Source organism: Phyllostomus discolor, chromosome 2 (assembly GCF_004126475.2).
Source record: "Phyllostomus discolor isolate MPI-MPIP mPhyDis1 chromosome 2, mPhyDis1.pri.v3, whole genome shotgun sequence".
NCBI classification, from domain to species: Eukaryota; Metazoa; Chordata; class Mammalia; order Chiroptera; family Phyllostomidae; genus Phyllostomus; species Phyllostomus discolor.
The window spans coordinates 2,043,405-2,112,382 of record NC_040904.2 but is presented as its reverse complement, the minus strand read 5'-3'; the positions used below and the strand labels follow the sequence as shown (position 1 = coordinate 2,112,382).

Sequence of the window (68,978 nt, the reverse complement as noted above, 5' to 3'; positions counted from 1 at the left end):
TCCTCCCGACTCCAGAGTGTGGCGAAGGCGCTACGAGCAGTGCGCTGGCAACGCCTGGACCCCAGGTAATGAGACCCTGTGGCATGAGACAGGGGGGACCCCCTGCCCTGACGGACTGGCAGAAGGGGTCCCTCTGAGTGAGGAGGAGGTGGGTTAAAACCAGCTCAGCCCTGACTGGCGTGGCTCAGAGGGGTGGCTGTTGCACAATTCAAAAGGTCGCTGGCTCGGGCCGATGGGTGTGTCTCCCTCTCTTCCTCCCTCCCTTCCCCTGTCTCTAAAAAATAAGTTTAAACAATTAGCTCCGGCTCCAGACTCTAAGGCGACACTGGGGTGTCCTGTTCTCCTCGTCCATTTCAACATCTGCTTTCTTTTGCCGCATCAGAAACTCTAACAAGAGAAAATCAAAGCTGAAACGCAATGCTCTCACCTGTGGGTGTCCCGGGTTCTCCAGTGTCCAGTAACGGACACAGTACGAGAAGTGGGTGGTGGTGGACTCCACGTCGAAGGGCGGGGAGAAGCTGAGGGTCAGGGAGCCCGGCCCCGGGGTCACCCGGATGTTTTCTGGAGGTCCGACGGTCACTGGAATAGGGTTGCAAACGACACCGAAACTATGTAAGTGTACGTGCACTCACACTGGACATACGCACACGACAGGAATCACACACACGCACTCATGAGGCCGTGTCACAGACAGTGTGTGCAAGTCCACTGCACCTTGCGTACGTGGCGTGCACACGGGCACACACAGGTTTATGCAGGCGATGAGGTCGTGTTCAGGCACTAGAGACCACCAGGGACACAGGTCGGCTGGGAAGGCCCCAGGGCCCCTGCCTGCAGCAGCACCCACACGGCAGCCCAGAGCGAGTCTCCAGGGTCTCGGGTGCGAGGAGCCAGGCAGGTCCTTGGCCACAAAATCACAAAGCCAACCCCCCTTCTCAGAACCTCACAAAGAACAGCTCCCAGGGGCCCCACAAGATCGAGCCCGGGCACAAAAGCCCACAGGTACGGCTTCCGGCCAGGATTCCAGGCTGTCCCCGTGGAAATGCAGTGTCCCGGTCAGGGGTGACGCCAGCCACGAGCCACGCCGTCTCGTTTACTAACTGACACGCCACCTTGGTGAGGTTTCTAGGGACACCGTGTCGGCAGGTGAACCGAGGTCACACTTGCCTGCCGAGGGGGAAAGATTTCAGCCGCCCTAACCTACCACCACCACCAGGGCCGGCAAGCCGGCTGGCCGAGAGGGGCAGAGCCCGCATGCACCCCACGGTGACCTTGCTGGAGCACAGCGGAGCCTGTGACCTGCGGGCCGGCTGCTGCTGTGGGGCTCCCACCTCCGCAGGACACAGCTGCTGAACTTCCTGTGACTCACCCGTGGGCTCCCCCCGCCCCCCCCCAGGCCAGAGCCACTAATCCCTGAACCACTGCAAGAGCAGCCAGAGACCCACCCTTCTGAAGCAGCAGGTCTGGAATCTGACACCAACCCTCTGGAGGGGGAGGGGCACGACCCGCCTTCTCTCCACCCTCGGACCACTTGGTGGGAGGCGGGAGGCAGGAGGCACCGTGGCCAGCAGCTTTCCTGTCAGGAGCGGTGGCCAGGAGCCAGGCAGCCAGCACTCCGAGGTATGGCCACACAGACTCACACCTGTGCGTCCCAACGCTGCGTCACCTCCCGCCACCACCGGCTCTGTCCTCGGCTGCCCAGTACAGGCAATCTCAGACACAGGAGATTGCGACAAAGCTTCTGTGCCCGTCCACAGAGACTGTCACTAAGTAGTTACTGTCCCTAAACACTGGTGGGTGTCTCTAAAGGATAGGATCCCCTTAAAAAACATGGACAAAAACATTTTTAAAAAGAGTCAAAGATATTCATTAACGTTGCTTTCCAAATATTGCTTTCACATCATTAGTAAGATATATTATTTTTAAGTTAAAAAACCACACAGACAAAACACCACTACAAAGCACCTAAAATAAACAAACAACAATGGCATAGTAGATCATCAAATATCTGGAGAGTGCTCTGGCCGGTGTGGCTCAGCTGTCGGAGCGACGTCCCCTAACCAAAGAGGTGCAGGTTTGATCCCGGCCTGGGCACACGCCTGGGCTGCAGGTTTGACCCCCAGGTCCGGGTGTGGGGCACCCGGGACCAGGCGTGTGCGGGAGGCAACAATCCATGCCCCTTCCTCGCACGGATGTTTCTCTCTCTCCCTTCCTCTCTTAATGCAACGAAAACGTGTCTTCGGGTGACGGCTAAAAATAACACCTCCGTTGCCTTATGTCTTGTTTAAATCCGGACCCCAGTAAGTTCCACACCGTGTGTGCACGAACCGCAGACAGGGAAGAAGCCTTAGGCCCACGCGACCAACGAGCCCCCAGAGCAACAAGCTGGGATCGCAGGGTTCTTGCACCCCTCCCACTGCCGGGGCGTGCTCGTCACGAACCACCCAACACGCGTCCACCCAACCCCACCGCGTGCGGGCACCGCAGGTTAGAGCACAGTCTCTCTGCACCGTAAAAGAGGTGGTGCCAGAACAGCCCCCGCGTGGGCGTGGCCTCCAGCGTGCAGGCCGGCGGACTTTTCCAGGAAGGCGCCAGGGCAGGTTTCGCTTTGCAGGCCGGGTGGCTCCCGCTGCAACCCTCTGCTGTGGCAGAGGGCCAGCAGCCGCAGAGAACGCGTCAGAAGAGGGTGTGACTCGTTCCAATAAAACTTTATTTAAAAAACAGGGCAGCGGGCCTCATTTGGCTGCAGTCTGCGGCCTCGTGTCTCAGCGAATCCCGCCCCCTGAGCACCGTGCTTGCGCCCCCAGCTCCTTGCTGGCTGCCTGCGGACAGCGAGCGGCAGGGCTGCGGCTCACGGCGGTGCAGCCGGGCGGAGAGGAGCTCGCTTACCGTTCAGGTAGCGCTGGAACCACGGCGCCGCCGCCCAGGCCGAAGCGCGCTCTGGCAGCTCGGCGCGGACGCGCAGGGAGATGTTGTGAGACGTCTGAAAGTCGGCTGGGGCGAAGTTGCACTCGGTCGCGGCGATCCTGGAGCAGATCACCTTGCGGGATTGCCGCGGTGTGAGGTCGAACCAGTCACTGCTGGTGGCGCTGCAACGACAAAGAGGGTTTCACTTCCCAGAATTCTCCTCTCCACCGCGTGGGGCAGTGTCCTCCCAGCTGACCTCGTGAAGGCGGTTGCGTCCAGACCCAGTCCGCACCCCACACGGCGCACCCACCGAACACGCAGACTCAGTGGCTCGAGGTATAGTCCACAGGGGTGTACCGTGGCCGCCAACAGCAGTTCGAGAACACTTTCGCCATCCACCCAAAAGCCCTGGCACCCACCAGCAGCCGCTCCCCATTGCCCCCTGAACCCCCAAGTCCTGGGCAGCCACTCGTCTGCTTGCTGTCGCTACAGATTTGCCTCTCTGGACGTTCCATATAAATGGGACCGCACACCACCTGACCTTCCATGATTCGCTCCTTTCACTTAGCATGTTACACTTAGCATGCTTGCAAGCATCATACGTGTTGCAGCATGCACCAGTATTTTATCCCTTCTAGGGGCCGAATAACATCCCAGCGTAGGACTACACCACAATTTGTCTATCCAGTCATCTGTTAATAGACACGTGGGTTGTTTTCACTTGTTTATATTGTGGTGGCCAAAAAGTCCACGTTTTTTTTCTGTAAAATAAGTCACATTTTCCATTTTCACCAATAACTTCATTGATTTGGATAACGTGAGTATTATCAACTATCTCCCGCATGGTATGAGGTTGATTGTTCTCAGTTACGGTCTCAGTTTGACCGCTGTCAACTCCAACCGGTCTACCCGGGCTGGAGCACCGTCCGGCTGAAACCTCCGGCACGAAACGTTGCAAACCACTGTTGACACGTTCCATCAGGCACAGCACCTTCTCCCTACACTGCACGAACCTTTTTGTGTGTGTGTTTCAGTTGTGTATTTATCTTTTTTGAAATAATATGCAGATATGTGGTGTATTTTCCTCTATCTTCAATATTAAAATGGCTATACAAAAATTCACCAGTTTTGACGTTTTTTTAAAGTGCAGGTTGATATGGCAACTGTCACAATACAATCTAATAAAATTGTTTTGAATGAACTTAAAGACAACTAAGTGCTACTAGGGCTATCATACTAGGGAGAAAAACCAAATGAACCTTTTGGCCAACCTAACAATTATAGTAATGCTTGACTGAAGTCCCACAGGCATCAAAATGAAATTATTAGTGTAACTAAAATGTCCAAAACACGTAAATGTGTCTAAAACAAAACCAAAAGCAAAGCTGTCTTTTGTCATCCAATACGCAGCTGGAAACAAAAACGCAATCGGCCCGTTCAGTTTCTCGTGGCCCCGTAACTCCTCCAATCAGGGACATCCACGTTCATCCCACCCCCGGTTTCTGCCACCAAAGCCGGCCTCCAGCCCGGAAAACTCGCCTACAAAATGCTTCTCGAAAAGAAACAAGGTGACACAAGGTAGTCTGTGACACGAAGCTCAAAAAAGCTCTTTAAAAAAATATTTGTCATCTTGCCCTGGCTGGCGTAGCTCAGTGAATTGAGCGCAGGCTGCGAACCAAAGTGTCGCAGGTTTGATTCCCAGGCAGGGCACATGCCTGGGTTGCAGGCCATGACCCCCAGCAACCGCACATTGATGTTTCTCTCTCTCTCTCTTTCTCCCTCCCTTCCCCCTCTAAAATAAATAAATAAATAAAATCTTAAAAAAAAAAAGTTCTCATCTCTCCAGGCCTGCACGCCGCCAACCCGCAGCGTACTTCCCCGTCCACGGCAGAAGAACGCTCGTCAGAGAGCCAGCCGCAGCTTCCTCTTGTGAAACGTCCTTGCCCAGCGCTGGGGCTCCATGCTTGCTGAGGCCGAGCACCGCCAGCTCCCCGCCCACCCCCGCACCCCGGGTGGGGGCCTGAAGCCCCGCTCGGCAGGGTCCTGGGCTGCCAGCTGTGGTCGCGGCACTGCCGCTCCCAGCGACAGCTGAGCAGAGGGCCCTGCCAGGGGTGCTGCTGGCCCGCGGGGACGGGCTCGCTTTCTTGGGGTGATCGTGCCTGTGACTTAGGGAGCGACTGGAGGAACAGATACGTATGACTCAGAAGTAACCCCTGGGCCCCAGTTTAGACCTATTTTTATTAAGCAAACACGGTTACAATGGACACCCAACTGTGGTTTTTAGTGACCGCCTGACAGTGCTCAGCACTGTGCGGCCCTGTTCTGCTAATGGAGGTGAACAGACACTTGGATGGACATCTTCATGACCCGTTTTAAGTTTTTAATGTTTTCCCGATGGTGGTGGTGGGAGGTGGGTGATGATGAGGGGTGGGGGGTTTGGGGGGGTGATGATGAGGGGTGGGGGTGGGGGGTGGGTGATGATGAGGGGGTGGTGGGTGGTGGGGGAGGGTGATGATGAGGGGTGGGGGGTGGTGGGGTGGTGGGGGGACGGTGGTGGTGGTCCCTTCATCTACTTCGGGCTGCAGCACGAACATTTCCGTCCTCACAGATGCTGGGCATCGCCTTTTCTCACTTTATTTACTTGATGATGTAAAGTGACTTGGCCAGCAATGCTAACTTATTGAACCAGGGAAGCAACCAGGGAAACACCCAAGGACCTGGGTGTTGCCTGTCTATTTTCGGAAAACAACGAGAGAACGAACTTCCACCGAACTAAGCAGCTGTACGGCCAGACAGCGGAGTTCTCTGACGCCTTCGGGTTGTGACATCCCTGTCCTTGGAGACTGTAAAAGCCGGAGAACAGTGCTCGTGCCCGTGGATCAGCCTGCACTCCCACCAAGAGGCAGGAACGGGCAGCCGGCCTCGGGCCCCCTCTGCCCCCGCGGCTCCCGGGCAGATGCCCACAGAAACATGCACTTACTATCTGAACTGCACCCGGTACACCACCGGCCCCTCGTCGCCGCTCAGGGACACCGGCTCCCAGCTCAGAACCTGCTCCGCGTTGTACAGGTGGATCTTCGGGTTTTGAGGGGCAGGCAGCTGGGAGGGAGAGTCTTGAAAGGGACCTAGGTTAAGAGAAGTGGGGGAAGAGTGGGAGAGAGAAGGGGGTGGGGGCAAAGAAGACAAGTCAATTACAAAGGTACTGAAAAGTGCACAGCCATCCGACAGCTCAGGTTTCATCCTCGAGCGAGAATTGCGTTACCTGATTCCCCTGGCACGGCCCCAGCCCCACCTGTGACTAAGGATGCACGTTTGACCCAGCCCGTGGGAAAGCAGAGGGCGTGAGGCTCTTCCGGGCTGGCCTGGGGCCCCTGTTCCCCTGCTGGTGTGTGAGCGTGACCGGGTGGGTCGCTTACAGGCAGTGTCCCCTTCAAGAGCGAAGCCTAAATAAGTAATGGCATCCCCACAGGCTATGGTGCAGATTAAATTGGTGGCCATGTGACATGCACTAGCCTGGGGCTCTGTACCAAGGTATCGGGTGGAAAACCACACACACACACACACACACACACACACCCCAGAGCAGCCGTGTTTCTCTGGGGCCCCCAGCGTCACAGGCTCTGAGCTCCCCAGTCTCAGGACCCCCGGACCCGGCCACCTGCATTCCCAACGGGATCCCCGGGTGATTCTTTCGAGCGAGGATGTGGGAGAACCACAAACACCGGAACCACACACTCCCCAGGGAATCCCCGAGAGCAGGATCCCCTCCTTGGGGGGACGGGGAAGACACGTGCTCCCCCCACCCCGCCCCCGACAGACACCCCCAGAGTCTCCGGGCTCGGAGCCCCCCCTCTGGCGAGAAAGCTCTGTAGCGACGAGCCTTTCTGTGAGATGAGATGAAGGAGAAGCGCCCAGAGAGTGGAAAGAAAAGCTTGGAAAACGTGCTGTTCCAGAAATTCAAAGCAGGAAATTCCAAGCCCACGCTCTCAGGAAATGCATCCAATACTGAAGGAGAGCGACCCAAGAGGCCCGCCGCTGGCCGGCCGCCTCCCCTTCTGCAGGGGAGTCCCCGAGAGCCTGCGGCCACCTGTCTACACGCCGTCATCTCCACAGCCACCAGCTTGGGCTGACCACCACTCCAGCTCTCTCCTGAGCCGGTGACGCTTGTCCCAGTTCCTGCCAGGCCCTGTGAAAGCCAGGAGGCTCTCTTGGGGCGGCGCACTGGCTCACCGGGCTGCCGGGGCCCAGACGAAGCCCACCACCTGCAGCCCCCCCGCCACGGCCGAGCTGACCACTGGAATCCTGCTCCCAGGGAGGGGGCGAGAGCTCAGTTAGGGCTGGGCGCCCCTCGGGGGATCTCAGAGACCCCTTTCTGCTGCTTGGTCAGGGTCCTGTCGACACTGAGATACATCACCGCCACCGCCGCCCCCCACACTTGGGCGTGCGCAGTTCTGGAGGGCAGGAGCTGGAGATAGGCGACGCCCGGCGAAGGGGCCGGCCAGGCTGCGTCCCTCTGGGGCCTGGAGGGGCGAACGGCGGAACGCCTGTTCCAGCTCCCGGGAGCTGCTCACCCTCCCTGGCCTGTGTCCCTGCCCCCAGCCACCCGCTGCCACCCAGCCATGCACTGCCACCTCGTGGGCTCTGCTCTCCGGCCTCCCTCCCCCTTCTTTCAGGGGCCCCTGGGTGGATACTGCACCCACAGGGCCCAGCAATCCAGGGCCGCCCCCCCATCCCAGGGCCCTTTGCTTGACTGCACCTGCAGAGTCCCATTTGCCACATGATGTGGCACAGTCCCAGGCTCCAGGGCTCAGGACGTGGATGTCTCTGAGGACCGCCGCTCGGACTCCGCCCGTCTGTGGGGCACAGTCAGCAGGGATCCCCTCTCCCTCATCCTTCCCCAGATGCCTGGACCCCCCAACTGGATGTTCAGCTGCGACAGGAAGCCCCGAGGGGCCCCGGGCTGCAGAAAGGGCTCCATCCCCAGACGACGTGGGGACTGTGAGTGACAGGGCCGTGCGTGCCCAGGAGGGCCTTCCCCCGACTCTAACTTCTACCGGAGGCGTGGGGCAGGGCCTGCAGCTTTGCTCTGCCGTGGAGTTTTTCGGAATCCCCGTCTCCCCACGTTCCGAGAAGAAGCGAGTCTCAGGGCTGTGCACGGCCAGCGCAGCGCCAGGGCTGCCCCTCACCAATGACGGCCTCCCACCGCGCCTGGGCGCCTCTCCAGCCTCCGATGGCCTCGCCCCTTTCATTCCCGCCACGTGGCCTCCTCGTTTCTGGGAAATGCCGGACACACTCCCACCTCGCACCTCCCTTCACCTGGAACCTCGTTTCCAGTCTCGCCACAGCTGTGCACCCCACTCCCTGCAGGTGTCCGCTCCGGTGCCGCCCAGTGAGAGCGGTTTCCTGCGGACGGCGCCCCCAGGGGGCCGGTCCGTCCCTGCTGGTTTACGCACGGCGGCCAGGAGCGTGGCCTCCGCACCGGGCTGCCCGCTCCCTGGGGGGAGGCTTGGGCAGGTGGTTTAACCTCTTGGTGCCCCGCCCGTCACATCTCCCAGAAGGGGGGTGGCGGCTGCACAGGCGTGGAAGGGTCGGGACGGGCCGACCGAGTGGACGTCCGAGCAGGACGTCAACGCTGAGCGCAGTGTGCCCGCGGCCAGGCGGCTGGCCTCGGTGCGCCCCACTGGACGACGGCGCTGCACCGCGGAACGGCTGGCGCTGCCGGCCCACGGCTGTTCCACCCAGTGTCTGTTCCACCCCGGGGCTGTTCCACTCTGGGGCTGCTCCACCCCATGTCTGAAGCGCAGGCACTGGCCCTGCATCAGAGCGCGCTCTGCTGGCTTCCGTGCCCCCGGCTCGCACCCCTCCACCGGAGCCCCGCACACAGCCGGGGCGGTCTCCCTCTGCCTTCGCCTTGTCCTCCCCTTGCTCTGGACTCGGGGGCTGCGGCCGGCAGTGGGCAGGCGGCTGGCGGTGGGCGCACCTGGGTGGCTCTCGAGGCCCACATTCGGGGCCCATGTTCATAGCACCTGCCGTCCACATTGGGAGGAGGGCGGGGGTTAGGACACGGGGTTTCAGCCGGAACCCTGATCCCGTCACCTATGCCACAGGGTCCTGCCGACGCCGCACCCCAGCCCGTTTCCATAGCAACAAGGAAGCGCCACCACCCCTCCCACGGCCGGAGTGAGGGAACGGATGTGAGACCTCCCACGGGAGGCCACGCCAGATGCTGCTGCCTGGCGCGACCTCTCCGATGGGGCCATTCCAGGTGCCCCGTGAAAGGCAGCCCCCGCCCCCTCCCGAGAGCAGCCTGGCACCCGGAGCCCCAGCTGGGTCCCCGGCCCTGCGCTGGGCACTGCATTCCACAGCCTGACCCTGCTGAGGGCAGAGCAGCGCCCGCCCTGTCGGATGTCTGTGTCCTGTGGATACGCCGGGCGGGCAAAAAGCAGGTGGACGGTTGCAACATTCCTTTGACGTAAGAAAGGTATGTAGTCATTGCACCCTGCTTTTGCCCACCCCGCACATGAGGTTCGTGGCAAAGGGGAACCAGCGAAATTCCGGTTCCCACTCAGAAGACCTAAACACAGGGAGGGTACCCTGGAACATCTGGGGGGCCCAATGTTGTCACAGGAGGTGGGCACCGGCAAGGAGCGAGTGTCCCAGGAAGCCCCCAGAGGGAGCTCGCCCCCGCTGACACCTTGGTCCCAGCCCTGCAAGACCCGCCCCCGCCCCCCCCCCCGCCCCCCCTGGCCTGCAGGGCTGCGAGGGGACAAGTCCGTTGTTTCAAGGCCTGCGGCCGGTGGGGTTTTGTCACAGAAACAACAGGGAACGCAGTCCCCGTGGGTGGTCGCTGGGGCGCTGACGGCACCCTGACACCCGGCTCCCCCCCGAGAAAATCACAGCCCCAAGCGGGTGTACAGAGCCCCGCCCACCTTCCTTCTCGCCAGGGTCTGCGGGGCCGCGATGCCCACACCGTCAATGGCAAGGAGAGAGGAGCTGGGTGTCGGTGTGACCCCTGCAGCTCGCCACCGAGCTCCGTCTGCTCCCCCTTCCTGCCCCGACCCGCCAGCCCCATCCGCCCCGGGCCCAGGCGGTGAGACCGCTACAGAGCCAAGAACGGGCTCCCCCGGGTCCCAGCCGCGCACAGCCCAGCCTCACACACAGACGATACAGTACGGCTACCACCACAGTCCATCCTGCAATCCTAGCATTCCAAGACCCTTTAAGGTCTGGGCATCAGTGGGTCATCGTGACCGCTGCCAATCGTGACGAATGCCGGCGAGCCCCCTCCTGGCACCCTGCAGGCCAGAAGTCAGAAAACACCCCGGCTCTCTCCAGCCTCGAGAGAAAGCAAAGTCGTGAGCAGGGGTGCCCCCATCCGTGGGCGGGCGGTGAGAAGCACCAGACTGGGGGGCCGGGCGCCGGCAGCTTCTCCTGGGCCCCCCGTGCCGTCTGGGCAAAACAGGGGTTGTCGGCGCTGGTGCTGCCTGCAACGCACCTGACGACGAGGGACAGGTCCCGGCAAGGCCCCGGGAGAGGCCTGCGCTGGGCTCACCGCCAGCATACAGTAAGGACCACGGGTGACAACCCTCGGCGGAAGAGACTTTCAACAACCACGGTCACAGAAAACCCAGAAGCATGGTGACAGGAAGAAGGACGCCACAATCAGCTGTCTCCCAGAGGGGCAGTCCCCGCAGGGCGGGCCTGCACTCGGTCTCACACATGCACACATATGCACACACATGTGCACACGCACACATACACAGCCGTGTGCTGGAGGGCCAGGGGCAGGCTTCTGGCTGAGGGTGACCAAGGCCCCCCTGTCCCAGCTCATGTGATAAAGGTATTCGTTCAAATCAAATATTGAAAGTCCCCCGAATCCTCAGCCATAACCAGGAAGTTGCCCTCGTTAGCCAACAGTGGACATCAGCTCATTTATGCAGACCATGCTTTGCTCCCAAATATGGAACGGTTTCCTTTGTTTGTTGGGGAGGAGTGACCTACTTCAAAAGAATGGGGGAAAAATTCAGAAAGCTGGGGTACAATACACGAGCCCCCCGTACCTCGGCCCCAGGAAGGGTCGTTATTACTATCACTGAGAGAGTTTCTCCCACACCACCCCAGCTACGCAGGAGTTTCAATCATTGAAACTATGGACAAGGGGAGCTACGGGTGTAAACTCAACCACAGCCGCTTTCTGCCGTCGGGGATTTGCCGTCTTTCTCGGCGGGTTCCCACACATTTGGGAGGGCCGTATACTCCAGTCCGCACATCACGGCACCGCGATTCCGTGGCACACACACAGATCCAGCCCACGGGGGCCTGGGCAGCTGCTGGGGCGACTCCACGTTAGAGCCGGATACTTCAGTGGTGACTGGCGAGTCAGCGGGCCCCAGCGCCCCGCTGTAAGAACCGCTGCAGACTGGCCAAGGGCAGCACTGAACAGGTCTCCAGCCCCTCCCAGGGGTGGGCCGGGCTCGTCTCCCTTTAAAACACTGGTTTCCAGCCCCTGGTTCCTGTTCTCTGACCACAAAAGCAATTTCACGATCACTACAGGACACCTGCAATTTATGGAAAAGTGGGGGCACGTTTTCCTCTGCGACCCACCTACTACGTAATTACTGTTAATATCGTCACCTCGTGTTTAGACTAACAAAGAGTCTCTTTAAACAACACCCCAGTTTTCACATTGTGTGGGATGGGGAAAGTTCCCAGGGCCATGACAACAAAGACGAATGGGATGAGGAGCTGCTTTTCAGAGGGTCTGTGGTCAGGGACCCCTTCATCCACAGTCACCACACAGCCCCGGGCGGTGGCAGTCCGAGAAGGCCAAGCCCATGGAGGACGGGCGGGCCTTGTGGGTGTGGCAATGCCAGAGGAAGTTTCTAAACCCTCCCTCCACCTCCAGGCTCCCGGGACCGGCAGCTCCCCGACGGCCGCTGGTCAGCTGGGGCCCTCAGGTTCCACTGCTTGCCCATGGCCCAGCCTGGGTAACTGCCCACGCTCTGCCAAACCCCAAGTGTCACCTGCAGGAGGCCCGGGGCGGCTGCGGACCTGGCTGCTCAGACCCTGAAGCTGGTGGGGGGGGTGGAGTCAGGAGTCTGAACCCCCACCCCCAGCCCAACCCAGCGCCACTCCCAGGCTAAGCCAGGAGCTGAGGTCCTTGTAGGGAAGGTCCCTCTTATCAGGGACCTTGGAATTTAGGGGCCTCGGCGGGGGCGTGGGATGCTGGAGGAAGAGTCGAATCTGAGCAACCTCAAATGGGAGGAAACCCCCACCTTCTGGAGGCCCGCTGGGCGCCCCGGCCAGGGCCCCGCACCACACACACACACACACACACTCACACACACAGAATGTTCTCCCCCCCCCCCCCGCCCCCCACCTCTGTGGTTTGTCCTTTCTTAAACCCGTCCACACCAGCTTGCAAGTATGGTCAGCTAGTGTCCGAGGTAAGAAGAGGCAGATCTCAGCTCAGGCGCTGCCTGGGTGGGCGCAGAGCTGGGGTCAAGGCCGGTTCAGGCGCTGCCCCCCAACACCGGGGCTCCGGACAGCTCTGGGGCTCCTCCATCTATCTTGTCCTGGTTTCAGTCTGGCTGTCAAACACACCCGGCCGCGGTGTGGTGGGGGGACGGGCGGCTCCAAATCCCGGGGTACGGCTGGCGGCAGGCGGCCCAGCTCCGAGCCGCCCGGCAGGGGGCGGGGGCCGCGCCTCCACTCGGGCCCCGGGGGACGCGCCGCGCAGCGGGCGGGGGCGGCCCTGTCTCCCGCCCCGGGTTCGGTCCTTCCTTTTGAGAAGCTGGGTGGCGGCGCCGAGGCCGGGACTCCGGGAGGGGCGACGGCGCCCTGCGGTCCCCCGGCTTCGCCCGCCGCTTGCCCGGAATTCCCCGCCGCCACCGCGGGGCTCCCCGCGCGTCCCCACCCGCTGCGGGGACGCCTGCACGCGGCCGGGGGGCCCAGGCCCCGCTTACCTGGGGTGGGAGCCGCGGCGCCCAGATGCAGCAGCAGCAGCCGCAGCAGCAGCCACAGCGGCGGCGGCGGCGGCCGCATGGCCGGGCTCTCGGCGCGGGGCCGCGGAGGCTCAGGGCGCGCCCGGCCGCGGCCCGGGGTCCGCCGAGCCGCTCAGGTCCGGCGGAGGCGGCGCCGGGTGCGCCCGGCACGGGGCCCGCCCCTTCCCTCCCACTCCCCGCCCCCGCGCTGCCCTCCTGCCGGGACTTCCCTCCCGGCCAGGCCCGCTCCGCCGGCCGAGCGCACCTGGCGCGGCCCCGGCTGGGTCCCGGCGGCGCGGAGCCGGCTTCCGGGGGCGCGGGGGCGCGGGGGCGGCGGCGCGGGCCGGGCTCGAGCGAGCCCCGGGACGGCCGCCCGCCGGGAGGGCCCCCGCCCCCCGCCTCTGCGCCCCTCCCCAGCCCCGCGAGGACGCCTGCCTGTAGTTGAAACGTTTGCTTTGTGAGCAGACCCTGCAGTCCAGGGGAAACGCAGCCCTTTCGGAAACCGGGTGTTAACGGCACAGAGTTCAAAAGCCCTGCGTGAGGGCAGGGGTGGGTCCCCCGGGGGCGCACCGCGGTTGGGGGGGAGGGGACCAGCCGCGCCGCTTCCCGGCCTCCGGGCCCGCCCCGCCCGGGCGCACGAGGAAGTGCCCGCGCGGCGGCGGCAGCGGTGGGGCGGGAGGCCCACCCTCCGAGCCCGGGCCTGCGCGGTGGCTCCCTGACGCCGCCCAGAAGGATCCGAGTCGGCCGTTCCCCCACCCGGGCGGTGGACCGGCTCGGCCCCAAAGGAAGTTGGCGAAGAAGGGGATGGGGGGAGGGGAGACCAGAGTTAAAGAGCGGGGTTCCCGGGCCCCCAGCCGGGCTAGCTGGCCACTGCGTGCTTGGCAACACGGAGCTTTGCTTTTGGGCTTGTTGCCTTTTACTCCCTCTGCCGAACTCTTGACCCTGGCCACCCTGGTGACGCTGTGTGATGCACCGATCTGGCAGTTGTTTGCACGAGGCTTCAAGGGAGTTTTTTAAGACACACAGACACGTTTGCATGGCAAACGAGAAAGGCAGGTCTAAGTCGGAATCGGCGACAACGACGCGTGGGAAATGGGTGCGGGGAATGCGACAGGAAGCGGGCAGCCCGGTGGTGAGGGTAACGGTTCCCTTTTTCTCCCCCACGGACATGCTTTATACCCAGGGAGCAAGCCCGTCTTGTTGAAGGGAAGGGCAAACGTGCATCTGTCCCCGCCGGGCCGGGGAGGGCCTGTCGTCTCTGTCTGTGTCGTGGTTTCAGGAGCAGTGACAAGCCGGGTGGTCTTTGGGGGGGTGGGGTGGTACAGCCTCCCCGTCCCATGGGCCTCTTGTGTCTCCACCCCCCACGCCCCCAGCCCCTCCTTCCAAGGCTCGGCTCTGCCAGAACTCGGAGGGCCTCAGGTGCCCTCGCCGGAGTCCAGGCCGCACACTGCAGGAGCGCACCCGCCTCCTACTTGGATGGGCACCTTGCTGTCACCTCGAAGATACAACGTCCACCCTGGCTGGTATAGCTCAGTGGGTTGAGTGTGGGCCTGCAAACCAAAGGGTTGCCGGTTCGATTCCCAGTCAGGGCACATGCCTGGGCTGCAGGCCACAGCCCCAGTCCAGGTCCCCTGTTGGGGGCACGTGAGAGGCAACCACACATTGATGTTTTTCTCCCTCTCTCCTTCCCTTCCCCTCTCTCTAAAAGATAAATAAATAAAATCTTAAAAACAAAAGATACAACATCCCCAAAGCAACCCTGCAGCAGCTGGCCACAGAAAGACCTTGGTGGTTGGCATGTCCGCTTTCCTGCTGCTCCGGCTTCGAGGCATTTGAAGTCACGAGGGGTGACTTGGGGGGCTACAGGGTCCCGCCCGGTGGGGGCAGGCTGCCCTGTCAGTCTGGCCTCCACCTCCCCACACTATGTGCGGAGCCCCGACCATGGGTGTGCGGTGGGTGCGCGTCACATTTAGGTGGGGCCCTGTCGGCAGCATCTCCTCTGTGGAGGCGGAGCCACTGGGAGCTGGAACCTGGGGGTCCTCCCTGCACAGCCTCTCCCACGGCCACAGCCACGGTGGGGGAGGGGTTCTGCTGGCACTGGGCCCACAGGGTCATGTGTTTTCGTGAAAATCTGCCGAGCAAGAGCTTCTCCCCACAGTTGTTTGGCCCCTGGTCTCCTCCCTCCTCCTGACTTCTCCTTTGCTGCGCTCGCTCGGGCAGGGCTGGGGCGGCCGTGCCACTTCCTCCAGAAATGTCCCAACGCTGAACATCAGCAGCAAGTGGCGAAGTTTAAAGAAATGTCTGGACGATCAGTAATAAGAAACGGCTCTTCCTTGGCGTTGTCCACAGAGGTGGCCGCCGTGGAGGTGGCCCTCACTCGGCCACACTCAGACCCCTCGTGAAACCCAAGGTCGTGGAAAAGAGGGCCACAATCAGACCAACCGACAGGCCAGGATGCGGCAGAGCCGGCGGACACCCAGAGGCGCGGGCGGCAGGCTCACGGGCGGGATCTGGTGCCCGGCACGGGTCGGGGGGCAACGAGAAGACAAAGTCCATGGCATCTCCGGGCTTGAAGAGCGTCTGGTGCTCGGCCAGCCCTGCCATGCTGACTGCTCACAGCGTGTCCTCGGAGGACCGCAGAGCCGCTGGGCACCGGGCAGCCCCGCGGCCGTCGGGGTCACCCGTCCCGACGCCAGGCTGTGCAGCGCAGGAGAGGAGGAGAGAGATGGCTGGTGTGCACGTTGTGTCTGTGTTAATAAACCCCTAAAATTCTGCCGTAATAAGAAACGCTTCAGTCAGTGATTCTGAAGGAAAGACTGAGCTCACTGTCTATCGGGCACGTGACGAAAGGTTTTCAAGTGGAGAGGCGGAGACTGCAGTCCGAGGTGGAGATAAAAGAATATTAGAAATGAGCTGATACAAGTGTATTTTTGCAGTGGCAGTGGTGTTCAGCCGCTTTAAAAAAAAGTTGGTAGCTTGTGATTTACTTTCTCATTCTAAATAAACACTTTGGCATCTCATTTTATCTTCTTAGTTGTGTATTTTTTTTTCCGAAAAGAGCTCTCACATAGTATTGAATATATAAACTTCAGCCTTACAAAACCCGCTGCCCCATCCTGTCCCGTCCCACTGATTTGCCGCCTTCCACCCAGTTGATCGTCTCTGGATGTGGTCCTTCTGCTCAGAGCCTGGAGTGTCCTCTCCCCTCCCTTGGGTTGGGGGAGGGGGACAGAGAGACACTGACGCTGGGTCCCAGCGGGGGGTGCATCTGCTTGTGTTTTCCCGCAGTCCTACATTTCAGGGGGCGGGGTGGGGGGGAGTTGTGACTCCCATTTCTCAGATGAGACCAAGTCTCAGAGAATTAAGCGACTCGCCCGGGGGGTGCCCTTGGGTTGGGTCGATCTGACTACGCCAAGACTGCCTTTCCCAGGCTGTGCGGTGGGCAGGGCCGCGAGGCGTGCATTTGCACACGGTTTGGAAGGTGAAGTCAAGGTGCGGCCATATTGTTTTTCGCCTGGGAGGCTGGGGCAGGGCGTGGGGCACGGCAGTCCCAGCGCCGTGACCTGTCTGCTGGCGTCCGGAATGGCAGGGACCGCGGCTGGGCCGAGACTCCCCCAGCTCCTGCTGGAGCCCCCAAGGCAGCTCCCCTGTCTCCTGGGCCCGGCGTGTGCCTAGCTCCCCGAGCAGGGGCGCCAGCCTGCTGGCGGGACCCCCCACGCAGGTGTCCGAGTCGGAGGCTTGGTGATGGGGAGACACGGATGGGGGTTCCAGCTCAGCCTCAGGTTCCCGTTTGTCCCTGCGCCCCCCACCCCTCACCCACCCTTTCTTCCTGACCTCCTGTCCTGAGAACTTCAGGCTCCAGCCCCAGACATGGGGGCAACTGTCCTCTTAGACTTTAGCCAACGTGCATGGCTGCCCCAGGTCAAATCCCTGTGTCACACACTCACACACACACCCCACGTCACATGTTGGTCCTGCTCTCTGACCCAAAACTGACCGATCATACCTCCAGTCACACAGCCGGCCAGTAGCAGGGGGGCTCCCAGCCAGCCCACCGAGCTTCAGAGCCCCGTGCCCCTCACACCCAACCTCTCACCCTGCCTGTCACTCCTTCTGCGGCTGCCCGCCCAGCTCCCGCTGTTCCGTCCGCCAGTCTTGGAAGGTGTGCTTTGGAGAGGTCACATGCATACCATCCCTTCCCATGCTGCCCTTCCCAGGCTGCCTGCCTGTGCTCCCTTCTTCCCCCCTCCCCCTCCCCCTCCCTGTCCCCCTCCCCCTCCCCCCTCCCCATACCCACCATCTAAAGTCTACAACCCCAGCTCAGGCCTGAGCTTCCGCTTCCTGAGGACTCTGCCGCCTTCCCCGGCGTGGGTCTCTCTTGAGACCCATCCATGCCTCCAAGTGTAGGGGTGAGTGTCCCCCTCCCCAGATTCAAACGAAAGCAGCCTGAAGCAGCCCCCCAGCAGTGCTACGTGGAGCTGGGTTCCTTCTTTGGTGTCCTCTGTGCCCAGGAACGCCAGCCGCAAGGTCGGAGGGCCCGCACTCAGGCAACGGCCGGGGTCACGGCCGGTCCCCCGGGACTGCGTCCTGTCTCCTCGCCGCCCTCAGGCCGGCTCCTGTCCTCTTCCTGCGAGCGCTGCACATCTGCTTCCCATGAATAGCCCCCCTAAATCCTCACCCCCCAGATTACAGGTTCTTCTTTCCTCGCCTAGCACCCGTGGGGACTCTTGCAAGAGTTTCAGGAAATACTACCTTCTGCGTTTCAGTCCCGGGAAAACAGGGGCGGATAAGATACTGAAGTTTGGCAGGGGGAGAGAGAACAGGCCGAGGGCGGGGCGAAGTTTCACTGGTCCTTGTAACCCCTTTGCAGGAGAGGAGCCCTGGCGGGTGCCGCTCCATCAGCTGGGGCGTCGTGCGCTCACTGCCGGTGTTTGGGAAGTGTGCACCCGAGCCCCTTGTGAAACGCGCACCGCAGACGCGTTTACGGGGAGAACGGGGGCTCCCTTCCGTGTGTGCGCGGGCGCGCTTGTATGTGTTTTGGAGGGCTGCTGTGGCCAAACCTGTTCCCCCAAATTCACGTGGTGAAGCCCCAGCCCCCGCTGCGACGGCGTTGGGAGGCGGGGCCTTTGGGGGGCACGTGAGGTCAGGAGGGGGCGCCGGCGATGGGAGGAGGGTCCTCTCACCGAACAGGCCTCGCGCACCCTGGCCGCGGACTTCCAACCCCCGCGCCGTGCGAAACCTGGGTCTGCGGCTGCAGCCGTCGCACGCGTGGCATGTTGCCGGGGTGGCCGAGCGGAATAAGACCAGGGGCCTTGCTCTGTGGTGACACCAGTGGGTGCAAGAGCCCGTCAGACGGCTGCTGGGACCCGGAACCAGAGCGTCCGCCGCTTCCCTCGCAGGGACGCGCGCGCCCCCGGATTCAGAGGCTGTTTGGGAAGCAGCGGGAGTGACATTTCAGCGAGTCCGCGTCTGCACGGCTACACGCAAGACCCGCGCGAGCCAAGTCCGGGGGGCCACTTGCTGGTTCCGTGGCCACTCCGAGGTCACCAGCCAGCGTCTCTGGGGCAGAGCCGCGTCACCCACCGAGGGGCGCGACGCCAGCCTCGAGGAAAGAGCCTGGCAAGGCTCGGGAGGCCTGCTGCAGGCTCCGCGGGCTGTCGAGGCCGTTCCGGGGCCTTCGCCCGCTCCCTGAGGGACTCCCCGCGGTGCGGGGACCCAGGCTGGGCCTGCCCTCCACCCTCCCCCCGGCAGCGTGTCCCCCGAAGCTGCCTGGGCCCCTGTTCCCGGGGTAATGCTCCTGTGACGCATTCCCACCGGCCCAAGGGCCTGGAATAAAACTCTGCCACCTTCCTGCTCTGGGTCCGAAGTCCGCAAGGCGGGGGGTGCGGGGGCGGGGGGGGGGCAGGCCCGAGTCTCCCCCGCGGATCTGCGGGGGCGGGACCCTGTTTCCCGGCCGATTCCGGTCTCCAGAGGCGGCCTCTGCCTTGCCCCGGGTGGGGGCTGCTGCTCCGCGCTCCGTGCCGGGTCCCTCGGCGCCCGCCCGCGTCTCCTTCACGTTTTTTTTTTTTTTTCAAATTGAGGTGTAACTGACCTGCGGTAACCCTGGGCGGACAAGGCCGGGATTCAGTGTATTTTTTTAAAGATTTTATTTGTTTATGGTTTAGGGACAGAGGAAAGGGAAGGGCAACGAGAGGGAGGGAAACAGCGTGTGGGAGAGAAGAAGCATGGACCAGTTGCCTCTGGTTCTCGCCCCCCCCCCCCCCACCGGGGACTGAACCTGCAGCCCAGGCCTGTGCCCCGGCCGGGAGTCGAACCGGCGAGTTGTGGGCGATGCTGACCCAACTGAGCTGCCCTGGTCAGGGTGTGGTGAGAGCTCTTCAGATTCTTTTTCTCAGCGACTTCCGAGTGTACACAACAGCCTTGTTCACTGTCGCTGCCCTGCTGTGCCTGGCACCTCCAGGACTTATCTTAAAACTGGGAATTGGTGCCTTTTTACCTCTTTCAACCATTCAGCACTCCCCCCCCCGCCCCCTCCGCCCCCCGCCTCTGGCAGCCACCATCTGCTCTCTGTATTTATGAGTTTGTTGTCTGTGTGTATTTTTCAAAGGACTCATTTCACTGAGCATAATACCATGGCGGAGCATCCACGATGTCACACATGGGGTGGGGTTTCCTTCCCCCACGGCTGAGTGAGTCAGGGGCACCTGGGCCACTCACGTCTTCCTCAGTCACTTACCTGTGGATGGTCGCATCCCCTCTTCCGACACTCCTGCCCCCCCTTCCCGGGTGGGGACGTGTCGCTTCCACCGGGCCCCCAGAGACAGTGCAGGGACTCCCCCACCTCTGTCACAAGGTCCTTACCTCGTCACAGCCACAAAGTCCCTGTGGCCTCGCAAGGTGACACAGTCGCAGCTTTTGGGGGCTAGGACATGGACATCTTTGGGGACCTTACTCAGCCCTCCACTGTCGGACACCAGACAGACAGGTGGCCCTACTCAGCGCCTCTGCCTTGAGCGTGCACGTCCCTTCAGTCTTGCACTGTCCCCTCGCCTGGCACACAACCCTCCGAGGCCCCGCGTCCCGGGGGACCCCACACCAGGGAGCCCCGAGACTCGAATCCCACAGGCCACGCCCCGCGGGGCCATCTGCCAGCCGGCACACACGCTGTCCTTGTTCAGGCCGGCGCACTGCTGGCTTGGCACGAAAGCCCAACTGGAGAAAGAGGGGAGAGAAGAGTCCCCGTTGCTTGCTTTCTGGGGCTCGGGGTTGGGGCAGGTGGGTGTGGGGAGGGTTCTCCGTCCTTGAGAATCCGTGGGCGCGCATCTGTGAGCAAGGCGCTGAGTTTCTTTCTTTTTTTCTTAAGATTATTTATTTATTTATTTATTTATTTTTAGAGAGGGAAGGGAGAGAGAAAGAGAGAGAGACATGTCCATGTGTGGTTGCTAGGGGCCGTGGCCTGCAACCCAGGCATGTGCCCTGACTGGGAATCGAACCTGCGATGCTTTGGTTCGCAGCCCGCGCTCAATCCACTGAGCTGCACCAGCCAGGGCAAGGCGCTGAGTTTCTGACGGCAACGAGGCACTGGAGGGGCCAGGGCCCTGCCGACCGGCCGTGGGGCTTCCTGGCAGGCAGGTCGGAGAGACCCCGCTCTGCCCTTCTAGGCTTTTCTGTGGCCACAAGTGCGTCCACGGCGCTTTAGACGCTTCTGGCCACCAGTGTCAGGGGCCTCCCCCCATGCAGCAGTTCTCCGCCCCTCCCAGCTGGGCGTCCCGTAATTCAGCTTTAGCTCCAGCCCGTCTGCCGGGAGACAGTGTCGGACCCCACAGGTGAAGGGCTCGGTCCCACCCGACTGCCCCCCCCACTCCAGATGCCAGTCGCAAACGGGGGGTCCCCAGGGCACCCATGACCCTGGCTGACGTGCCTGCGATCGGAGGTGCCCACGACCCCCTCCCTGGGTCCCGTGGATTTTCTGGGGCTGCCCACAGAACTGAGGGAGACTCGGGCTCTCACTGGCCGGCCGACTGGGGGACTCGGGGAGGGCGACAGGTGGGCAGGCAGGTGCAGGGAGATGCGGGGCGGGGGCTGGGAGGGCCGGAGCACGGGCGCTTCTGCCCCCATGGGGTCTGGCTCGGTGCCCTCCTGGTACGGGGGTGCCTTCGCCAGCTTGGAAGCTCCCCCCGCCCGCCCCCTCCTGCCGGGCATTACGGGGGCTCCCTTCTGGGGTAGGATTCGTCAGAAACCTCCGTCCTTCCCCCTTCTCCAGACAGCCGGGGGTGGGGAGGTCGAACATTCCAAGCTTCCCTAGTCAAGACTTGGACTTCGTGGTGGCTGGTTTCATCCTGGACCCACCCAGGAGCTGACCCAGACTCACCTCACTGAGCAGCAGACACTGCTCACACGCAGGGCAGGGCAGGGCAGGGCACGAGGAGGGTTCGGGGCCCCAGGCAGGATCCAGGGGCAAAGGCCACAGGCAGTTTCTACGAGCCCACACCCAGGGAGAGAGAGAGGGTTAGCTGGACAGCGGGTTTGCTCTCTGAGTTTCCTCCTCTCCACAAGCCACAGTTTTCTGGGTGCGCCTTCCTGGGGAAAAGGCTCCTGCCAGGACAGACTTCCAGGAACAGCGGCGTGTGATGTCATACTTACTGCCGGGCACCTGAGCCGACCTGCCGGCTTCCCGTGGGCAGCGCCCAGGAAGAGCCCGCCATGCTGCACTGCTCCCCAACCCCAGCCCAGCGTCCCTGACTTGGCTAAACCTTCCAGCGGCGGCGAGAGCAAGAGTGTTAACAAGCTCAGCGGCCACACCCACACGCCGGGGAAACAAGGGCCATGGAATCACTTGTTACTTAAACCAAATCAGACCCGGGCTCCACCTGCAGCTCTCCAGGCCTCCCGGAGGGAGGGCCAGCGGGCGTGGACCCTGCTGTCGGCGCAGCTGAGCCGGCCTCGAGTCCACTCAAAGGGGTGGATCGAGGAACGGGGGGCAGGGGGGGAAGGCAGGCCCCCACCTCTCTCCCCTGCTGGCTGCCCTGTCACAAGGCCCCCCCCCCCATCACCCCCCACCCACGACTACAGCTGTGTCCACCGCAGGCCACACAGAGACACGGTTTCCAGGCCACAAATTACACTTCACGTATCCCCGTCACTTCAAATCATGTTAACTTAAAAATAAAAGGCCTTTCGAAGTGTGTGTGTGTGGGTGTCTGAGGTCCAGGACCAGCCGGCTGGGCAGCACCGAATGGGGCAGAAGCCCGAACAGTGTTCCGTTAGGAGGCGGAGGCCAGGGGCGTGGCCGGGAGAGGGGAGGGGCGGCGACCCCGCCGGAAGGGAGGGATCTCTGTCTGCCAGGGGACGACCCAGCAAGGCCCGCAGCAGACACCGGTCGCACAGTCGGCCCGCTAGCCGCCAGTCCGGGAGGCGCGGCTGCTTCCTTGTCACCCACCCTGCAGACAGTGGTCGGGGGCCTGGGGTTGCTCGAGACCCGGCCCGGAGCTATTTCGGCTCCTCACCGGCCGGCCAGTCCCCACGGTGCAGGCAGAGCCTGGGTTCTGACGGGCGGTTCCCCGAGGCCCGACAGTGCGCAGACACGCGGGCTGCCGCAGGACTCGCCGTGTCTGAGGGTCCGGGGCGTGGCCGGCACTCTGCCCCCGCCCCCCCAGGAGGGAGGCTGTGCTGGACGCGCGGGAGCAGCCAGCCGCTCCTCTGTCCCCCAGGCTCCGTGCAGGGCCGCAGAGTGGGCGGCTCCGCTGCCGGCAACTGCTCCGTAGCTCTCACCGGGCAACCCCGGAGGGACGTGGGTGCTGTGTGAACACCAGGGCCTTCAAAGGTCCCAGGGTCCCCTGCAAAGGGACGGACCCCTGCGAAGGTGCCAAGACCCAGGCACGCATGGTGCCAAGACCCAGGCACGCACGGGGGACCCTGTGAGACGTATATCACGATGTTTGAGGTCAGTTTCACCATCCACAATGTGGACCAGAAAGGCCCGGAAATCTGAGAGAGGACTTCAGCAGTTCTCTGTGAAGGGAGGGGGTCCAGCGAGAGTGAGGACTCCCGATGGGAGAGACCCGTGTCTCTCCGCCGGCGCCCGCTCGGGGAGTCAGCCCCGTGGGGCCAGGACAGAGTGCAGAGACTTCCGGCTGCCGATTCCACGCTCAGACCCGGCGGTGGCTCTGGGGGCCGAGAAGGGGCTGTGGGTCGCTTGGGGTCATTGGACCCTCGTGGTGGGAAAAGTTTCCGCTCCTCTTTGGAGAGGGGAGGCGGCCGCGGCCTTAAAGAGCTCCTGGACACTTGATGCTAGAGACCGGTCCCTGGCCGGACACCCACTGGGCAGGGGCTGCCCCTGGAAACAGTGCCCCCGAAGCCGGGGAGAGGCTGGGGTGCGGGAAGGCCTGGCTGCAGCCTGGGGGGACCCTGAGCACACGGAAGGGCAGATGGGTGCCACTCCCTGACGCGTCACCAGGAAGCCCTCGGTGGCTGGGGTCGGCCCAGGGCGGGGCGGGAGCCCCGGGAGGGAGGCTCAGCGGCCCGGACCCCAGGCCCTAGCCGGGGCCACGCAGCGGGCCGGAGTGCCTGTGATTTGTGCCCGACCGGCAGGCGGAGTGGGTATAGCGAGGGTTCGCACGGGCGCTCTGCGCTCTCTGTGGTTGAGGTGACAAGACACTGTTACCGGTGGTGAGAGCCCTTCGAGCTTTCGCCGTTGACAGAGGAGACAGAGTGACATGTGGTTATTATGTTATAACCACACAGTATCAAAGGTTACTTAGCTGAGTGTGAAAGTAACAGTAAAACCTGAGAAGAGCGAGACGCTCAGGAAACGATTCCTCGAAGCCTCCCAGTCCACCCAGGACCGTGCTACACGGCCCGGCAGGCGCTCCGGGGGGCCACCCCGCTCCGGCTCCCGATTGGTCATGTGGCTGACGTGCAGGGTGGGGTGCGTGGGCGGGCCCCACCGAGTCCTGGAAGCAAGTGTGCACAGATAGCTCCCGAGACTTGACCTGGGCAAGTCCGTGTCGAGGGCTGGGGAGGCGTGTGAGCTTCCAAAGAACGGGACGGGGACCTACAGGCCCTGCCCCAGGGCCCTGCAGCCGAACTGGAGGGGAGAGGAGAGAACAGGGCCCTCGGGGGAGGCAGGGCCGGGGGCGGCAAGGGCGGCTCTCAGAAGCAGGGGGCTGGTTGCGAGAGTCAGCCGTGGCCGCCAAGGACGGGGGAGGCTGGGCCGAAGCCCAGGTGTGGAGGCAGGGGCAGCGGTGACTTGCAGACTTGCAGAGAGCCACGGGCTCCCCCACTCCACCCCAACTCACCCCACCCCACCCCAGGGATTCTCGGGTCGTGCGTGGGAGTGAGGAAGCCGAGCGTGGCGGGAGGCCTGGTGGGGAGCTGAGGAAGTGGTGGGGCCAAAGGAAGCTTGCGTCTGCTGGTTGCAGTGGAGGGACACCCGGGAGCCTGTTTAGAGGCGGGGGCGCGGGGTCGGCAGAGGAGAGATGGGAGGCGCGGAGAATGTAGCGGATCGAGCTCCGGCAGCTGCTGCAGCACACTCAGAACTCGGCGTCCCTTTCATCGCTCCATGAGCGTTGTTCACGTGAGTTTCACTGGTTTTGCAGGGAGAACATGCTGACATTGTATCTGTGGGGTTAAAAACAGCAGCTGGGCCCTGGCTGGTGTAGCTCAGTGGATTGAGTGCAGGCTGCGAACCAAAGTGTCGCAGGTTCGATTCCCAGGGTTGCAGCCATGGCCCCCAGCAACCGCACATTGATGTTTCTCTCTCTCTCTCTTTCTCCCTCCCTTCCCTCTCTAGAAATAAATAAATAAAATCTTGAAAAAAAAAAAAAAAAACCCAGCAGCTGGAACCAGCATTTGCTGAGGCCCAGCTTGTTTCCTGAGCGGGCCTCCGCGAAGATCCATGCTAAACGCACGACGGCGCGTGGACAGCTGCGGCCGCCTGAGAGGAGGAGCCCTCCTCTGCCCGGGAGGGAATGGGGCGCTGGCCTCCCGCTGCGTCATGAACGGCCTTGGAAACAAAGCCAGGCACCCAAGGTCACGGAGCACATGGTCCCATTTGTGCGGGATGTGCAGAACAGGCGAACCCACAGAGGCGGGAAGCAGGGGGCGGTTGCCGGAGGTCCGGGGTGGGGAGGGGAGCGGGCCGAGACTGCTCGTGGGAGCAAGGTCTCCTTCAGGGGTGGTGAGAATGTTCTAGAACCCGCCGCAGGCAGGGGCAGTCGCTCAGTGCTGGGAACTCGGTAAACGCCACTGAACTGTACACTTTAAAAAGGTTGATTTTGAGTGCAGGCTGCGAACCAACGTGTCACAGGTTCGATTCCCAGTCAGGGTACATGCCTGGGTTGCAGGCCACGGCCCCCAGCAACCGCACATTGATGTTTCTCTCTCTCTCTCTCTGTCTTTCTCCCTCCCTTCCCTCTCTAAAAATAAATAAATAAAATCTTAAAAAAAAAGGTTGATTTCAGGTAATGTGACTTTCATCCCCGTGGTCATCATCATTGTCATTGTCCTCAGCATGGCCGTCGTCCCAGCCCTGAGTGGCGCCCTGCCCGGTGAGTGGCTGCTGGAGTCTGTGTCCCGCCCTCCGAGGACCCGGCACTCACCGGCCTTGCGGGCCCGGGCAGGCCCCCCGTCCACCGCTCGGCGACCTCTGGAGTGGGGTCCTGACACCCGAGGCAAGGTGGCCACGGCTGGCTCCCCGCTGCCCCCCCCCCCAGCGGGGTGGTGGGGCCGCGCCTCCAGCTTTACCACATCTTGGGTTTTCGCCGGCCCCAGGCCCCAGCACGCCACGCGACCCGGTGTCTCGGACGTCAGGGCCCGCAGGGTCTCCTCGGACTCAGGTCACACTTCTGTGCGCTGGTTGCACAGGCGGGCAGAGGTCAAGGCTGCCGCTGGGGAGGCCAGGGGCCAGCCTCCCCTGGAAGTCCCACGGCCACGGTCCGGGGTGTGGACCCGGGCCGCGAGGGCCGGGGAGGAGGCCGGATGGCAGGACAAGCCCTGGGCGAGGGGCAGAGGCCTCTCCTCCCACTGGGAAGAGGCAGGAATTTGCTTTGAGATGCACGTCGACTGCAAACCCCACATGGTGACGGGCCCTGCAGTGACGCCTGGGGGGGCTGCCCTCCAGGCCCCGCTGGTGGCGGTGCTGCGAGCCGGGCCGGACAGTCTCACTCCCAGCAGGACCGGGGCCTCGGCTTCAATGCCGTCGGTCTGTGACTTCAGGTCGCGCCTCGGGCCGGGAGAGGCCCACAGACTGACGGACGCATGGGGGTGTCAAGGGGACTCCGAGAAAGAGCGATCAGGACTCTTTCCTCTTGAAGGTCCGTGTCATTGGGGTGCGCCTGCATGGACGGGGGTGGGGAGAGCCCGACGGAGGCCAACGGAGGAGAGGATGGGGCCCGGACTCACCCCCGGGGCCGGGTGTCTGGGGTGGGGACCGGCAGGATGGGACCTGTGGGGGAGCCTGAGCCAGGGCCGGCCTGTGGGCACACGCCACCTGCATGCCGGGGGTGCCTCCAGGAAGTGGCCGACGCGAACCGAAAGTGGCAGCTCACGCCCTGTCATAGCAGCCCCGAGGTGCCGACAGCCCGGTGTCCCCCGCTGACTCAGGACCGGAGGGAGGACTCGTGGGGCAGCGTGTGGCGGCGGCCACCCGGCCGTGAGAAACGAGGGGCCGGCCTTGCAGATGCTGCGCTACGCGGAAGGAACCGTCGCAGAGGGTCACACCGCGTGGGCCTCCCCTGCTGTGAGCCGCCAGTCCGTGGGGACAGAGGGCAGGGCCATGGGGCCTGACCGCCCCCCAGGCACAGGCCGCCATTTGGGGGGTCACCACGTTCCCCCAACGTATGGCCACTAGGGCCACCCCCACGGGCGTGGTGTTTGCCGTGGGACCCCCTCCCCCCCCAGTCCTGAAGCCCCCGCCACGGGGGGCGGACGGGGACCTGGGCAGACAGCAGCAGGGCGCATGGCCCGAGGGCTCCCTGCGCCCTCGGTCCCTCTGTCCCAAACTTGGGTTGTCCGAGTCTCGGAGCTGGTTGTCGCCGGAGTTTCCGTCTCCTGTCCGCTGCCAGGCTCTGTCTGCCATCCCGCTGTGCACCACAGCCAAAGTCACGGCGGGGGCCTCGGGGGGCCCAGAGGTGGCCCGGCCCAGCTGCCCTCAGCCCTGGCCGAGCTTCCGGAGCTCCCGTGCCTACGTGAACGCCAGCAGCACCCAGGCTTGTCCCCTGAGCCTCTGGGTCGGTTGGGTGGGCGCTGGGGGCCCACGCCCTGACCATGGAGAACGCATCTTCTACAGGAATGGCATCACACAGCCGGCAGCGGGCGTGGGGGACAAGGACCCCAGAGGGGCATCAGGCAGCTGATTAAAACAAATACTAATTACACTGTCTTCCCGGGCTCTGCGAGGCCCTTGATGTCTGGCTCCTTTCTGAGACTGGCAACTTGTAATTTCATTTCCTTCTCCTGTGCACGTATTCACGTGGGTAACTATTTTGCATTCTTTTTCTCAGAGACGGGCCCCCCACCCTGTAGAAGCTTTGTGCCCCCCACGAGACTTGGATCCACCTCTGGGATAAAGGCTCTTGTAGGTTCAGGTTCAGTATTTTGGGAGGAATACGTCATAATCTCACGCCACATCCCTGCTCCCGGGTAGCCGGGGCGTCTGGCACCCACGTGTTTAGGGAGGAGGGAGGGGGCACAGGTCAGCCTGTAACAGCTGGAGGAGCTAATCTACTGGCTGGCCTCCATTTTTTTTTTTAATTTAATTTTATTTTATTTTATTTTATTTTATTTTATTTTTATTTTATTATTTTTTAAAGATTTTACGTATTTATTTTTAGAGAGGTAAGGGAGGGAGAAAGAGAGAGACAGAGAAACATGAATGTGTGGTTGCTGGGGGCCGTGGCCTGAGCTATGCCAGCCAGGGCTTATTTTTATTTTTGAAAAAAAAAAAAAAAAGAAAAGAAAAGAAAAGAAAACTGTTTCACCCAGGGTCTTAGCCAGGTTGCATCGATACGGCAAACGCCTCGGGTGGTTTGTGAGCAGGAGCTTTCTGCTGGTGTTCGGGGCCACCTGCAGGGACTGGGCTCTCAGAGGAGGGTGGTGAAACGAGACTCCCTCCCGGGAGGGCCCCGAGTCCCCTCCCCGCCCCCCCAGCAACTCCCAGGAGGCCCTGCCCGGTCAGTGGGCAGAGCCCGGTGCTTTCCACTGCTCGCACCCCTGTGCGACCCGGTGGGTAAATTTGCCGTTTGTTTATTCACGCGTTCACTTCACCAGGAATCGTCCCTGAGCACCTACTGTGTGCCGGACACTTCCCGAGCACCACTGGGGAAGGGCGGGCGCTCAGAGAGCGCGACCGAAGAGAATGCAAATTCCTGCCTGTGGGGAGGCACATTCTAGGGCGGGGCTGGGAGGGGAGTCATAAACTATACAAGCCACTTAAGTTAAAACGCTTTTTTCCTAAGAGAGCAATAAATCAGGGAGAGGGCGGTAAATGTGTGTGTGTGGGGGGGGTTTAGGAGGCAGTGAGCAGGGCAGGCCTCCCCGGGAGCCTCCCGCTTGGGTGCGAGCCTGAGGGGCGGGCGTGGGGGCCTCGGGGACGGGCTCCGCCGAGAGCTGCTGGCGGCGGCCCGGGCGAGGTGGTGGCTGTGGAGGTGGCGGCAGCGGTCAGCGTTTCCTGGCAGGTGGAAAGTGAGACCGGGTGGGGGGCGGGGGGCAGCAGGGGAGCTGGGCGTGGCCCGAGGCCTTTGGTCCCAGGCCTGGACGGGAGCAGGGGCCGGGGGGGGTGTCGGGGACCCCTGAGGACGGGGACGGTGGAGGGGACCCCCGAGCAGCACCAGCCACTCTCGTTTTATGACGGGAGACGTAGTCAAAAAAAAAAAAAAAAGGTAGCGTGTCTGAAGCACACGGTTGTAGATCCTTCTAGATCATCAGGAAACCGTGGACTGTGGTAGGAACTGTGACGTGGTGTGAACATGCCAACTTCGCGTCTATCACCCCGCCGCATCACCTCACTGACCCGCGGTGGCGTCAGTGACAGCGGATGCCCCCGAGCGCTGGACCTTCTGCTGGGGGGCGGGGGGCACTGGCCCGGCTCCCGCACGGCGCACCACGGAGCCGGGCTCTGGACACAGGGCTCGGGGCCTGACTGCAGGTCTGGCCGCTGCGCCACCGCAGAGAGCAAGCCGGAGGCTCCCTCCGCGGGGCCCACCCCTGGGGCCCGAGGGTGCGGGCGGTCACTCCCTCGTTCTGGTGGCGACGCTGAGCCCCCCCCCGCCCCCCCCCAGGGAGGGCAGCTTCCCTGCGGGAGAGGACGCAGAGGCAGAAGCAGGCGCCGAGACGGTGCCTAGTCAAGGGGGAGCTGTCTCCGTGTTCGCCAGGCGGTGCCCGTTTGAGGAAGTGGGCGGACGGGCCCTCGGGTGGGCCCAAGGACCCGGGACACGCTCACTTCTCCCTAACGGTGGCTCGGCGGCGCCCAGGGCAGGGCACGCGAGGGGCGCACACCCGAGTCTGCCACGGGCCTCGGGTCAGCGGCGACGGGCGCCGCGAGCGGGGGGCCTGCAGTGCGGGCGCGGCCGGCCGGGGGAACGAGTGTTTTTGGCCTTGTGTCTTCAACTTCCTTTCCCTGAAATGACAAAGATCAGCCGAGGTAGGGAGAACCGGCTCCCGCTCACGTCTTTCTGCTCGATGGTTATCGCCCCCGAGACGAGAGTGACAGGAAGTGACGGGCCGCAGCCCTGTGGGGCCAGGCGGGCGGCTGGCGCTGTCCCAGTTCAGTGTCGCAGAAAAACAGCCGCGGAAGAGGTGCCCCGTGTCACCCAGTGCTCGCTGGCCCCACCCCCACACAAAAAAAATCTCAGCTGCTATTTTCCACATGGTTACGATTTTAACGAGGTCGAACGGTCGCTTCCTGCCCCGGGGGGCACGGACCCTCAGGCCCTGGAGGTCACTGGTGGTCTGAGATGGACTGCCCCCCTGCCTCAGCCCACGGGGTGCGGGCCGCCCCCCCCCAAGGAGGCCGCCTGGGCCCCCTGATCGGCGGGTCCTGAAGCTGAAGTCAAGGCGGGGGCTGAGCCAGTTCTTGTCCGGGGACTCTGGGAGGAAAGAGTAGAGCTCCTCCGAGCTCGCTCTGCTTGCGGCAGAATTCAGCTCCCCGAAGCTGCAGGAGGCGGCCCTGGCCCTGACCTGCGTGCCCCCCGCCCCGAGGGCCATGCCCCCGTCCCCCTCCGTCTGCAGGCCAGTGGGCATGTGGAGTCCCTTCCGACGCCCTCCTCCGTGATGGGCTGGGCAGATGCTCTGCCTGGAAAGCTCTGGCCCCTGGGAGCCTCGCCCTGACCCGGGGTCAACGGTGCTGGGGACGCCACCTCATCATGGGAGGAGAGCCGGTCCCGTTGGCAGACCTGGGCACCCCCTCGACGGGGCACCCGGACCAGGTGAGGGGAGTGTGGGGCCTGTCTTCGGACCCTGCCGAGCACACCCAGCCTCAAGAACCATCCACCGGTGTCCCGCCTTGTTTTCCCCGGCTGTGGCGTGGGTCCCCGGGGAGCAGGCTCTGAGGTCCAGGCCGGCCCTCGGGAAGTTCAGGGCAGGGCAAGGGTCCAGCCTGCAGCGGGGGAGGGGGGGTGGGGCCCGTGGTGCGTCCCGGGCTGGGCAGCCCCTGCATGGACAAGCCCCTGGAGAGGGGCAGTCCCCGGCCAGGGTCCCTGGCGTGAGGCAGCTTCTCCGTGAGGCATTCCCTGGAGATGCTGGCAGTGCTGGGGTGGCTCCTGGCGACGTTTCGGCCGGTGAGGGAGTCCCCTGTCGCCCCTGGTGGGGGCGAGACTGCAAGGGTGCGGCACCTCACTGCCACTCCTCCAGCGTTCTCCGGAGTTAAACCCCAGATATCCTATTACATCCTCCATGAACGTTTCCGTGTTGTGTCTCCAAAATACAAGGAACCAGGACATCGTTACCTAAAATAAAGGAGTAGCTAGCTTATATGGTAAAATGTGGTCGGTGCTACAATTTTTTATTGTCTCTGAATGCCATAAACTTCCCTCTCTCTTTCTGGGAAGTTTGCCTGTTTAAATCAAAATTGAAAATGGACCCCAGCTGGTATGGCTCAGTGGACTGAACACTGGCCTTCGAATCAAAGGGTCACAGGTTTGATTCCCAGTCAGGGCACATGACTAGGTTTCAGGGCCTGGTCCCCAGTAGGGGGCGAGAGAGACGCAACCACAATTGATGTGTCTTTCCCTCTCTTTCTCCCTCCCTCCACCCCCCTAAAAATAAGTAAATAAAATCTTAAAAAAATTGAAAATGGACAATTTTTCCTCGCAGCTGATGTGCTTGTGACACCTGATGGCTTGCGTGTAGCCTGGGGTTTGCTAGTTGCCTCTGCCCGGCCCCTGGTAGCTGCTCCCCCGTACCCCTGGGGGGCAGCCATGGATCCGAGGCGTGACCGGCTCAGGATGGACTTTTCGACAAGCCTGCTCCATGGAGGGCGATGGGTGAATCTCCCATCACAAGCTAGACAATGTGTCTCTCTCTGTGAGATTAGCAGCTGTTAAAGTTTAACATCTGAACGGGGGTAATTGTGAGGAAAGTTCATGACGCAGCTTCTGACCCGTGACTCAGAATCCTAAGGCCGAAGGAGCGGAGACACACCCCTGCTCCTTCCAGGGGTTCCTCCAACTCAAAGCCACACCCCAAAATGCGGAAAACAGGGCCAGCGAGGCGGTGGACCCCGTCTCAGCCTGGCAAGAAGCCGAGGTCACTCAAGGACACCCACACTAACTGGAGGAATGCCACCCATTTCCATAAGGAATGCATTTCTCGTGAAATTTTACTCGTTATGCTCAAAAATGATTTCTTGAAAGCTGTGGAATATTTGTGCTTTGATCAAGTGTGTGCCACTAAGAGTTGCCACCACAGTTCAGTGCAGAAGCAAGTTGTCATTTTAAAATGGAGAACTTCTCCTGCCAGCTCCTGTGGTCATGTGATGGGCCCTTTGGGCCTCCTGGGGGCATTCTTGTTACAAAGTGACAGTTCCCCGGGAGAGTCACCTTCGCCCTTCGCTGGTCAGTAACCTATTCTCGCTTCCGAGCAGTAGAGGAAATTGATCACAAGAGGGACTTGTTTCTCGTGAGGAGGTTTCGTTGCCGTTGTTTGTGTGTCAATATGTAGAGGCTATGGTCCTAGAAAATAGAAAACAAAGCAGCCTGTCAACTTACGTGCTTTCTTGTTGCCGAGATATGCAATGAGGGGATCAATGAATCCATCACACCAACACCAACATCTTTGGGAAGAAGACGATGACTTCAGGGAGAAGAAGGAAAGACGAATTTCAGGCCCCATCAAGAAGAGTTCATAATTTCAAAGCAGGGGCCCGGGCCGGGGATGGGGGTTGTGGGTGGGGTGGGAGGGGGGAACAGGGTGGAGAGGGGTGTGCGGCTTTGACCTTCGATTCCATCGGATACACTTATGAGAGTGATAAAGAACGTCTATTTTTAGACGTGAGCACTTACAGCCTACTGGGAAGTACATGCTTCGCAACCATGTAAACTTTTCAGGAAGTATTTCAGAGGCCAGGGAAACGTGTGAGGGGGTATAGGGCGTAGAGAATTCTCCCGGGCCCCGGGCCAGGGAAATGTCTGAAAACGGCCTGCAGGTCGCCCGCCCTTCTCCCCCGCCTGGGAACCTCGGCGAAGCGGTCCCTCTGCGGTTCCACAGCCGGGGGCGGGGTGGGGGGAGGGCAGTGGTGGGGGCGTGTCTGCTAGACAGTAGCAAACCCCGGCGAGGGCCTGGGCGGGCCGGAGGGCGGCTCACTGCACTTGCTAGCAAAGCAGATTTGCAAGTGCGGGAGGCCCGGCGCAAACCGTCTCGGCGCCGCCGGCGTCTGGCAGCTGGCGCGCCTGCAGGCGGGCGGAGAAGGGGAGGGGCCGGCCTTCTGGAAAGGAGGACGCGACGTGTCGGAGCCAGGGATGGCGGCGCTGTGGGGGCCAGTCTGCCGACGTCTACTTTCTGCGAAAATCGTGACACTTGTTTTTCATTCACCAGCCTTTCATCTCGCAATCTCTGAGCCGGCTTCCTCTCCGTGCATCCTGCCCCACTTCTGCGTGTGACTCAGAGGTTCTTCCCAGCAACCCGAGGGCGGGAACCACCGCCCCTGAGTCTTCGCTCTCTCGCCGTGGGACAGAAACGAAAGGAGACAAAGACTCTCCCAAGAGAAACGGGTAACAACTTGAAGGGCTGCTCCTCAGCAGCGCAGGCCACACAGACACGGGACATCCACACTTGCAAAACCACTAAACCTTTTGAATAAAAAATAAACACACAAAAATCCTATTTTTCCTTTTCTAAAACAATTAATTACAGATTTAAAAAAACAATGAATAATTCTTTTTTAAAAAAGTGTGGTAAAGAACACATAGTATAAAATTTACCATCTAGCCCTGGCTGGCGTAGCTCAGTGGATTGAGCACGGGCTGCGAACCAAAGCGTCGCAGGTTTGAGTCCCAGTCAGGGCACATGCCTAGGTTGCAGTCCATGACCTCCAGCAACCACACATGGATCTCTCTCTCTCTCTCTTTCTCCCTCCCTTCCCTCTCTAAAAAAATAAATAAATAAAATCTTTAAAAAATTATCATCTTAACCGTTTCAGCATTTAGCTCGGTACCGTTAACTACACGCTTGTTATCCAACAACAGACCTCTAGAACGTTTTCTTCCTGCAAAACCAAAACTCTGTATCTCTTGAACAGTAACTCCCCCCTTTTCCCCTCTTTAGCTCCCTGCGATTGCCACTGTCTCTGCTTCTTTTGATTTAACTTTTTTTGACTCCTCATAGAAGTGGAATCCCGGGATATATGCATGGGTTTGTGACTGGCGTATTTCACTCAGCATAAGGTCCTCAAAGTACACGCCTGGTGCAGCGTGTGGCAGGGTCTCCGTGTTAAAGGCTGAACAGAGGAACGAAGCTGGAGGAGTCACGCTACCTGACGCCAAACGACAGGACAAGGCCGTGGTCATCACGACACCCTGGAACTGGCATAAAAACAGACACAGGGATCAAGGGAGAGGAATGGAGCGCCCGGAAATAAACCCACACCTTTATGGTCAATGAACGCTTGACAAAGGAGGCAAGAACTTACAATGGGGTAAGGACAGCCTCTTCATTAACTGGTGTTGGGAAAATTGGACAGACGTGCCAAAAATGAAACTAGACCACCTTCTTACACCGCACACAAGAAAATAAACTCAAGATGGATTAAAGGCTTGAATGGTAGCCTTGAAACCATAACAATCCTAGACAAAAACATAAAACCTCAGACATTTCTTGTAGCAATATTTTTTTCCGATACATTGTTTTGGGCAAGGAGACAAACGAAAGAAAAAATAAACAAATTGCACTAGATTAAACTGAAAGGTTTTTGCGGCACAAAGGAAACCATGGACAAAACGAAAAGACGACCCACTGAGTGGGAGAACACGGTTAGAAGAAGCCCCAAGCTGGGGTCTTTCAAATTTAAGACCTACTTCGGGGGCATGCGACCGCTCTCCCAGAAAGCAAAAAGCTTGCTTTCGCTCTGACGGAAATCTTTAAGAGAGGAACGTAAGCACCTTCAGGAACCGTCACAGCGCGGCCGCTGTGCGTGTCGTGTGCAGGGCACCCTCGGGCGTAGTGATGCCGTGGTGACCATTGCTGGGTCCTGGGACAAGAACAGGGACAGACTTAACGTGACCTGTTTCATGCAAACGAGGTCAATCGGTGCTAACCACGTGGATATGCAGTCGTCCCACAGTCCGGCAGTCCGGTCGGAGGTTCGTCCGAGTGTGACCGAACCTGGCGCATCGCTGGGCATGCGAGGCACACGAGTCGCACTGGACTGCGGAGGACCTTCCGCTGGCCAGGTCATTCTGCATCGGCGACCTAACTTCAACAACACAACATTGTTCTAAACACGACTCAATGTTTTTGCCTCAGTTGTATTGTTTTCCAGTTGTGACCCTAATCCATTTGTAACCTGGATTCGTGTGTGTGGTTTATGAGAGCTACAAACTGAAGATTATTATATTTAGTTTTAAATGTGCGCGTATTTAAGGAAAATCATGGTGAAAACTATGCCGAAATTGGGAGGCTTCAGGGAAACTTTCTTGAAACGGGGTCCCAACGCTTCCCAAGTTTGAGGACCACTCCGCCACGTGAAGAGGTCTCGTGACCAACGATTGTCTCTTTCGCTCTCCTGACTTCAGGTGTGTGTTCTGGGGGTCCTCAGCCGGACCGCACTTCAGGGTCCCCCGAGGAGCTTCACACAAGCACCCACCCCAGCAGGGTGGGGAAGGATACACCATGCACACGGCAACGGAAGGGGCGCTGCAGCAGCTACACTAACACCAAACAAAACAGACTTTGAGACAAAAATTGTTGCCAGAGAAAATAACATTTTACAATGATGAAAAGGTGAATCCACCAAGAGAAAGAAACATCATAAACATACACACATGTACCAACAGAACCTCAAGTACATGAACCAAAACAGACAGCGGAGAAATAAAAAATTCAACAATAGCTCTGGCTGGTGTGGCTCGGCAGATTGAGCACTCGCTGGCTTGCAAACCAAAAGGTCGCCGGTTTGATTCCCAGTCAGAGCATATGCCTGGCTTGCAGGCCAGGTCCGCAGCTGCGGGTGCCAAAGAGGCAGCTGATTGATGGATGTCTCTCTCGCACATCGATGTTTCTCTCCCTCTCTCCCTCCTTTCCTCTCTCTCTAAAAGTAAATAAATAAAATATTTTTAAAGAGAAAACTCAAGATCCCTGGCTGGCGTAGCTCAGTGGATTGAGTGCGGGCTGCGAACCAAAGCATCTCGGGTTCCCGGTCAGGGCACATGCCTGGGTTGCAGGCCACGGCCCCCAGCAACCGCACATCGATGTTTCTCTCTCTCTCTTTCTCCCTCCCTTCCCTCTCTAAAAATAAATAAATTAAAAACATGTCAAAGGTTAAAGAGGAAGAGAGAATCTTAAAAACAGCAAGAGAAAAGCAGTTAGTTACCCGCAAGGGAGTTCCCATAAACCTGTCAGCTGATTTCTCACCAGAAACTTTGCAGACCAGAGGGACTGGCAAGAAGTATTCAAAGTGATGAAGAGCAGGGACCTACAGCCAATGTCGCTCTGCCCAGCCAAGGTGTCATTGAGAATGCAAGGGCAGATGAAGAGCTTCCCAGATGAGAAAAGCTGAAGGAGTGCATCATCACCAAATCAGTATTATGTGAAATGTGAAAAGGTCTTCTTTAAGAAGAAGAAGATAAAAAACAGGAACAATAAAATGACAATAAGTACATATTTATCAATAATTGTTTCTAAAAACCAAAATGAACAAACAAGCAGAAAAGAAACAGAATTATAGACACAGAGAACGTTTTGATGGCTGCCAGATGGAAGGGGGCTGGAGAGGCGGGCAGAGAAGGTAAAGGGAGTAAGAAGCACAAGTCGGCAGTCACACCAGAGTCACGGGGGTGTGAGGCACGGCACAGGGGACACGGCAGCGGAGGAACATGTATGCAGGGCCCGTGGACACGGACCACAGTGGGGGGGTTGCCTGAGGGAGTGGGGGCTGGGTGCAGGGGGGCAGAGACGGAAACACTGGGACGACTGTAAAAGCATAAACGATAAAATATAATTTAAAAAAAATCAATGAAACAAGCCCTGGCTGGCGTAGCTCGGTGGATTGACCACAGGCTGTGAACCAAGGCATCGCAGGTTCGATTCCCAGTCAGGGCACATGCCTGGGTTGCAGGCCACGGCCCCCAGCAACTGCACATTGATGTTTCTCTCTCTCTGTCTCTCTTTCTCCCTCCCTTCTCTCTCTAAAAATAAATAAATAAGAAATATTTTTTAAAAATCAATGACACAGAGAATAGAAAAACAAGAAAGAAGATTCACAAAGCCAAAGTTTGCTCTTTGAAAAGATCCGTGAAGCCCACTAACCTTCAGCCCCACTGCCCAAGAAGAGAGAAAGGCTGACAAGACCGAGATGGGGGACGGGAGGAGCCAGCAGACCCGAGAGGACTGCGCGGGCATACTGTGTGTGGTTAAGTGCTGGGGACCCCGATGGAACGCACGCGTTCCCAGAAAGACACAAACCCCAAAACTGCTTCCAGGGTAAGTGGGAGTCTGAACAGACCTACAGCCTGTAAGGAACTGAATTAGCAACCCAGTCCGATCACGCACAGTCCAGCGTCCCACAGGGACAAGCCCAAGCAGCACGGCACCACTGGGAACCTTTACTGAACACGAAGAACAAGGAATAACAAGTCTCGGCAAACGCTTCCAGAAAACGGCCAAGGAAACCTTTCCCACGTCAGTCCCCGAGGCCGGCGCCACCCTGTGGCCAGGCGGAGACAGTGGCGCCGGAGGACAACTACAGACCGAGGTCCTTTCCGAACCTCGGGGCGAACATCCGCAGCCCGATGCGCTCACGCAGAGCCGATAACACGTGACAAGGCTCATACCCCGTAGCCGGGCGAGATCTACCCCGGGAGTGCAGGCTGGCCTGGCGTGCAAAAACCAGGCACACCGCGTTAACAGAGCGAAGGACAAAGCATCACCTTGGTAGACGCAGAACAGGCATTTGATAAAATTCTGACACACTTTTATGATGAAAACAGAAAATGAAGTAGGAATAGGGGGACATTTCTTTTCTTTTTAAAGATTTTCTTTCTTTCTTTCTTTCTTTCTTTCTTTCTTTCTTTCTTTCTTCCTTCCTTCCTTCCTTCCTTCCTTCCTTCCTTCCTTCCTTCCTTCCTTCCTTCCTTCCTTCCTTTCTTTCTTTCTTTCTGTTTTAGAGAGGGAAGGGAGGGAGAGAGAGAGAGAGAAACATCAGTGTACGGTTGCTGGAGGCTGTGGCCTGCAACCCAGGCATGTGCCCTGACTGGGAATCGAACCTGCAATGCTTTGGTTCGCAGCTGCCCTCGCTCAATCCACTGAGCTACGCCAGCCAGGGTGGGGGACATTTCTTCAGCCTAATAAAGGAAGACTACCCCTCTCCCCCCCAAAAAAAGCCCCATCCAGGGAACGTCCCAGGTAACGGTGCAAGGCTGCGAGCTGCTCCCCAGAACCAGGACGGGAGTCTGTGTCTACTCAGCACTGTCTTGGACGCTGTCGTCGGAGCCATTGGCAAGGAAAGCAGATGCGAGACTTCCGGGCTGGAAAGGAAGAAGTGAAACCGTCTCTATTAACAGACGACAGGATCGTGTCCGTAGACAACCCAGAGCAGTGCACCGAGAGAAGAGCTAATACATGAATTCGGTAAGGTCACGGGATACAAGGTAAACACACAAAAATGTTCTTTCTATACGCTGGCAATAAATTATTTGATAAGTAAATTAAAATAATTCCATTATGAATAGCATCGAATAGAATAAAACACTTAAGAATAAATTAAAAAAAAGAAGAAGAGCAGGGTTTATACACTAAAACAAAAAGGCATGGACAGAAATTAAAACATGATTTTATTTATTTATTTTTAGAGAGGGGAAAGGAGGGAGAGGGAGAGGGAGAGAAACATCAACATGGGATTGCCTCTCACACGCCCCCTGCTGGGGACCTGGCTCACACAACCCAGGTGTGTGCGGGCTTCGGAAGCCAGGTATTGGGACGGTCCCCTGAACTCGGAAACGATAAATGCCAAGGAAATATGGGGAGACACCACGGCCTCTGCCGAGACGCCCTCCCGCAGCCCTCCGGCACGCTCGTGCGCCGCATCGGTTCGCGCCAGGCTGCCGCTGGTTCTCGCGCGACGGGCGGTCACAGCGAACCCAGAGCTGAAACCCCTCAGGGTGACAGGGGGACTAGTCGGACAGCTATGGGCTGCAGCGCTGCCTTCTGAAGACGGTCTCCAGGCCACAGCTCCCCCTCCTCTCCCTCCTCCTCCTCCTCGCTCCCCACTCTGGGCCAGCACCTCTGTTCTGGGGGGCTCGCCTGGAGGGTCTTCACCCCCGAGCGGCTTGCGCCCCTTTACTGTGTCTTGTCAGGCTCTGTTCCCGCAATTGTCCGTTCCTGGTCATTCCTGGGCCTTAAGGCGCCCCAGCGTGCCCCAGGTGATTCCCAGCACTCCAGCCCCCGCCCCCTCCCCCCCGTGTACCTGTCGCTGTGTCCCCTCCTGGGGGGAATCAGAGGGACTTACCCACCCTTGCCTGTGGAGCAGCGCCTTCCTCCGCCAGCTGGTCTGATGCTGCAGGGGTACAGCGATACCCTCAGAATAACCGGGCTTTGGACTGAGTGGGGCCCTTGCCGGTCCGTGTGCGAAGTGCTCCCTTGCCTCCCCCCCCCCCCCCCCGCCCCAGCAGGAAACCAGGATCTCAAGTCCAGCCAGACCGGACACGCAGGCTCCTGGGGGATGCTGAGAGCACCGGTGAGGGAGGCCCGTGGACTGCCGCCCCTCGGTCACGCCCACCAGGAACCCGGCACCCCAACCCCTCACAGTCCAGCTGGTGCCTCGGTGGCCGGGTTTCGGGCCCCGAGGTGCTCTGTGACACCAGCCCTTCCATGTGCCAGGACACCTGGGGCCGCTGGACCCCGTGACCAGGTGCCCGTCGTCACGTCACCTTTGACACAAGCTGGTCCCTGGGTCTGAGCCGCTCTCTCCGAGAGGGGTCACCGGAGAAGCGGACCCACCCTGGGTGGTGGAGAGCCAGGTGCTGTGCGGGGCGGGAGTGTGCCCTCGGAAAGGTGCGTTAGGCTAGACGGCAGAGGGGAAGGGAGGGGGGCTATGGCATCGAGGTTGCCTCTCAGCTGACCTTAAAACAGAGCCCTTGCCCTGAGTTTGCGGGGAGGCCCAGGTCAGAGCACCACCACGTGAGAAGAACTTGCCCCTTGACGGTGTTGCTGGCTTGAGGACAGGAGGACACGGCAAGCCAGGGGTGAGGGAGAAGCCAAGGAACCGATTCCTCCCTGAGGCCCCCAGAAAGGCGCATTCGAGGCGTCGGGGTGTGTGAGGGGGGCAACAGGTGCCCTGCGCCGGGTGAGGCGTGGCCGAGGAAGGAGGCGTCGCCCTGGCCTTCTCCCTGGGGCCGGACTAGACTAGAATTTATTTTTCTGACAATGCAGGGCGGGGCAAAAGTAGGTTACAGTTGTGAGTACGAGACTTTATTCTTGTACTATTATTAATTAGTGCTTTGTATTTCATAGGAACAACTGTAAACCCACTTTTCCCTCACCCTGTATAGTGTTCGGAATATTAACTCTCTTGACTATTGTTTTAAACATTTTATTTATCTGTTTTTAGAGAGAGGGGTAGAGAGGGTTGAAAGAAAGGGAAACATCCATGTGTGGTTGCCCCTCATGCGCCCCCTGCTGGGGACCTGGCCCACAACCCAAGCCTGTGCCCTGACTGGGAATCGAACCCGTGACCCTTTGTTTTGCAGGCTGGCACTCAATCCACTGAGCCACACCAGCCAGGGCTTAACTATTGCCTTAAATGCTAAATGAAACACGTTCTGTGTAATGGAGCTGGCACAATTTTCTGTATGAAGCATTAGGTATATCGGTGCGGGGGCCTGGGGTGGGGCTAATAGTCCTTTTGAAGCCTCACGTCACCAGGGTTGCCACGAAAACCTGGTGGACACCCAGCCACACGGGAACTTCCGGCCGACAAGTGAGCGACATGTTACTGTAAGGGTGTCTGCAGGGTCACAAGGGACTCGGAGTAAAGGTCACCTGTGGTTTATCTGGAGCGACAGGCGGGGCACAGATGACTTCTGCGTGTGTATGTGGCAGGAATCACCTAGCGGACTTCAAGGAGGGAACGGCAGGCTTTTTTACACCACCGACTTCCTCTTCATCTCCTTCTGTGAGCACGGTGCCGGGGCATCCCGAGCATTGCCTGGCGGAAACCATTTTTAGTATAAGTATGTTCCATGCAGTGTGTGGGACACCCTTGCACTCAACGAATTGTGTACCTGAGGTTCAAATGTGACTGCGTGTCCTGGCTTTTTATTTGGCTGAATCTGGCAACTGGAAACGGCGTGCTCACCTCCGGGCCCGGCCAGCGCCTGCAGGCCGCCTCGTGACAGCCACTGGAACCCGCGTCTACACAGGTCTACACACAGCGGCTGGCGGTGACTCTAAACGGGCGACTTGCGCCCCCTAGTGGTGAAGCTGCCAATGCGCTGCCGTCAGGGCCCCACTTCATGTTAAGCGCTGCGGGGTGTTCCTGCGAAACTAGTCCCGGAGAACTAGTGCCCGCTATGGGGGGGGGGGGGGGTGGGGGGGGTGGGGGGGTGGGGTGCGCCGGCCGGCTGCAGAGCTGGTAGGTGTGCCGCGTGCCAGGATCCCCCCTGGGGAGATCGGGGCCCGACGCCCGCGGACAGGCGGACACCGAGAACACTCCTGTGTGAGGGGGACTTCAGAGTGGATGGTGTCCTTTTCCCCCATAAAACTCACGGTCCCCTTTTCGTAAGCAAAATTCCAGAGGGCTAAAGCATCGTGAAAACTGGGAGTGGGCAAGAACTGAGTACCCCCCAAAGTACTATACTCGTCGTTATATATGTCAGGGCTAATTCTAATTTTTTTTTTTTTTGAGAAAATAGACCATCTTTCTTGGAGAGATAGGAAAAGGTTTTTCTCCTTCATTCATTCCCTTCCCCCTCCGCCCTTCCTCGTTAGGAAGTGTTCAGGATGGGGGGGGGGGGGTGAGGGCCGGGAGAGTGAGTCACTGAGAGGAGAAAGGTTTAATTTAATTTAAACCAGCTTCTGAGAGGCGTGATTCTTCTGTCTCCTCCCTCTCCCCAGGACCTCTCTTTCTGGGCCAGAACACCTGCTCCGCCAACTTTTTCTTTTCTTCGCCTGCGGCTACCGCTCCCTTGCGCCCAGTCTGCCCTCTGCCAGAGCCCGCGTGCCCGGGCGGACGGCTCGCCCGTGGCGTGAAGGACGTCACGTTCCCTCTTCTCGCCCCTTCCCTACCCTCAGGTGCGCGCAGCGGCATCCCTGTCTCCCCCGCCAGGGACCAGGCCCCAGCAGCAAACACGCTCCCGCCTCGCGTGGCCCAGGCCCAGACGTGTGCGCCCTAAGCCCCAGGGGAAGAGCAGTGAGGAAATCTGTGTGTCGCTGGCACTGGTCACTACGTTCAGAGGCCAGGGACTTCGCCGGGCATCAGAGATGGATTTATTAAATATTTGTTTCCCTGTCCGTTTTGGAAAAAAAAAAAAAGTTAGTTTACCAAAAACACCGAGGTGGCAGGGCTCCCGGTGGACACCCACCGTGTTCGGCACCAGAGCCGGGTGCCCAGCTGCAGGGAGGTGGGTTTGCGGGGCCCCGGGTCCCCTTGGGAGGTGCTTATCCCGAGAAGAACCCGAGGAAGCGCAGCGGCCTCGGCCCAGAGAACGGGGCCGGCCCGCTGGGCCCCGGCTGGGTCCCCCTCGAGCTGTGAGAGCAGGTGCAGAGGGCCCCTCGGGGTGTGCGGCGCTGGCCGCGGGGCGTCGTCGGGCTCAGGGGCCCGCCCCGGACCGGCGACTCCTGGGGAAGGTTCTGCTTCCGGCTGCAGCGCCTCTGGCACATAGACGCTTACCAAGTTCCAGCACAACAACAAAGTCGAAGGCTTTTGGTCCCTAGTTTTATTACATCAACATAAAAACTACGCACAGCGACACAGTTTAAGACAAAAACACAGAGGGAATTACAGTACAAAAAACTTTTACAGGGAAACAGCGAAAACATCGGTATGTCCTTCCACGGGTCAGTGCACACACACACACACCGTCAGAAACACGCCCTCCCTCCCTCACTCACGTCAAACCGTGCATCTCACACACTCGACCACCGTTTCTGCCCCTCCGCGGTGTCGGGCAGGCGCTGGGGCTGCGCCCAAGAACATGGGGAAGGCCTGCTCTCCCGGGGCGCGGGGGCTCCTGGGGGCAGTCGGACCCAGACACGACAAACACGTAACACGCCAGGCAGGCGCTGGCTGCAAGGAGGGTAGGGAGGAAAGTGTCTGTGCATCCTCTGACTCTCAGGTGCCACCAGACGCTGCTTTCGAGGCCGCAGGCCGGGGAGAGACAGGTAGTTCTAATGCCACTTGTAAAACAGCTTCTGTATAGGTTGCGAAGTTCTGGTCGGACCCTCAAGTTCAAACAGCACTTCTAACGCTCTGATGAGAACCTAGACTCGGTGCTTCGTGGCCCTGTAACGGGCCACAGCCACACGGTGCGGGCATGCACACGTGGGTGTTAGGTGTGCGCGGGCGTGACTGCGGGCCGTGCCACTAAGCATGCCCCTGACACATTCACCTACCTTCTACGTTAACAGTAACAGCAGTGGTGCGGCTGTGACGATGTAAACCTTTCACAGAAACCCCTAGGTTGCATCTAGCCACGCCCAGGTAGGGCCGCCGGCGTGGCAGCTCTGAGGCAGGCGAGGCGGCTGTGCGCTCCTGCCCCCCAGCCGGTGAACCCAGGGTACCCTGTCCCGTGCGCCGCTGCCACGGCCCAGATGCCGCTCCCTGACAACCACAGACAGTCTCCAACCCTGGAGACGCGCTCCCACGTCTCAGGGGCCCAATGTCACCGGTGCCTCTTAGCCGCCACGCCCGAGATTTCCTCGGTTCCTCCCGCCCGCAGCCAAGGCTCCTGCCACCGACCCCTCCACTCTCCACTCCTTGGAACACCAGAGCAGCTCCTCCAGTCGGGGCGCTCTCTGCTCCTCGGCGACTCCGCTCACTGCGCTTCCGACCAGCGGCTGTCGCTCTCACGAGGTGGGACTCGGGTGACTCAGCGGCCACGGAGACGCCCCGGTTTGATCCCCGAGCCGAGCCGAGGAAGCTCGGGGAGCTTCGACGCAGGAAGGAGCCCCTGCGCCCGGCAGACGGGCGGGGCTCCTCCAAGAAGCGTCAAGTCTCACGTCTCCGGCGCCGGCGCACGCTGTCTCAGGTGAGCTATTCTTTCAGGGGGTCTTTCCGGGGGTGGTGGTCGTCAGCATTTCTAGAGAAATTCCCCAGGGCCCCCTCCAGTGTCGGAAGACCAAACGTCTCGGCACCTCCTGAGACGCGAGGGGCTGTGTCCTCGGAACGGAGGGCGCGAGAACGCGCCAGTGACAACGCAGCACCCAGCGGCGCCGGGACGGCCGGGACAGGCCCACGGCCTTGGGTCTTGGAAGACGTCCCCTGCGGGAAGCCACATGGAAGGCCTGTCCCCAGACCCCTGCAACTCGCTCCGTACACAGGTCAGCACTCGCCGGCATCCTCAGGGCCCACGACCTGTGGACGTTTCTTCTCCAGCAGGCAAATGTCCCCGCCTCCCCGCCGGGCACCGGGAGACACGAGGGGCCCGGGCGCTCACTCGCGCCACACGCTGCCCTCCTGCCCGAGGTCGCCGCTCTCTTGGCCGCTGCTGTTCTCATCCTCGTTAGAGTAGTTGCCCGAGTCCTCGCTGGTCTGGGAGTTGTATGTCTTGTGACCTTCGCCAGTGCGACTGGTTTCTTCTATTTCGGCGACAGTGTCTACGTTTTCAATTATAAAGCATTTTTCAGTTTGCTCCTCCGAAGTGGAGAGTAGTATGTTCTTCAGCGACTGTTCAGAGATGTACTAGTTTAAAACAGAAAGAAAATAGAAATGGATCACTTAAAATAGTAAAATCAATTTTCCAGTCCCAGCAGCTCGTTTCGTATTAGCAAGTCGGGGCAGGGTGCGTGCGGGCGCAGGGCCCGAGGACCGCGCCCCCTGCTGGTGGGGTGGGGCGGGGCACCGAGAGGACAGAGGACGGACAGCGAGAGCCCTGCACCGTGGGCATTTGTCGTGAAAGATAAACAGTTTGTGCCCAGGGCACAAAGATCCGGAAGCACAAACACGGCAATTCATTTTCCCCGTCACGTGACCTAGGCGCAGCCGTGGTCTGCACCTCATTTAATCTCTTTAGCGCGAAGAGCACCAGAGTGTACTGAGACGATTTTAAACTCAGGGGCACGGGAGAAACACGTGTGCAGGGCATCTTCATGGGGCTCGGCCCCCGGCTTGTCCCCGTGGGGAGGCAGCGCTGTCCCCTGGCAGGCCCGGGTGAGCCCTCAGCGCTCCCGTGTGTGGATGCAGCCCCGCCGGCCGGTCCTCCGTCCTGTCTCTGCAGCCCCAGGGCCCGAGCCCCCGGCTACACCTGGGACAGGCGTGGGGAGCCCCCCAGAGGGACATACCGCCCCGGCAGGTCCGAGTGTAGGCCTTCCGCACCCGGGGCTCTCCCCGCCGGTCCTGGCCTCACGGGGGCCACCGGAAGCGTGCGCTCCAGGGCGCCCCTCCCCCGCAGGCCCGGGACCCAGCTCCCGCCCCGGGGGCAGCGGCTGGCCTTTCTGGGACCGCGAGGACTTTCGGGGGTAACATGCCGGGAAAACACGGGACTCCGGACACGCCTCCGTCTCCCCGCAGTGTCCCGTTGAACATGCGTCCCCTGAGCTGACTCACTGGCGAGGGGAGCCCGCGCTGCTTCCCGAGCGGCGAGAGCACACACACCCTGCGGAGCTCTGACGCAGCCCCCTTTGTTTCAAGGAGATCCCGCAGCCGACGGACGGGACGGGTGGGGAAGCAGCACCCACCTGGTCGATGGTGGGGGGCGGCGCGCGGCTCGGGAAGCACACGTAGCCGACCAGCTTCCGGAGGCCCTGCAGGGCGCACAGGGCGAAGGCCGCGGCGAGCACGGCGCTGGCGACGGCCACCAGCCGGGCGCTGGACGAGTCTCCTAGACACAGGTGCACGGGGCTCAGTGCCCGCACGGGTTTGCCCGGAAACGCGTTACAAGCAGTGACGGATGTGGCAGGGAAATGTGGCCGGGTGACAGGGACCCTGTCAGGTGAAAACCTAAGTAACACCCTTGGAAACACCTGTGGCAGCGCTGAGCCCACACCTGCTGGCAGCAGGACACAGGCTCCTCAGGGGCGGCCTCCCCGGGAGGGACAGTCCTGGCCCTGGGTGCCAGCCCCGCGGCCGGCCGGCCAGCCCAGGACCCCGGGACCCAGCCCCGACATGCCCGCGCCAGGAGCGCAAGCACAGACCGGGACCAGCCCGGTCCCACGAGAAACCACCAAATTCACAACGGGACGAACTGGTTTCCACATGATACTTCAAGGAGCATGTCAGAGACTTGCGTCTCATTTAATGCTGAGGGTAACGATCACAGGAAATCAAGTCCGTGGGTGTTGGATGAGGCAGACAGCACCCGAAAGCACTGCACGGAGCGGGCGCTGCTGGTGGTTTCTGAACCGGGAAGACTCAGCCGAAGGTCTGCTCCTGAGTCTGGCGTTCCCGAGGAACGCAGCCCCTGGTCTCCGCGGGGAACCCGCAGGGCCCCCCGCTGTCAAGGCCGTGAGTCACGGGGGGAGCCCGGGCCCCCCTGCCGGGACGCTGCCCCAGGGGGGCTCTGACCTGGCCGTGTGCGCTCACACACGGTGTGGCCGAACTCGCTGCTGCTGTTCCACTTCCAGGTCTGGAGCAGCGCTCGGGCCTTGACGCAGTACAGGGTCAGCGCCTTCAGGTTCGGGACAGTGAAGTCGACCCTCTTCTCCACGATTGTTCTCTGCAAACGAGAGGCACGTCACATCACGGGTAACCTCTAGCCAACCCCAGAAGGAACAGCTACCTTCCGGACTCTCTGAACAGACCCCCCAGACTGGCCCCTCCCAGACGCGGCTGGGGCCCCTTTTCGACAGCACAGCACAGCCAGGTGGGAGAGTGCAAGATGCCGCCGTCGGAAAGAAACGCGGTTATTTTTAAGGCACTCGGATGCGTTTTACCAAGAACACACCGACTGGGTGCCATCGCCACCGCGTGGCCTCTGCCTGGGGCGGAGGGGGGCAGGGGCTCGGCCCGGCTGTGGACAGAAGGGCTCCCCGGCTGCTCTGCGGCCAGGGCAGGTCGCCTGGTGTCTGGGGCGGACCGGCCCCAGATGGGGCGTGCGGAGGGCGCCGGGGTGGACTGGACGCCGAGGAGCGCTGTGCTCTGGGCCCGCCTTCCTCCCTGGCGAGTGTCCCCACCGGTGCGGCCGGGCGTCAGGGCCGGGCCTGCCCCGCCCTCCCCGGACTCGGGCCCACGCTCCTCTGCACGTGCGGCGCACGCATGAGGGCTGGCCGCACCACGCTCGCGCACGGCAGGCCTCTGGGCGTGCCACGCCCCGTCACGAGCCCCGCCTCACGCCCGCCGGGGAGGCTGCGGTGGGAACGCGCCCCGAGCGCCTGCCGAAGGGACGCGCCGGGCACACGGCCCGGCAGGCCGTTCTGAAGAGCCAGCCACGCAGGCGATTCCCCCAGAACCCTCCCGAGCCCACGCCGGCCAGAGTGGGCAGCGGCAGACCCGGGCTGCTAGCGCCGCCGCCGCCGGGGGCCGGCGCAGGACAGAGCGGCAGCTGGAGGGCGCGGCGTCTCGACCACTCACCCAGCAGCGTGCCCGGCGCCACGTCACTGGTCACCCCTGTCAACCTCGGGAACTGTCTCCCGGGCACCGACCGCGAGGACCGCCGCCACCTCGAGGACAGAAGACGGGCGACCGGACGCCCTGGCAGCGTCAGACACAGACCTGGGTCTTCCTGGACGAGGGGCAGCTGCCCGTCGCCGGCACCGGGCTCAGTGATGCTCTGGCCACAGTGCGTTCAGGCAGTTAAAGTGCAAGTGGCCCAGCAGCCGGAATTTTCTTAGATTTCCAATAGGAAGTGAAGGTAAAGAATGAACCAGCTCACGGCACCAGACGTCCACAGGCCGGCTCCCAGCCACGGCCCGCAGGGAAGGCAGCCAGCAGCACCGCAGGCTCTCTGGTGCCTGCCGTGGGCGCCCCTGGCCGGTGGCGTCTCGCCCCAGCGTCTGGACCGGAGGCGACCCCTGGCCCTTCGCCACGACGGCCCCACGGGAGCCCCTGTGGACGGGTCCTCTGAGCCGCCCGCACAGCGAAGCCGCAGACCAGGGGGTGGGACTGCCCTGGGCCAAGCGAGGGCTGCAGGCAGCCACTCTCCTGGAGCCATGAGCCACCGCTGCGGCCACGACTCAGCCCCCTGGAGCCCACGCCAGCCCTGCCGGGGGCACTTGGTCCCCCCCATGGCACCTGGCTCGCCCGGAAACATCTCGGTTGCCACAACAGGGAGGATGCTCTGGGGCCAGAGGCGCGCCCGGGCAGGCGTCCTACAGCGCGGGAGACAGCTCCCACCCCCCCAGCAGAGAGCGAGCTGAGCCGGTGGCAGCAGTGCTGGCCCGTGGCGGTCGGTCCCTAGCGCAGTTCCTGAGCTCCACCCCGGGGGGAGCCTGAGCGGCTGCAAAGAAGGGGCCAGGGGCCGAGCCCTGCAGACAGCCTGGGGCCGGGGCAGGGGGCTGCAGCTCTGCCCTGCAGCGCGAGGAGAAGGCTGGCACCCTTCCCTCCGTGAATACGGGTGGGGGAGGGGAGCCACACAGCCTCGGGTCTGAAGAGTTCCCTGGAACGCAGACTTCAAGCCTTTTTCTTTAGCTCAGTCACTCACAGCTCTGAACCACGGAATCACACCACACGGTCCTCTTACCTCCACGCTTGAAGCGTTTTCCCAAAGAACGACCTCGTAGGTGGGCAGGTAGCCCTGGTACGCGGACTTGTTCTGGGCGCCGACGTAGATGCGCAGCGAGCTGCTGTTGATGGCCTTCAGGACCGCGACAGGTGGGGGCACGAGCGCTGGAAGACACCCGCGGGGGTGGGGGTGGGGGTGGGGGCGCGGCGTGAGCTCAGGCCGGGGAGGGCTGTGGGCCCCGCCCCGCCGGCGACTCGCACGGGAGGTGGGGCCGCGGCTCACCCTGGCTCTCAGTGTCGAACTCCGTCTCCTGGGACCAGGCGGACGTGCGGTTGCCGCGGGCGGCGCGCACCCGGAGGAAGTAGATGCCCTTCCAGAAGGCGCTCCGGGGGAAGGCGCACCTCGCGGCCCTGACCTGCTGGCAGTTCGGCACCTGGGCCCAGTGGGCCTCGTAGTTTTCGTTCTTTCTTAAGAAAGCGCTTTTGAGACAAAAAAAAAAAGTTGTTTTACTTTAAGCCCCAAACACTTTCGTTTCATCGAGCACCTATAGCAGGCTGCAGGCTCTGGTCGGGGCTGGCCGGTCTCGGCCCGCAGCCCCCACGGCCCCTGCCCCCAGCAACCAGGCGCGGTGGACGACCGACAGAAAACGCGAGACCCTGGCCCGGAGGCTGCTGGAACCGTGGTCCCCTCGAGGCGCGGGACTTGGGCCCCCCGTTCCCAGGGACGCTGTGTGCTCAACGTGCCCCTGCCTCACGGCCCTGCAGGCCCTGCAGGCCCCGCTGCCCCCGGAGCGGGTCTCCGCCACCGGGGAGGTGACATTTCGCCGTCACAGTGGCCCCGAGAGGCCCGCACCCTGGCGCACACATCACCCCTGGGTGTGGGCAGGGCCCACGACCCCTGACTTGGTCACGTCAGCGCAGCAAAGGTAAAGAGACTTTTCAAGTGAAATTAAGGTCGCGAGTCAGTGGACCTTGAGTGCATCCTAAGAGGGTCTAGACGGACCCTCACTGTCCGTCTTGGGAGGAGCTCCAAGAAGCAGGCCACCGCGAGCCGTGCAGCCGAGACGTGCTTCCTGCCAGCAACCACGGGGGCGCCGCAGAGGGCGAGGGCACCGCGCCTCGGGTTCGGACAGGACCGCAGCCCGGACGGCCGCCTTGCCAGACGCTGAGCTGGGGGTGGGGGGCCTGCGTGGGCTGCGGGCTGCTGGCCAGGACCCGCCCAGAGACAGCAGGCAGTGTTTTTAAAGCTGCTAAGCCCATGGCAGCTTGTTACATGGCAACGGGAAACCAACACCTCCCTCCGCCCACCTCCCTGTGCGCCTCCCCTCCCCCAGCTCCCTGTCGGCTGCAGCCCGGCCGGGCGCCTCCTCTGTCCCCTTTCTGTGCCTGAGTCCACAGTCAGCTCTTGCCAAGAGTCTCTCCAGGTCTCTCCGGACCCCCGCCTCTGTGTCTTCCATTCCCGCTGCCTTCTGCTTCGTGCTCCACCCCCGGTCCCTGAATGGCGCCTCGCTAGCAATGCCCACTACCCTGGGCTCGGGTCCCTAGGACCGCCTGGCTCCTTCTCCTGGACCTTTATGGCCCCTTCAGTGCTCCGTACACGGTGCCAAGTCCGCACAGAAACTCGGGGACCAGCCTTCTGAAGCCCCTCTGCAGCCTGTGGCCGTTCCCAGACAGACTTCTGCGGAAGGAGCATCCCCAGGAGACCCCTGCAGCGTCCTGACCGGCCCGTGACGTCACATGTGCCTGGAGTGGCGTGCACACGTGCAACGCCTCCCCAGCACACGCCTGCTCTCGGCCGCCAGCTGACGCCACAGGACAGAGAGAAGGGCCCGCCTCCCGCTGCCGCTTGCAGCCTCTCTCCTCCTCCTCCTCCCCGCCTCCCCTGGGCCTGCCCCTGCTTCTCTGCTCCTCTGCCCTGGGCGCTTCCCTCCCCTCCCCCAGTTTCCCCCTTCCCTCCTCCCTCCCCACCCGTCCCCTACAGTCTCCGTCAGCAGCACCGTGTGCAGTGCCCCCCCACCGCGTGGGCCAGACTCCGTCCTTGGCGCTCTGGTCTCCTCCGCTCAGCCTTCTTCACTCCCTGCTCCAGCGCCCGCGGAAGACCCGTCAAAACCACTGAGCTGGGGAAGGGGGAGGCTGCCCTGGACGGCCGGTCCCAGGGGCCGCGCCAGGCACTCCGGGGGGAGGAGCCGGCAGGCCACGAGAGCCGAGAGCCGCGCCGTCCCCAGGAAAAGGGCCGGGAAGGACCCTGCGTTTGTGAGGACACACCCGCCTTTCAACAAGAAAGAGACTCAGGCCCAGCGAGGCTCAGTGACCGGGCAGCGCCCTCCAGGGGGTCCCGGCAGAGCCAGGCCGAGAACGGAGCGTCCCGCCCCGTGGCGCAGCCAGCTCGAGGGGGCCAGCCCGGCGGCGGGAGCCGGGCCCACGAGAAGCAGCGGATGAGCCTGGCCGAGTACACCGCGCCGAAGGGGGGGAGGACGCGAACTCACTAGAGCCACTGCGCTTGGAAGGTCACGTTCTCGCGTGCGTGGCTCCACTGCAGGACGTAGACCGGACCTCTCCCGACGACGCGCACGTTCTCCGGCGGGGGCAGCCCGTCCGCCTCCTCAGCTGGAGGGCGAAGGACACGGGAGAGCGCGCGCTGTAGTGCCACGCGGAGCGGCGCGGACCGGAACCGCCCGGACCCAACCGCCCGGCGAGTGTGAGCGGACCCTGGGCCTGCACCGCCGCGGGGCGCTCGCACCGCGGACTCCCAGCGGCCACGGGAAAGGGCGCGGGCGCGGCCGCCGCCGCACAGGGAAATCGCGGGTCCGCCAGGAGGCACGGGCAGCTGTGAACTAGCTCCCCGAGGCGGGGCCTGTCTTCTCCGCTGCAACTGCGCGGCGGAGCGGCTGCGCGGCTGCGCGTGCGCACTGGGGTTGCCCGGAAACGTCGGACGGGAGGCCCCGCGCTGCTTCTCGCCGACACCCGGCATTCACAGTGTCGGCTGTGCCCCCGTGCCGACGTCGTCACGTGCTGACGTCATCACGCGCTGACGCCATCGCCACAAAGGGCCAGTCATCGGAAGTCTCCCTGTTCTGCCAGCAGCTCCCGCCCGCTTTTTGCGGGCACTGAACAAACGTGTCTGCTCATGGCAGCGCCCTTAATGCTCCTCAGACCGTCACGTACATTTCAGCAGCCGCGGAAAAAAGGCCGAGCCCGGCCGACTGCCACCCTGGGTGTCCCCCCCACCGGCGCCCGGGGCCGCCCCCCCGCTCACCGGTGGTGCTCACGCAGCGCACGGGGCTCTCCGCCGCAGGCCGCCTCTGCAGGAAAAGCTTCGCCTTCACCTGCACGCAGTACGTAGTCTCGGGGGAGAGGCCGCTCATCAGATAGCTGGGGTACCGGGTTTCTATGGATTTCTGCAACGAAGAGAGACGGCAGTCTGTCTTTCAAGAGCACAGGCTGAAACTTTAGAATCAGTTCCCGCCGCCTCTCTCTCTCTCTCTCTCTCTCTCGCGAATCCAAGACGGAGACGTTGCTTACCCGTTCGCCCGAAGGGCTCTCCCAGGAGACCACGGTGTACCTAAACCTGGACCTGTCCATGGCCCACATGAGACTGTTTTTCCCTCCAGGGGGAGAGATGCTTATTCTTATCGCCTTATCTTCAGCTTCTAATCGCACCTCCGGGGGGCCGATCCGAGCTGTAAAAACCAAAGCGTTTGCTGTGTAACCTCTCCCACACCATGCCCGGTCACGGAGCAAGTACCTGTGACTGCTGTGCGTGTGCCGACACGGCAGCCCTGAGAGCACGCTTCATGGAGCTCACGCTTTCACGGGGACGCAGCAAAAACGCCGTCCGACACACACACGTGTCCCGCGTGCTCTCAGCACCAGGGAGTCACTCAGGGGACAGAGGAGGGAGCGAGAGCTGGTGCAGGCGCGTCAGTCGGGGAAGGGCCCTTGGCCCGGCTCTCCAGGGAGAGAGAGGGTCCCAGGCCCTGCGGGGAGAGGGGCCGACCACCCTCAGGAGGCCGAGTGGGGCGGGGAGGGCCGATGGCAGCCGGCATCCAGGGACTACAGAACCGGGGCTGTGGCTGGCGGAGGGCGACTGTTCGGCTGACGTCTGGGTTGGGGCGTCCTGGCCATCGTCTGAGGACCCGGGGCAGCAAGACACAGCTGCTGCAGCGCAGGCTCCAGCGGCCGGGACAGTGGCCTGGGGAGGGCCTGTGGCCCGAGGGGAGGGACAGGCCCGCAGGCAGCGGCTCTGCAGGCCCAGCGCTGGGACGTGCTGCCGACGGAGCGCGGGGCGTCAGGAGGAGAGGAGGAGTCAGCGGTGACCCCGACGCTCTGGGCCTGAGCAGAGGAACAGGTGACCAGACGCCAGGGGCGGGCGAAGCCAGAGACCAGCCAGCCGGGAGGGGAGAGTGCAGACGACCGGGGACACCTGAGCCGAGAGGCTGCCCCGAGAGCGGGCAAGACAGGTGCCAGGTGCAGGGATGCAGTGGGGCTCGGGGCCCTCTGGGAGTCTGGGCGTGGACGGCGTGGAGGCTGTCAGTCACCCGTGGGGGAGAGCAGAGAGGAGGCCGGCCACGGAGCCCCGCAGCGGTCTGGGTGCGGAGCAGCGGGCACGACGCGACCGAGGGGCAGGACAGGCGGAGGGCCACGCCCCCGGGGGCCAGAGACGCCCCAACGCCAGGGTTTCAAGAAGAGGGAGCGGTGATCACATCGCTGCCGCCGGGAAACGGACCCCGCGGAGGACGGGAAGTCGTGGGCGACCCCGAAGGGTGGGCTCAGTGCAGCGACGAGGCCCGAGGCCCGGACGGAGAGGGCGGAGGTGCGCGGGCGGAGGAGCGGCCGAGCAAAGGGGCGCAGAGACCCGAGCGGGCTCCCAAAGGCTCGGGTCTCGGGGTCCTTTTAAAGAGACTGAGGGCCCCGGAACTTTCCTTCATCAGGCTATGTCCTTTGATGTTTAGCACGTTAAACATTAAAAGCAATAAAAATTTAAAATATCTAATTCATTACACATAGTGACCAAACCGCTATAACAAATACTGGTTATAAAAAAATCTCCCAAACCAACCGACCGACCACCCGGCAAGAGTGCGTGGTTCTCCGTTTTGCGCGTCTGCCCCGCGCCCGGCTCCCAGAGACGGCTCGCCTCGCACCAGCGCCGCACACCGCACACCCCAGCCACCATGCCCGCCCCCCCCCCCCCCCGCAGCCCGCAGCTACTGGATACGCCCGGGGCGCTCGAGAGAGGCCGGAAAAGGCAAACGAGTCTCCTGAGTTTTGTCCAGGACCGGCTCCGAGGGGGGGGGGGGGGGGGCAGGCTTTGAGAGCCAGTGCCCCGTGGGGAAGGCGGACAGCGCGGGGGGGGGGGGGGGGGGGGGGGCAGGAAGGAACAGGGTGGGGGGTGGGACACCACTCGCCCCGGGAAGTGGTCCGGGCGACAGTCACCAAACGCCACGCCGCCACTCAGCCGGCGGCTTCCCCTTACCTTCCTGCTGCGGCACGAACGGGCCGAGCTCGTGCCACGGAGAAGCGCTGCTGCCGTCTTCTGCTCTCACACGCAGCTTAACCGTGTCGTAAACGCTCACGTTGATGGAGGAGAAGTCGCAGCTGGTACCGGCAACGTACTGACACCCAGGCAACTTCATCCAGTTACTCATCTCCAGCCTTGAGCACGAAAAAGCAGAGGAGTGAATGGATGAGCACATGGATACACGCGGAAGAGCGTCGGACAAGTTTCCTGTCAGGGATGCTGGAGACCTAGTTCGTTACTTCTTCTACGTGAGCTACTGTGCTGCTGACATCTCAGTGTGTAACCTCCCCTTTCCCAATGTTAGCATTCACAAGGAGGATTCGTCCTGACACAGAGTTACTTGGTAGTTCTGTAATTTTGTGGGGGTTGCACTCAGATTTCAGAGCAGCAGAGAAAGCCATGACCCGTGAGGGGAGAGTGCGCTGGGCGGGGCGACTTCTGGCCGCATTTCTTCCTTCCTGAAAATCCGGTAGCTGGGCCCGAGGGTTCCCTCCTGGCCTCCTCCTGTGGACAGAGGTGCTGGCCCCAGGAAAGGCCTCGGAATTGCCACAGTTTGAGAATTTCCTCTCCTCCTCGAAACCGGAACATCCCTCTTTCCTGCTGATCTGCTTCCTTCCCCCTGCCCCATGGCCGGAAGGAACCTAAAATAACACGCACCCACGCACCCTCACCGTGGTGCAACCAGATCAATCCAGAAGCTTCGGCGATTAACGTGAGGCTCTCCAGGCACGTGAGGAACTCGATGGCCACCCCCATCCGCCCCAGAAAGTCCTGTAGCCGCAAAGGGAAGAGGACTCTGGAGTGAGGGTGAGGGCGGAGGGCAAGCTGGCCCGGGGGAAGGCAGCTCTGTCCAGCTGGATTCAGAGTCCTGGCATTCTCGGGCGTTGTTTTTGTGATACCGCAGAATCCATTTTAAAGGTGTCTTATGACAGCAGAAACTGGGGATGATTTCCAAACGATCGTGGTGCTGGCACAAATACAAGTCTGCCTCGTTTTCCAGAACGGAAACATGTTTTAGAACGACCACAAGCACACCCCCTCCCCGGCCGGGCGCTGCGAGTGGGCTGGGCGGGCCCACGGCCCCCCGCGTGCGCCGGGGAGGGTCCGGGAGGACGCCTCCGCGCCTCAGAGCCCAGGCGGGTTTGGACAGCTGTGTTCTGCTCATGCCGCCGCTCCGCAGGGACAGCTCCGGAGACGGGAGGCGGCAGCACAGTCCGGGGCAGGGGCGCAGCGCACGGGCCTCTTCCAGCTGGGGGCGCGGGGGCCACGGTCAAACGAGGTGCTGCGAACTGGGTCACGTGCTGTGGCCCCCTCACCTGGACGCCCTGGCTGTGTACACGGGGGACTTCCTGTGTGACAGGCGCTGCTGGAGGCGACAACAGATGCTGCCTGCCGCCGCCGGCTCCCGAACCGATTTTGGGGAGAGGTTGTCTGAGCCTGTGCGGGCCCCACGGGCTCTGGGTCCTATCGTCTTCTCTGAGGGTCTGTCACTTGTCCACAGCCACCTGCGTCCTCGTTCTGAGAAACACCGCACTCTCCAGGAAACCTCGGCCGGCACCGCTACGAACGGTGCCCCAGCAGGCCGCTCCCGCCCCGTGTCGTCCTGGGCGCCGTCTGGGCGAGCGCCCGGCACTCACGACGACCTGCTCAGCCAGACACGCCACTGTCGGGGTGTCCCAGCCCAGCTGCCGGACAGCCCCGGTGTGCGCTTGTCGTCCTAGCTTCTGCAGAGTCACATGCCTCTTTTCACCCTCAGAAGCACCCGTTTGGGATGCTAGAGCACACACAGGGTCGTGGTGTTTCTCTCTGCTCAGGTGGTGAACAGACAAGGAGACCGGCGGACAGAGTAAGGGGCAGAGGACGGCTTCACACTGGGTGGCAGCACACTCCACAGCTCCCCAAATGCGCAGGCTGGCACGTCTGCCCCCCCGCCCCCGCCAGGCAGCTGTTTCCAGAGCGGGCAGAGCACGGCAGACAGAGGAAGACGCGCGACACCCTGCACCTGGAGTCCGGCGGAACGGCCGGGGGAGGGCGAGTGGGCGCAGGAGAGCTGCAGGGAGCAGCTCCCGGGCGAGGAGGGCGCCCGAGGGTGCAGTCTGGGCTCCGTTCTCAGGACAGGGGTCACCCTCAGTACGAGCACCTGAAGTCACCTGTGCCGCTTTTAAACAGTTGTCTGATAAGAAAATCCTGAACTAGGGCAAAGAGCACGATTGGCAGCAGATGTCAGCGTTAAATTAAAGAAACCCCTAGAGATAAAACTTCCTACACGGGGTGAGCAAAAGCAGGCTACAGTTGTTCACTGGGAAATAACACAACAATTTAATAAACACTCACGCAGGAATGAACCCTGTTTCACGCGCTCGCAGCTGTAAACCTGCTTTTGCCCACCCCGTACTGTCCACTCTGAGAAACACCGTCTATGAATGAATGTGTGTGCATGTCCACACACACACGTGCTCACACGTGTCCGCCTGACAGTAATAGCAGGTGAGGAGCGGCGTGGATGTGGGTGAAGGGGCGGGTCCCAGTTCTGCCCACGCCTGTGTCCTGGCTGCGGACCGCCGGCCCTCTCTGGGACAGGGAGCAGGGGTGCACACAGGCCCCAGCACCCCAAGCAGAGCGCTGGACCTCCCCGGCTGCGTCCTTCTGGAATCCCTCCTTCTGCGACCCCTGCCTGCCTAGCCCCTCGGCCGGATGCCACGGAGTGGCGAGTCCGCATTGGGGACTGGGCCCCGAAACCCCACATCGGGGGGCTGTGGTCACGCAGGGGCTTACACGCTGCAGCCAGAATGCAGACGTGGCGAGCAGTGGAGGTGAGAGGGAATCCTGTCTGCAGGGGACCTCCTGTCCTGGGCAAGGACTGGGGACAAGCCCCCCTGGGCTCTCCCTGCCGCCTCGAGGGCCTGCGACGCTCTTGCTCGGACCTGGGTTTCTAGCCGAAGTGGGCGGAGCACCCAGAACAGGAGGTCTGGCTGTGGGCCACCGAGCCACCTGCCGGCCACCCCCAGCAGCTCTCTGGTGTCGATGCCCAAAGAAAAAGTCCACCGAATCTCTATCTGGGGAAAGGAAGTTACAAATAGTATGGAGACACGAAATTTCTTTTAAAAACGAACAAACCAAATGTTACACCAATCTGAAAAAAAAATGACGGTGCTGGAATTATAAAAATGTTTCCGATGGTCCTGGCCACTGGGTCAGCAGAGCCACGTACGTACGTTTGGTAATCCGCCGAGAAAGTCACGATCCCGCCAGGGTCACTGCCACTGGCCCACTGCAGGGTGAAGGTGTCGTCTGTGATGGAGACTTCCACATCGTGAGGAGGTTTCAGGTGTGTGCCCCCTACGGAGTTAACAAGAAAGGGGAGTTATGGACAACCGGCAAACATTTGCTTAAAAGATTTTATTTATTTATTTTTAGAGAGAGGGGATGGGAGGGAGAAGGAGAGGAAGAGAAACGTCAGTGTGTAAGAGAAACATGGACTGGCTGCCTCTCGCATGCCCCGCAACCCAGGTGTGTGCCCTGACCCTGACTGGGAACCGAACCAGCGACCTTTCGGTTTGCAGGATGATGCCCACACCACTGAGCCACACCAGGCAGGGCCACCACAGGTATCTTTAAAAATGTGAGTCTTCCCTTCGCATTCCTGATTAAAGAACAGATCCATTTATACATAATAAAGTGTATTAAAAAAATCTAAGAATACCTAATGGTTGCTCTTAGCACAGAAAAGCTGCCGATTATTTGTATCTCTGCATCGGAGAGCTGGAGAAAGATTGAGTTTTTAAATCTATAGAAAGTGTTATGTGTCAATTATATCCCAATGAAAGCAGAATAATAAAGGAAAAAAGCAGGCATTGTCTTTTAACTGGAAAGAACAGTCTCTGTGTAAAGAGAGAAGCTTTGTTTGGTCTGGAAGTCACACTGACATGGGGGACTTGGGGTCTGATTGGGTGCGGCCTCCCGCCCTCTGCTCCGAGACAGGCCCCGCCCCTCTGATGGAGGGCCCGGCAGTCGGGGCTCCGCAGCAGACAACGGTCCCAGGGAGGGCCTGCTCCCTGAACCGAACCCCGACACAGAGCCGCATGAGTGTCCGTCGCGTCAGCCAGGCCCGCAGGGACCCGCAAAGGTGCTGACCGCAGACACACCCAGCCCGAACCCTCCTGTGTATTTTTAAGGACGTCCACCCAGAGACCCCGATCGCTTACGCTTCTAGTGCGAATCTTCCACCGGTTGGATGCCTCTCTCCCCGTTCCCCTTTCTCTCGTGGGCTCTCACAACTGGTGGGATAGGGACTGTGTTGTGTTAAACGCAAATCTCCAACCAGACAACAAGTCCCTAAGGGCAGGGTCTCCGTGTACCGAGCAATCTCACTCTGCCTCTTTCAGCGTGTTGGGCATAATGCTGGGTTCTCGGGAGCTCCTTTAATGTCACGAAGGTCTGGGTTTTCACGGTGACAAACCACAGTTTTTAAAAGACCAGCTTTCACATTGATTTCTGGTTCCTACGATAGTGCCAGCCTTTCCTTCTGCCGCAGGGCAAGCAGGCCGTTCCCACCACGGGGCCCGGGTGGCACCCCTTCTTTACCGGGACTGCCTCCTCTTCTCTCCGGTTGGAGAAATTACCGTGTGGAATCACACGGGAGACGGTAAAGAAATCGTTTTCTGTTTCCTTCGTGCTTTTAGATTCAGGGAGGTGCTTGTGGCCTGTCCCCACCCTGTTTTCTGGCTCCCACGCCTCACCCCTGAGACCTTGTCTCCGAACAGAACGCGTTCCCTTAGACCCTCTGACACCTCATTCCCACCCCATTTGTTTCCGTTTTATGGAGTCCATGCAACCGGAGGGCCCTGAACACGGAGGTTAACAAGACAGCTGGCAGCATCTGGAGCATCTAGTCTAGAATGTTCCACTTCTGCAGTCTGGGCCTTGGGATGGGAAGAGCAAGTCTGAGGGGCACTTCCTCAGGGGTGCAGCCCCTGCTCAGGGAAGGAGGCCCGGAGTCTGAGGCGTCCTGGCCCCAGAGAGGTCAACAAATAACTGACCGGTGAACGGACAGAGACTACTGGGCAGGATTTTAGATTTCATAGACTTTGTTCTATTAATATCAGCAGTATCCTCTGGATAACAGTGCGCTTCACCCTTTCCGCATATAAATTATATAATGGGCACTCAATCCCAACTGGTATGTATACAACTGGTTGCTTCCAACCGTTCACATTCAGGCCGATAACCAGACAGTTTACTGTTTTTAAAGTCTGACATAAATCCAAACACATGCATCTGCACAAATACACACTTCCTCCCATAGTTCAGCCCATTTTCTTAGGGTCCCAGAACTGCATTTTCCAGGTTTAAAAATATGAATATTTGTATGGCCTCGAAAGCTAAGGGTAACATTTCATTCATTCTGAACAATACTGTTCCTTTGAGAAAAAAAAGCTGGTGATCGAGTGATGGGCTCTGAGGCCCGACTTCCAGGGTCTGATTTTCCCCTGGGCTACGAGCAGCCACCCCAGCCTCGGGCGGCCCACTCAGTCCCCCCGGGCCTCAGTCCCCCCCCCCTCCACTCACAGGAGAACGGGGACAATGGGGCCTTGAGGTTGCTTTGAAAGCTTTGAAAGCTGAAGGAGTTCACACATTTCAGTGATTTTCAACCTTTTCCATTTTGTGGCACACATAAACTAATTACTAAGTTTCTGTGGCACACCAAACAATGTATTACATTTTGAGCTGATCTGACCAAAAAACAGGTGTAATTCTGATTCATTCACACGGCACGCGTACTGCTGGCTGTGGTCATTTTCTACTCGGCCGTCTAAGGGAAGACAGGTCAGCGCCCCCGATGGCGCAGGCGGGTACTGCCAGTCCCACCAGTTCCACTAGCACAAGGCTGAAAATCCCTTAGCGTAGTGCCCGGAAGGTAAGACAGTTAACAGCACAATAAATACTATCTGTGTATAAAGTTTACTTGTAGCGGCTCTTGTATAGATTAAAATCTTATAGATAAGATCTTTAAAAAATATTTCAATTACGGAGCTTAATGCACAGCCTCCTGGCATGTTAATTTCACGCAAAAACTGTGGGGAAAGTCTTATGCTAAAGCAAACACCAGTTTAATGCAAATTTTCATGAACCAAAGACTTCAAAGAAGTGACCACGGACTGCACGAGCCTATCACCACCCGCACACTATACTGTATGCCGTACTGGTGGCAAGGTTGGAGAAATACAACACCATTGGGCGGGGGGGGGGGGGGGGGGGGTCCTAAGCGAACGGCTGAGCGTTTGAATCCCCCAGGCGGCCTTCCGGAGCCCTGGGTACCTGTCCCGGGTGGCCAGGCCTTTTCTCTTTGGGAACCCCGCCTGCCCTCCCCGCCCGACTGCAACACCGGCGGTACAGCAACAGCCGCCCCTCGCGCCCGAACACGTCCCCGCTAGGTAGTAAGAAGGGCAGCAAACGAGCCCGGGGGCTCCAGCCTTTGTATTCCGGCCGTGTAGTTGTCCTTTGTTACTACTTTTTGTTCGACTCCAGGAATCCTGAGGACACAGAAATGATCGGAATCTTATCTCCTTCCCCCATGCGAGGGATTGTTTACTAAACGGAGGAAACGGGTTTCAGGGACAGCAAGCAGCACGGTTCGTGGCTCACGCTTTAAATCAAACTGTCCAGCCGGGCTCCCCGATTTCCCACCAAGAAAACAAGCTCGACCCGAAGGCTCTCGACCCCCAGCGCTGCGGGGGCGAAGGGCCCGGGCACCGGGGCGCTCGCCGCCAGGGAAGCGGTGGACGGAACTTCCACACTGCCCCCTCTCGTTTGAGTTTCCAGACCAAGCCGGTTTCAATCTGTGCGCTGGGGCTGCGGATGGCCCGAGGTCTCCCAGAGGGACGTCCGCCCCGCGCCACCCACGTCCCGGGGCCGTGGCTTCCAGCGCCGCCGCAGCCCAGCCCGGAGCCCGCGCGCCGACCCCCGCCTCTTACCCGCGGCTGCGGACAACACCCGCGGAGGCCCGGCGACCAGAACGAGGGTTGTCACGCCCAGGAGGGCGGTCATCCTCCGCGGCCCGCCGCCAATCCTCCCGGTCAGGTCCAGGGCCATCCTAGCAGTGCGGCGGTGCGGCCCGTGAGCCCGTCCGTGAGCCCGAAGCCCCTGGGCGGAGCGCGGCCCAGCGCGAGCCCAGCCCCGCAGTCATCCTGCCCCTGGGCCCAGCCTCTGCGCACGCGCAGCCCTCCGCGCACGCGCAGTCCCGCGACTCTGCCGCCCGGGTGGGTGCCGGGGGCGTGGGCTGCGCCGGCCCGGGCCGCGTAGGGCCGCCCCGCCCCCTCCTCGCCCCGCCCCAGTCGGGGTCCGCCCTCTTCTCGAAAAGCCGCGCCTAGCGGGGGCCCCGGATTCTCGGAGCGACCGGGCTCGTTTCCAATGCTCCTGTGCAGGCCTCGGGGCCCCGAGTTTCTCCCTCCCTCCCTGCGGATCCCCGCCCTGCTCGTCGGCTCGGGGCCGGGGAGGGCGGTGTCTGGGAGCCTGGGGGTGTGGAGAGGCGGGACCCGCCGGCGGACCGAGCCGTTTCCTGGGCGCAGAGAGCTGCCAGCCCAGGCAGTGGTTGAGGCCGTCCAGCGCTGGTTTTCGGGGAGGGCCCGGCCGAGGGGCGAACGGAAGGCCCCAGGCTTGGGGACCGCCGACCCTTATCGGGAGCAACTTGAGTCCGCCATTCAGATGGTTATTGACATACGTTAATAGATTGTGGGCATTATGAAAATAAGCAAATGAAATGTACAAACGAGGAGAGGTGAAATAAGCAATTGCATGCTTAGCTGTTAATTGTTAACACCTAACACTATTAATGATCGATCACATGGCAAAGGGAACATTTGGAGAGAACAATGCGATTCGACGTGCCTTATAGACAGCTTTGAGGTATAATTTGTGTGCCATGGAATTCACCCATTCTAAGTGAGCAGCGATGTTTGGTAAATCTACACAGTGACAAACTGGGTGATCGCGTGCGATTCAGCGATTCTTTGGTTTGATTACGAGGTTGTCCGTGCTTTGTTTTAACAATGTCATGGGTGGAAAAATAACCCATGTGATTCCAAATGGAAAAGGGAAATTCCTGGTTGCAATTACTAAATCATGCTCATGAAAAGATTTTTCCAAGGACTCTTGGGCTTAAGATTTTTTGTTCAAATTCTATTTCCTGCTGCCAAAAGTTTTCATACAAACTAGTTGGAATAGGTTGCATTTTTACATTTAGGACAGTGGGCCCCACACCAACGGAAACATTTCATTTGGAAGATTTTTTTAAAGATTTCATTTATTTATTTTTAGACAGAGGGGAAGGGTGGAAGAAAGAGAGGGAGAAAAACATTAATGTGTGGTTGCTTCTCACATGTCCCCTACTAGGGATCTGGCCTGCAACCCAGGCATATGCCCTGACTGGGAATCGAACCAGCGACCTTTTGGTTTGCAGGCCGGTGCTCAATCCACTGAGCCATACCAGCCGGGGCTGGAAGACTTTTTTAATGTTGGGCCCCAGCCCCCTCCCCCAAACACGCACACACACTTTTGTGGGCAGCTAGAGTTTTTATATACACACATAGCGTTTTTGGCAACAAAAAAAATCACATCCGAATGGAATACCCTCAAATATATTTAAAAGTGCAAGAGTTATATCTAGGTTATACCTACATGGTTGCTTTGGATTTTCACTTGCTCACAATAAAACACATTTTAAGGTGCAATGCAGTATGCCAAACCCGGGGATCTCGATTGCACCTCCGGAGAAGCCGAAAAACCCACAAGGAGGCCTGGGTGGAGTAAACGTTGCCTTTATCACTCACATTACAGGGGGCGGGTTGGCAAGCCGGACCGCACCCCCTTGTGTCCAAGACTTGTTTTTTTTAAATTACTTTATTGTTGTTCACTTACAGTCGTCTGCATTTTCTCCCCACCACTCCTCACCCCACCCCAGCCAAACCCACCTCCCTCCCTTGCTTCCACCCTCCCCCTTGGTTTTGTCCATGTGTCCTTTAGAGTAGTAGTTCCTGAATACCCTTCTCCCCACTGTCCCCTCGCCCCTCCCCTCTGGCTATTGTTAGAGTGTTCTTAGTTTCAATGTGAGACTTGCTTGAAGGGCTCCCAGGTGGAGGAGGCACATCCCCTACCTGTGACTCTGAACGACAGGACCTCAGTGTGAAGAAAAGGTCCAGAAACAGTCACAGGACAGGAAGCTACTCCCAAAAGGTGATGAGGAAGTTGCAAGTCATTTCCAAAAGAAGACACATTTCCTTCTGGCCGGCGGCCCTCTGACCAGCCCTCAGTCGTGGGCAGGGGAGGGCCATGTGTTGACCCTACATGAAGGAGTTTGTGGTTTGTTTTGTTTTTCGGTATTTGTGACATATTTAATGCTCTCCACCTGAGAAAGAAAAGCTTGTGTCCGTGCGGAGGGAGCTGGAGCAGCCTCCCCAGCGCCAGGCGGGGTCGGGCAGGGCTCTTCTCCTTTGCTTCTCTTTCCTCCGTGGTCGCTGTCTGAGCTACCTACTGTCTAACATTTAAAAATATACAACACGTGTTGTGTCACAGGTAATGTAATGCTGTCTCTCTCTGTATACACACACCCGGATATATATTCTGCCAGAGAAGGGCTCCATCACTGTCCTGTTCTTCGGTCCTTCCTCCTCCCCACGTCCTCTGCTCTCTCCTTTTTCATAGAAAGTCCACACTTGCTCGACGGACCCTCGGTGTCTCTCAGTCTGTTCTCTCTCGTTTTTCTGTCTTTGTGCTTTTGCCCTTCATTGTGAAGCATGTACTTGACCTTTAATGGAATTTTTGTTTCTGCAATCACGTGTTTCATTTTTTTAAAGATTTTATTTATTTTTTATTTATTTTTAGAGAGGGGGGGGAGGGAGAGAGAGAGAGAGAGAGAGAGAGAGAGAGAGAGCGAGAGAGAGAGATCAATGTGTGGTTGCTGGGGGTCATGGCCTGCAACCTAAGCATGTGCCCTGACTGGGAATCGAACCTGCGATGCCTGGTTCGCAGCCCGCGCTCAATCCACTGAGCTATGCTAGCCAGGGCACGTGTTTCGTTTTCAAAAGCACATCCTTACTCCGACCGCTCCTGGTTTTCAAAGTAGCATCTCGCTCCTGTCCCGTGGGTGCGCGAGCGTCTCAGACCGTGGAGGGGCCGGGTTTCCGTGACGTTTTCTTCTTCCCGACCTTGTTTCTCTTCAAGAGTAAACTCGTTCTCTTTGCTTGTCTTTGTCTATCTCTTTTATGCTGTTTGTTTTTCTCCTTGTCTAGTAAACTTCAAGTGTCCATTTATATGTGAAAGGACAAAGGTTTTATTTTTAATTACAAAAACACAACACCTGAAATGACTTTTAGGCATCCTAATGGATGTCTTGTTTAGTAGAACGAGCTGTTTCTGGGCTGGAGGCAATAAAAGGCTGGGAACCCCGAGAGCAGGCTGCTCCCGGGGCGCCTGCCCCCCCCCCCCCCGAGTGTGAGGCTGAAGGGGCGCCCCTGAGCCATGTGTGCCCCCCCCCACCCCGACCCCCAACTCCCGTCTCTTTCCTCACTTCCATCATTTGCAAAGCTTACCTGCCGCTTCGACAACAAGCCCAAACACGATTCCATCCCGGGCAGGGCCTGAGTCCTCATCTCCCGCCCTCAGTGGCTGGCCTCGCGTGTACGGATGCTCTCGGGGATCCATCCGTGACACCTGGGATCCCCTTTACCTGTCTGGGTGCATCGGCCCGCTCCTTCCAACGGCAAGGGCAGCGCCTTTGCCCCATGCAGGCCGGAGGTCTTAGGAACGGCGTGTGGGGACATGGGCCCCCAGCCCCCTGCCCTTGGCCGGGACAGTCCGGAGGAACACGCCCTGCACCATAGTTGGGCGTCTCTGTGGATTCAGAAGGCTCACCCGCTCTGACTGCTGGCTCAGTGGAAGTCTTCCTTGTATCGCCCCCTCTGCCCTGGCGCTGTCCCCACACCCCCGAGAAAAGCCATGCGCTCTCACTTACCATCTCAGGGTCTCCCCCTGGGAGGAAGTGCCAGTGACCACAGAGGGGACCGTGGGCCAGAGGTCGACACCCTTCCCCTGGTTTTTCCCAGCCAGGGCTCTCCCGACTCCTGCTGCTCCCTGGGAGAGGGCGGTGATGAGGGTGTTTCCACTCCCGCGCCTCCTGTCACGTGCTTCCCCTGCCGTGGCGGGAGGAGCTCAGACACCGAAAGTGGCAGGTCCACTTTGACTGTTAAACCACACGCACGCCCGCGAGGCCAGATGGCGCCAGGTTTCACATCTGCACCGGGACGGGGAGCTCTTCCTGCACAGGCAGAAAGTCCCAGCGACACAGGAACCGGCCGGTTTTGTACTCACGCCACGACCTCTGTATCCTGGGAGGGACTGGGTCTCCAACGCGGTGTGTGCCGGTGTGTGCCGGAGGGCGTGTTAAAGCAGGGTCACGTCCGGGCCTCGCTGCTGGAGTTTCTGGGCTGGGGCCTGGGGTGGGACCAGAGAACCTGCCTTTCTAATAGGTTCCTAGGCGATTGCTCTCGTCCAAGAAACACAGTCGGAGAACCATCGCTTTAAGGAATCTTGACGTTCTTCTCACCCTAGCTGGGATGACTATCCAGTGTCTTACTGTCTCTGCTCCTTTCACGGAATCTTCTAACATGATGTCTATGCAGCTTTCCCCGTGACTGCATTGTGTCTGACAGACTGTCAAAGTTGCTCATTAGTGACGGCAGGATATTGAGAATGTTCCGTTTATGTGCTCACCCTCGGGCTAGCTTATTCCATGTGAGTGGTTCTCTCACCCCAGCGAAATGGGAGCCCACTTCATCTAGTTTTAAACGCAATTAGCAGTCTCATTCTTTTCCAATGTAACAGTGAACACACCTGTGTATACGGCAGATACAGTGCAGTTTCCTTCAAAATTAGTGAGGTTTGCAGTCCTTCAGGACACGCCTCTACACGCGAAAAGCGACACGCTCACGCGCATAAAGCCATACGCTCTGAAGGCAAAGCTCCAACCTCTCCCCGAACTCGGGTGCATCTGCATTGTGATTTCCGGAGTGGGAACAAGGTCCCCTGAGCAGCCAGCCTGTGGGCAGCGGTGCGTCTGGGAAGTGGGGGAAGGGATGCCAGCGTGGGGCTGAGAGGCCAGGGCAGACGGGGCAGCAGTAGCGAGCCAGGAGGGCCACCAGCAGACCCCCCGAGCGCCTGCAGGAGACCAGAGGGTGCAGGCAGGTGGGAGAGGCTGGGGATGGGGGCGCGGGGGGAGGGAGGCAGGAGCCAGGTGGCCTGAGAGGAGGCCGCTGGGGAGAAAGGGTGAGGGGCAGGGAAGCGGGCTCCCAGAGCTGCAAGCTGCAAAGGCGTGGCGATAGCTCCCTGAATGTGTCTCCCTAAATGAGGGGAACACAGAAACGGTCTCTGGAGGCCCTTGATCAGGAACTATGTTGCGACTTTGTATACGAAACACCACGACATTCGATGGCTGTGCTGGAGAGCGAAATATGCGGAAGGTCAGAGGCTATTTCACACGAAACATCCTCGTTGGCCGGGAGCGCGGGGGTCTGTTCAGCTGACACCATCCGTGCCCTCCTCCTCGTTGCCTTTGTTGCAAATCTCTCTAGGTTTACTGAGAGTTAAGAAGAAGAAGGGAAAACAAGACTTTGGGGGAGACGTGATGTATCTGATGACAAACACGTAAGGTGTGTTTGTTCTTGGCCTCCTCCTCCTTGCCTTTGTTGCAAATCTCTCTAGGTTTACTGAGAGTTAAGAAGAAGAAGGGAAAACAAGACTTTGGGGGAGACGTGATGTATCTGATGACAAACACGTAAGGTGTGTTTGTTCTTGGGAGTGAAACCTGCCCGATACCTTGTAAGCGAACACACCGGCGATGTGTACCCGCCCCAGTCATCTGCGCTGTGGGGCTGCTGTTTGGCTGGCCGCTGCAGCGGAAGTTTCTTTGTTAGTGTGAAGTACCGCATTCCGGTTTCGCCTGCGTCTTCAGAGGCCTGCTCCAGTAACTGCCCCCCCGACCCCCGGCCCCGCCACAACCCACGTGTCCCAGGGGGTGAATGGAGGAACAAATCCATCCATCCATCCGTCTGTACATGTGTACACGCATGTGTATCACTGGCGCCCACTTCGCCGCCAGGAGCCCTTTTGCTGGGCGTCTTCTCTCTCAGGGTCCCTCCCACATGAAGCGAAAGAGGCCAAGCATCAAATGTCACCTACTGTTCGGTTCCTTTTATCTCAGCTCCGCCCAGAATGAGTAAATCCACAGAAACAGAAAGCAGAGGGGGTGGTTTCCAGGGCCAGGGCGTGGAGGGGCTGGGGTGAGTTATTTAATGGGCGGGGGTTTTCTTGGGGGCGCAATGAAAGTGATTCGCAGCTTGACTGGGTGGCGGTTGCACGACATTGTGAATGTGCTGAATGCCACCGACTCGCACCCTTTCAAATGGTGAACTTCAGGTTATGTGAATGTCAGCTCAGTTGTTTTTAGATATATTTTATTGGTTATGCTATTACAGTTGTCCCATTTCCCCCCTTCACTCCCCTCCACCCTGTACACCCTCTCCCACCCACATCCCCCCCTTTAGTCATGTCCATGTGTCCTAAGTTCTTTAGCTTCTACATTTCCCATACTATTCTTGCCCTCCCCCTATCTATTTTCAACCTACAATCTATGCTACTTATTCTCTGTATCTTTTCCCCCCCTCCTCCTCCCACTCCCCTGTTGCTAACCCTCCATGTGATCTCCATTTCTGTGGTTCTGTTCCTGTCCTAGTTGTTTGCTTAGTTTCTTTTGGTTTTGCTTTAGGTGTGGTGGTTAATAATTGTGAGTTTGCTGTCCTTTTACGGTACATGTCTTTTCTTTATCTTCTTTTCTTAGATAAGTCCCTTTAGCATTTCATAAAATAAGGGTTTGGTGATGATGAACTCCCTTAACTTGACCTTATCTGAGAAGCACTTTATCTGCCCTCCCATTCTAAATGAAAGCTTTGCTGGATAGAGTAATCTGGGATATAGGTCCTTGCCTTTCATGACTTGGATGGAATACTTCTTTCCAGCCCCTTCTTGCCTGTAAGGTCTCTTTTGAGAAATCAGCTGACAGTCCCATGGGAACTCCTTTGTAGGTGACTGTCCCCTTATCTCTTGCCGCTTCTAGGATTCTCTCCTTCATTTTTACCTTGGCTAATGTAATTATGATGTGCCTTGGTGTGTTTCTTCTTGGATCCAACTTCTTTGGGACTTTCTGAGCTTCCTGGACTTCCTGGAAGTCTATTTCCTTTGCCAGAATGGGGAAGTTCTCCTTTATTATTTGTTCAAATACGTGTTCAATCTGTGGCTCTTCCTCTTCCCCTTCTGGTACCCCTATAATTCAGATGTTGGAACACTTAAAGATGTCCTGGAGGTTCCTAAGCTTCTTCTTGTTTTTTTGAATTCTTATTTCTTCATTCTTTCCTGTTTGGTTGTTTCTTTCTTCCTTCTGGTACACTCTATTGTTCTGAGTCCCAGTTTCCTTCCCATAACTATTGGTTCCCTGTTCATTTTCCTTCATTTCTTTTATGGAAACGTGCATTTGTTCATCTAATTTGCACCCAAAATCAACCAATTCTGTGAGCTTCCTGATCACCAGTGTTTTGAACTATGCATCTGATAGATTGGCTATCTCTTGGTTGCTCAAAAGAATGGGTCTTGGGGCACTGATTTGTTCTTCTTTTTGAGCCATCTCTCTCTGTCTCTTTTTTTTTTGGTCTGGTTGCTCCTGTTACCATGAGGGGTGGAGCCTTAGGTGTTCACCTGGGCTGGGCACCCCAGTCGCCAGATTGTGAGGTTGTGTGTGGGGGCAAAGGCAGGAGGGAACAATGGCGGTAGCTCCGTTCTCCGTGGGATCTCAGTCCCTTCTCTGGGATCCTGGGTTGTGAGCTCTGCCCTGCTCCACAAATGCTGCCTCACTGGGTCAGCCAGCTGCCGCCTGCGCACTCAGGGTCCACCCGCTGTGATCTTGAGCGTGCCCCAGATGCCTTATGCGCCCAACTCTCTCTGCTCTCAGCACTGTGACCCGAGCCTGGCTGCTCGTCTCCGCCCCTCCTACTGGTCTGGATGAATG

At 60.1% G+C, this 68,978-nt stretch overlaps 2 protein-coding genes across 2 annotated transcripts in view; both read right to left on the bottom strand.

Annotated features, from left to right (window-relative positions):
* IFNGR2 (interferon gamma receptor 2) overlaps positions 1-13,043 on the bottom strand; it is an 18,409-nt gene extending 5,366 nt beyond the window's left edge. Inside the window, exons 1-4 of the mRNA XM_036017245.1 lie at positions 12,873-13,043; positions 5,888-6,020; positions 2,890-3,089; positions 428-579 (exon numbers count right to left, since the gene is read on the bottom strand). Coding sequence (XP_035873138.1) covers positions 428-579; positions 2,890-3,089; positions 5,888-6,020; positions 12,873-12,951 — 564 coding nt within the window. The 5' untranslated portion in view covers positions 12,952-13,043. The remainder of the gene's footprint in view (positions 1-427; positions 580-2,889; positions 3,090-5,887; positions 6,021-12,872) is intronic.
* A 29,403-nt stretch (positions 13,044-42,446) lies between these two features.
* Positions 42,447-61,081, bottom strand: IFNAR1 (interferon alpha and beta receptor subunit 1). The gene is made up of 11 exons (XM_028503971.2): positions 60,844-61,081; positions 57,085-57,208; positions 53,825-54,003; positions 51,871-52,028; positions 51,605-51,746; positions 50,835-50,955; positions 48,632-48,828; positions 48,368-48,513; positions 46,255-46,405; positions 45,429-45,571; positions 42,447-44,433 (listed from the first exon to the last, which is right to left on the bottom strand). Exons 1-11 carry the CDS (start codon positions 60,959-60,961, stop codon positions 44,185-44,187), a joined length of 1,728 nt encoding a protein of 575 aa, XP_028359772.1. The 5' UTR covers positions 60,962-61,081; the 3' UTR covers positions 42,447-44,184.
* Between the last annotated feature and the right edge of the window lie 7,897 nt (positions 61,082-68,978).

Coding starts and splice junctions, on each gene's coding strand:
- IFNAR1 (XM_028503971.2), bottom strand. CDS start 60,961: ATGGCCCTGGACCTGACCGGGAGGATTGGCGGCGGGCCGCGGAGGATG. Junction 48,829..50,834: donor TTCCAAGCGCAGTGGCTCTA/GTGAGTTCGCGT, acceptor TTGTCTCAAAAG/CGCTTTCTTAAGAAAGAACG. Junction 48,514..48,631: donor GTTCGACACTGAGAGCCAGG/GTGAGCCGCGGC, acceptor GGTGTCTTCCAG/CGCTCGTGCCCCCACCTGTC.